Consider the following 60,948-nt stretch of genomic DNA (forward strand, 5'->3'; position numbering starts at 1 on the left):
AGAGCTAGAAATCTGCATAACCGTTTATTATTCTTATCTTTAAGATAGTGGACACTGACGTGGGATAGGAGTATCTCGCTTTGTACATAGATGAATGACTTGATTTATTCATATGCCTTCCAGCAATGACATGAGCATCAGTGTACTGAGTAAACTTAATAACTGCTCTTTGACCATAAGGCCTTGCAGACTGGACAATCATGTCCTCCATGCTCCCAAGCTATTGCACTTATTATAATGTGAATTATACGCTAAGTGTTTCAATAGCCTATTTGCCTCATTAATACTCCCTTACATGTAGCGAGATTGATGTACCGCTATGCATCATTCGTAGTTCCCTCAAGATTATGCCTTTCGAGGCAAGATGGTTTCTCGTCAATACATGAATTGATAGTTTATGTACCCTTGTCTTGCTTAAGACTATGCAGTTAGCGAGTTAAGAATATTGCTTTATAATTGCGCAAGTGTACACAATCACAAACAAGTAATACAATGATAAGTAAATCAAAGTTCGTCTCCACAGGGACTTTTTACTAAATAATGCTAAATCAACTAAGAGCAATTCCAAGAATTTCAAATAAAAATAAAATAAAATCACACATCAATTCACAAGAAAAATTTATAGCCTTGAATCTAAACTTGAGAACTATTTTTTTTAAACTAAATAAACTAAGAATAAGAAACTAAAAGTGATTAAAATGGTGGTAATTTCAGATTAGGAAAATAGACTTGGGTGATTAATTTCCACTTGTATGTCAGCTTGATACAAAGAATGACCCAAAGAATGACTCAGCAATCCTGGCAGAGTTAACAAATTTCAAAAAAACCAGCAAGCTTTTTCCAAAACTTGCAATAAACCATTCATAATCTCACAATGCATTCCTACATCAGTTTAGATCACAAATAGCCCAATAAAGCATCAAATCCTTAGCTATACATGGTAGCAAAATATTCCTATTTCACTACTAATTAATACCTAAAAGAAAAGGTAAAAATCATGCATCAATTAGAGGGGTTCAACTAGGTCTTACTTTTCCAAGTAAGATCTAGCTTGCTAAATGTTAAAAATGGCCAAAAATTAACATTCAATCAACATTTCATCACATCTAATTGAACTAAGACAAGATTACTTCATCATTGCAAAATCAAAACACTAGTCCATACAAGGGTTTATAACCACCCAAATCCCAAAGAGTTTAGTTCATAGCTGAAATTAAAAACAACAAACCAGAAAATAAATTGTTCATGGAGTTAAAGAGCAACTTAGAGAGAAGAAAATGATACAAAATGAAGTGGAGAGCAAGAGAAATGAGTGGTGAGCTCAAATCCTTTCTTTGGAAGTTGCCTTCTTCTCCTTCTTCTCAATCTTCTTCTTCTTCTTCCTTTGTACTCTTTTTCTCTGTACTTAATTTCTTTTTGCTGCTGTAAGTTTCGTACCCCTACCTTTCAAAGTGCAACCACCCTCTCCATTATGACCTCTTTTCCTTTTTGCCCCCCAATTAGGGTACCAAAGTTTACCCTCATTGGAAATCCCAATCATCACCCACTTGTCCTTCATTTTTCCACATGTTTGTTGAGTCAATAGCCAAATTCCGCCACCTCAGCTCGTTTTTCTTTTCATTAAAGCCAGCTGGACTATCTGCCAAAATAAACTTACTGGGCTGACAAATTGCTACGCGATGATTGCTATAGCAATGCCAGTCAGCAATAATCATTTTTCTGCTCCTTTTTCTCCTTGTCCCAAATATTTCCAAATACCTATTTTTGTATTTTTTTTCTGCTTAAAACACATAAAAACAATAACATAAGTCTATTTAACACTTACTAACACACACACTTCCATTTATTACAAAGACACAACAAACTAAACACAATTACACAATATAAACATTAATTGCTCCACAATTCACATTAAATTCAAGCTTAAAGATATGAAAATAACTCTAAATCTTAGAGTTATCAACACCTCAAACTTAGAATCTTGCTCGTCCTCGAGCAATGACAATACAAACTAAACAAAATAAAACACAACAACAAATTTTTACACAAATACTCAACATACAAGACAAATGAGAGATTTCATAGAAATTCAAGTTGGCCTAGCGAACATTGATGCTCTCAGAAAAAATGGAATTAAATGGAATAGGAATTTGCTTGCCGTAACTTTATATGCTGCCCCTTTAAAGTTTTTGTCATTGGATAACATTAATATTTCCCAAAAGTCACCTAATCAACAATTTATACAAGCATATCCCAACTAAACTTTGAACTTCTCTCCAACTACCTTAAACTTTTTTTTTTTTCCATTCATTTCAGCTCCATAAGTTGGATTAGTGCACTCCTCTCTACTAATGTAGTCTAAACTTATCCCCTTGATCAATAGGACTTTATTAGGCTTGTAATGTTAGGCTTGGGTTAGGGTATGGTTAAGGATGTATTTTAGCTAGCTCAACACCTAACTACTTCACTTGTCAAAAACCGAGCCTCTTCCATAATTTTTTTTTTCTTTTGACTCACTTCCCTAATTCATTATACTCACAAGTACTTGATATTAAAATTAACTTCTCTTGCTATGTTTATTCTTTTTTTTTTTTTACTTCAATTGGGTGGAACACCCCAAACTTAGTTGCAAGAATATATATATATATGTACTTATTTTTTTTTTCTTTTCTTTGCTGTTTTTTTTTTTTTTTATAAATGTTAGAAAGGAATTTAGTACTATATTATACTTATATATAGCAAGAGAAAGTTATTAAAAATGCATACTAATATACCTTGTGAGCTAATTCCCCCACCCCAAACTTACAACCCAACATTGTCCCCAATGTGGCTAAAAGGATAATCTTGAATTAGCTCGCCACAAATGACACTCACCGCACTCACCCCAAACTTAATGTAAAACTTGGCTCTTGACAAGTGAGCAATTAAGTGAGGACATATGTGGAATAGCAAATGAAGATTGGCGTTGGATGGATGATCGGGTTGCACAACAAGAATAGGCTAAACGGCTCAAACTTGGGTGACTAGGGAAAAATTCATTTTATAGGGAAGGTTAGAAAGGCTCAAACGTCCAAGGATGGCCTAAATCATTTCTAAGGGACAAGTCTAACTAGGATTTCGCTTCAAGGAGATGCACTAACCAATTCTAGATGCTAAAATTACATGTGAAATAATCGTATGAGAAAGGCAAAGCATGGTGGAATAAATACAAGTATAAACTAGTGAGGATAGACTAAGGGAAACATCCATAATATCCAACAATGCAGCATGATAAGGCAACAAGTAAAATTAGGCAGCAACAATAATGGATTGAGCGGAAAGTATCATCATCGAGCAGAACACTAGGCCACAGAAAAACTCAGAAAAACTCTCAATGCCAAACTAACAACCACATAAACAACATAGAATAAAAGTTCTAAGCACAAAAACAACACACAACTAGCACAATACAATTGAAAAAAAAAAACACAAACAACACAAAACAGAAAAATATATAAAAAAAAAAATAACTTAGGTATGAGAAAAACTCCCTCTACTCGGAGTCCTCGTGGGGCTCCTCTGTGTTCGAAGCTGATGGGCCTCCCCACGGGTCTAGAACTTGCTGAGGGAAGTCCGGGAACTTGGGATCAAAACGGGGCGTAGTCCTCTTGAATGCACGTTCCATGACGGCGTCGCGCTTCTGCTCGTAATCCCACATCGCGTGCAATCGACCACACATTTGTTGTTGCACTTGCTCAAAGCGAGCAAAGCGATCTACAGGAGGCTCCGGGGCTGCGGACGTCGCTGGGGTAGGTGTTGTTTTCGTGGCTCGAGGTGGACCAAAATTTATAGGCCCCCGAGGATTCAGGGCGCCTTCTTCCTTCCATATGGGTACACCTGCCTTGCGGCAAAGAGCAGTGATGGTAGCAGGGAGGAATAACTTCCCCTTCCCCCTGTGTGCACAATCAGCAATCTCTTGGGCAAGGACAGCCCCGACATCAACATCCCAGCCCATTCTAAGGCAATAGAGCATCCAAGCACGGTCTCTGCTGACGGTCGAATCATGTGAAGTGGGGCAGAGGGCAGTTTGCACGAATGTATACCAACATTTCAACTCGTGCTCCAAATCAGTGCGCCGAAATCGAAGATTGCCATAATTATCGAAACTCCATTCAGACCCTGGCTTGGCGAGCACCGGCATCATGTCACCCACAGTCTCGTCGCTCACCTGCCCTTTTTGCGCGGAGTATTGGCACTTGACAGAGTTTAACCCAAACAGGTCGTTGATCGCTGCAGCTGAAAATGAGACTGGGACTTCACGCACCACCACTACAGTGGGCCATTCTTGGGATAGGAAGTTGGCGTAAAATTCCTTGACAACTTCCATGACCGCCTGCTCTCTTTGTTGGACAAAAAGTCCCCAATCTCGCTTATGAATCGTTGCACTGATCCATTCGGGCAACTCATCAATATCCTCAATATCGGCTACTAATCCACGCTCCATATAAAATTCCCGATTGTCCACCTTCTCGTGATACTTTGTCTCAGCTGCCGGGCAATGAAACTTAGGAATTTCATGCAGTGATTTCTTTTTATTCTTGTTGGCGGTCTTCTTAACTTTGGGCATTTTCTTTTTTTTTTCACTTGCACACTACCCCAACACAATGAATTTCTTCTTTGCTGTCTTACTTGCTGCTGCCCCTCAACACAATAACAACTCTTACAATGTACTTCACTGTCCCCAACCCAATCTTGTTCAAAAATTACTACTATTGATCACACCACACTAAGTCAGGTTTTGACACATTACACACATTCCATGTAGTACTTGGCCATGATAACTTCCTCTGTGCAACTCACTCAATGCCCAACTTATCCAACACTAATCTGTTCAACTTGCAATATTCCCAACACTACAACAAATTCCAATTCAACACCATCTCACTAATTATCACCATCATAAAAGCCACGGCAGAGACAATTAGAAATTCAAAGTCACACCGAAAAGTTCCAAATTACAACCCCAATTTCAACTATTAATGTAACCAAATTAACCTCTCGTGCACCAACTAACAATATTCAAGTTTATGGCTCCCACCAATCTGTCCAACACTACAACAAACTCCATAACACCCAAAAGATCACAACAAACAACCTCTGGTTCAAAATCACAACAATTTATACTGTCACTCCAGAAAGATTGCAAACCACACCATCAATTTTGAACTACACCATTTCAAAATATCAACTTTCACATCAAAGCACTACACCACCAATTGAACTACTTCAGCAAAACCAAATGCAATTTTTATCCAAAACAAACATCCACAAATACTCACTCGGCAGCCAGGAATTTGTTCAAATACAAATTAAAAAGTAAAAACAGCAATCTTGACAAAACAGGGAGCTCGTTTGTGTGCAATGTAGTGTTCGGTTGTTGCTGGTGGTGGTGATTCTGATGCGTGTAGGGTACTCGAGTCGTGTGCTTTGAGTGAAGTTCACTGGTGATGGGTCGAATGGAGGTTTGGTTCGCAGTGGCTGATGCGGTTCGAAAAGCTTGGAGCTGGGCGATTTGGTGGTTCGAAGGTTGGGTTCACGGGTTGTGAATGGGATGTTGTTGAGATGAGTGATGTGAGGTATGGGTTGGGTGAACAATGGTGGTTTCTGGTGGGTTGGTGGGTCGTGGCTGGGATTAGGCTCAGTCAAGTGGGCGAAGTGGTGAGCTGATGTTTGAGGTAGTCACGGAGGAGGTTACAGGTTTGGAGGCTGGATTCGTGGTGGAACGGATGGAGGGAACGGCTGGGATTTGGTGGCTACGGTTTCAATGGATGAAATGGAAGCTCGGGTTTAGGTGATATTTTGGGTTCAGTTTCAGGTGAAATGGAGGTTGGGTCGACTTGGATGAAATGGCTGGGAGGGTTGAGATTATGGGAGCTGGTGCGAGTGGTCATGCGGCTGGGTCACGTTGGTGAAGGGAAGAAGATGATGAAATGGTAGGGTTGGGTATTTGGGCTCAGAGAAGTGGGCTCTGATTAGTAGAGGGGCCCAGTTAACCAAAGTCAAAAACATAAAGCCCCACAACATAATACAAGTATACTTTATTTGGCATTTTTAAGTACAAGGGTACATCAATCCAAATGATTGGACTGAGTAAAAAAAATTATGCCCAATGATTGCATCATTAACATAATTTTCACATGTTCATCTTGATCAGACCAAGTACCCTTTTTTTTTTAAAACCCTAATCCTTTGATCAGCCCAAAACAAAACTCCTTATTCTGCCAAACACATTGCTAAGCCCTTGCTATAGCAACTGAACATAAATTTCCACCCCAAACTTAGTGTCTTTGCCCAATTTCAAATTCCTCCACTTCACAGCCTTCTTCACTTGATTCTCTGCACAAAGAAAAGAAAATTTTCAATTTCACCATGACAATTATTTAAACTAATTATAATATATATAGATATAATTTTTTTTTTTTCAAGGGGTGCCTTTCACTGAGAATTTTTTTTCTTTTCATTCTTTTTCAATTTTTTTTTTCTTCAATGCAATTTTTTTTCTCTCTTTTTTTTTAGGCACCCCAAATTACAATGATCAAGCATCTTTCAAAGAAATCGAGGTCTTCTCTCGGTTGACCTCGCCTCTCCAATAGTGTTTCAACCGCTGCCCGTTCACTTTAAATTCCCTCCCGGATTGTTGATCTTTCACTGTAATCGCACCAAAAGGAGTCACTTCTTGCACAGTAAACGGGCCAGACCAACGGGACTTTAATTTTCCAGGAAAGAGTTTGAGCCTTGAATTAAAGAGTAACACTTCTTGTCCTTTTGCAAAAACTCTTTCCTTGATTCTCATCATGCCATCTCTTTGTCTTCTCCTTGTACAATTTAGCATTCTCATATGAAAACAAACGTAATTCATCCAACTCGTTCAGCTGTAACTTTCTTGCTTCTCCACCTGCTGAAATATCCATATTGAGGTTTTTTAGTGCCCAAAACGCCTTGTGTTCTAACTCTACGGGAAGATGGCATGCTTTCCCATAAACTAGGCGATATGGAGACATGCCTAGAGGAGTTTTATATGCTGTCCTGTACGCCCAAAGTGCATCATCGAGGCGTTGGGACCAATCTTTTCTGTTGGGATTTACAACCTTCTCCAATATGCCTTTAATTTCCCGATTAGATATTTCAGCTTGCCCGTTAGTCTGTGGGTGATAGGCAGTAGCAATTTTGTGTTTTACACTATATTTTGCCAAGAGGGCAGCCAACACTTTGTTCACAAAGTGTGTTCCCTCATCACTTATCAAAGCTCTAGGAGTCCCAAACCTTGTAAAGACATGTTTATGAAGGAATTTCATAACCACTCGAGCATCATTCTTGGGACTAGCAATTGCCTCCACCCACTTTGACACATAATCCACCGCCACTAGAATGTAGAGATTCCCAAAGGATTGTGGGAAAGGTCCCATAAAGTCGATACCCCACACGTCAAACAACTCCACCTCCAAGATACAATTAAGAGGCATTTCATTCCTGGCGGAGATATTTCCAACTCGCTGGCAGCGATCACATTGTTGAACAAAAGCATGAGCATCTTTAAAAATAGAAGGCCAATAATACCCCGATTGAAAAACTTTGGCCGCCGTGCGTTGTCCACCAAAATGGCTACCATAAGGAGCTGAATGACAATGCTCCAAGATGCTTCTAACTTCACCCATTGGCACACATCTCCGCATAATACGATCTGGGCACTGCTTGTACAAGTAGGGCTCATCCCAAAAATAAAACTTGCTATCATGAAGGAACTTTTTGAGCTGCTGCTTGGTAAAATCAAGTGGATAGGCACCTCCAACTAAGTAATTGACAATGTCTGCATACCATGGTACCCGTGTTTGCTCTACCACTAGCAGTTGCTCATCTGGGAATGAGTCTTGAATTTGTAATTCTCCCTCTAAGTGGCTGCTGTGATTGTTAGTTTCCAACCTAGAGAGATGATCCGCCACTTTGTTTTTTGTCCCTTTTCTGTCTCGAATTTCCAAGTCAAACTCTTGTAGTAACAAGACCCAACGAATAAGCCTCGGTTTAGAATCTTTCTTGGTTATCAAATACTTGATTGCCGAGTGGTCAGTATACACAACAACCTTGGTTCCCACAAGATACGATCTGAATTTCTCAAAGGCAAAAACCACCGCTAGCAACTCTTTCTCAGTAGTGGTGTAGTTAATTTGGGCATCAACAAGAGTTTTGCTTGCATAATAAATGGAATGAAAGATCTTATTCTTCCGCTGCCCAAGAACAGCCCCAACGGCAAAATCACTTGCATCACACATGAGTTCAAAGGGCAATGACCAATCGGGTGCTACAATCACGGGGGCCGTAACAAGAGCTGTCTTCAACTTCAAAAATGCTTCATTACATTCAGCGGTAAACTCAAATGGTCTATTTTGTTCTAGCAAGTTACACAAGGGTTTGGACACCTTAGAAAAGTCTTTAATGAAGCGCCTATAGAAACCCGCGTGCCCAAGGAAGCTTCTTATGCCTTTCACCGTGGTAGGGGCTGGTAACTTCTCAATCACTTCTAGCTTTGCCTTGTCAACTTCTATCCCCTTGCTAGACACCTTGTGACCCAACACAATACCCTCTTGAACCATGAAGTGGCATTTCTCCCAATTAAGCACCAAGTTGGTTTCTTCACATCTTGCTAACACTCTTTCCAAATTCTCCAAACAAACCCCAAATGAATCCCCGTAGATAGAAAAATCATCCATGAATATCTCCAAAATACTCTCAGCCATATCCGAGAAAATAGCCATCATACACCTTTGGAAAGTCGCGGGAGCATTGCACAATCCAAATGGCATCCTCCTAAAGGCAAAGGTACCATATGGACAAGTGAAGGTGGTTTTCTCTTGATCTTCCGGTGCTATAGAAATCTAATTGTAACCCGAATATCCGTCAAGAAAGCAATAAAACTCTTTTCCCGCCAAACGATCCAACATTTGGTCAATAAATGGCAGCGGGAAATGATCCTTCCGAGTAGCATTGTTTAGCTTCCGGTAGTCCATACACACCCTCCAACCGATCACGGTTCGAGTAGGAATCAACTCATTGTTTGCATTAGCCACCACCGTGACTCCTCCTTTCTTGGGCACACATTGAACAGGATTAACCCATGAGCTATCCGAAATTGGGTACACAATGCCATAATCTAGCCACTTGATCACTTCTTTTCGCACCACTTCTTTCATGACGGGATTCAATCTTCGCTGATGCTCAACAGAATTGCTACAACCAGCTTCTAAAAGTATCTTGTGCGTGCAAATCGTGGGACTAATACCCCTTATGTCCGCCATAGTCCACCCGATTGCTTTCTTATGCTTTTTCAACACCTCTAGCAAAGCACCTTCATCTTCAACTACCAAGTTTGATGCTATAATAACTGGTAGCGTGTCATTCTCCCCCAAATAGGCATACTTCAGATGGCTTGGCAAGGGTTTCAACTCCAACTTCGGTGGTTCTTGGATGGAGGGTTTTGGAGGCTTAAAATTACATTCCTTCAACTCCAAAGATTCAAAGGGCTTCTTGAAGTTAGGAATAGGTTGCAATGGCTCCACCCAAGCAACTTGGTTGTCTTCATCTTCACTCAAGTCTTCAAGCTCATCAAAAGAACTTATAAATTTCTCATCCTTCCAAGCTTCCTTGTGAAATTTTTCAGCCACTATCGAGTCAATTACACTTATGCGGGAGCACTCTTCTATCTCATCCGGAAATCTTATAGCATTGAACACATTAAATGTGACTTTTTGATCATTCACCCTCATTGTGAGCTCCCCATTTTGCACATCAATCAGAGTTCTCCCGGTAGCAAGGAACGGTCGACCCAAGATAATAGGCACATCTCTATCAGCTTCATAGTCTAGGATGATGAAATCAGCTGGAAAAATGAACTTGTCAACCTGTACTAGAACATCTTCTATTTTTCCTTCCGGGTGGGCCATGGACCTGTCAGTAAGTTGCAATGTAACAGTTGTAGGACGTGCTTCACCAATACCCAACTTCTTAAAGATCGACATAGGCATGAGGTTGATGCTTGCACCCAAATCACATAAAGCTCTTCCAACATCACGCCCCCAATAGAACAAGGGATTGTAAAACTACCCGGATCCTTCAACTTCGGTGGAATCTTACTTTTCAACATGGCGCTGCATCCTTCGGTAAGAGCTACAGTTTCAAACTCCCCCAACCTCCTTTTCTTCGTCAAAATGTCTTTTAAGAACTTGACATAGTTCGGCATTTGCTCCAATGCTTCCACCAAGGGAATATTGATATGGAGCTGCTTCAACACATCTAAAAACTTCTTGAATTGCCCATCTTGCTGCTGTTTCCGAAATCTTTGAGGAAATGGAAGGGGTGGTTTAGTACATGCGGTGCGGATTCTTGATCGTCGGATTGCTGACCCGATGCTGTATCAACTGGTCTGGTATCAGCAATTTCCTGGGCAGTTTTTTTAGTCAATTTTTCGTCGTTTTGGATTGAAGTGGGCTCCCCACTACCCTTTATTTCCTCCTCGGAATTTTTCAGATGCTTGCCACTCCTCAAGTGAATGGATTTGCATTGCTCCTTCCCATCCCTCCTTGGATTCTCCGTGTCACTAGGCAAAGAACCTTGCGGCCTAGCTTTTAATTCATTGGCCAAATGTCCAAGTTGCAACTCTAAGTTTCGAAGAGAGGCAGCTTGACTTTGTATCACCGCATCATTTTTGGCCATATAATCCCGCATTAGACTCTCCAAAGAACTTGGTTGGGAATTTTGAGCATGTTTTGGATGTCGCGGTTGTTGTGAAAAACCTGGTGGATATGCTTGTCTTCCTTGGGCTGGTACGGTACTTGAGCTTGCTCCTTGACCCCCCCAAGACAAGTTAGGATGATTCTTCCAAGATTGATTGTAAGAGTTTGAGAATGCCCCATTGTTTCTATTAAAATTCTGATTTCCCATGTAACAAACGGACTCCGGATTAGATGGACACTTCTCAAACACATGCCCTTCTCCACAAAACACACATGAGACATCATCACTTTGAATGGCAGCAGCTGGTTGAATATTTTTAGCGTTCCCAATACTCAAATTCTTCAAAACATTCGTCATGGAAGCCATTTGAGCTGTCAAAGCTGTTATTGCATCTACCTCAAGGACTCCCGCCACTTTTCTACTTGTTGGAGCTCTAGTGTTGGACCATTGGTAGTTGTTACTTGCAATGGTCTCCAAAATCTCAAATGCTTCGTTGTAAGACTTCGACAAAATAGCACCATTGGCTGATGCATCTAACACCATTCGAGAAGCTGCATTCAAACCATTATAAAAAGTCTCCATCTGAATACAATGTGGAATGCCATGATGTGGACACTTTCGCAAAAGCTCCTTAAACCTCTCCCACGCATCACTTGTGGACTCATCTTCAAGTTGCTGAAAAGACATGATCTCACTTCTGAATTTTGCATTTCTAGTAGGAGGAAAGTATTTCCTCAGAAACTTCTCATCAAGGTCATTCCAATTGGTCACAGAATCAGGCGGCAAAGTGTTGAGCCATGATCTAGCTCGGTCCCGTAGTGAGAATGGGAATAGCTTCAACCTTAACACCTCTTCACTCACTCTTTGGATCTTGAAAGAATCGCTCACCTCCAAAAATGAACGGAGATGGAGGTGAGGATCTTCAGTTGGCATCCCACTGAATTGCCCCACGGTTTGGAGCATTTGAAACATCACTGGCTTAAGCTCAAACTGCGGTGCTTGTATTTCAGGCCTCACAATGCCTGGATTGAGCTCATTAAACATGGGGGCTGCATACTCCCTTATAGCCCTTGCTCGATCATCTGCCAATATGATGGGATTAACAATTTGTGGAGCAACCCCATCATCATCAAAATTTTCAGCCATGATGTCTCGGCCCTTAGCCTTTTGAACCCTTCTTCTTCTTCGGAATGTACGTTCAATCTCGGGATCAATAGGGGCAAGTTCAAAGTCCTCTTGTTGGTTCATACACTATAGATACCTGAGATTTCAAAGACAAACCAGCAAGATTAAAAGCACAAAAATTCTTAGAATATCAATTAGTTGATAAAACAAAATTTAGAACTTAAAGTCCCCGGCAACGGCGCCAAAAATTTGTTGTGAAAATTATATTGCTTTATAATTGCGCAAGTGTACACAATCACAAACAAGTAATACAATGATAAGTAAATCAAAGTTCGTCTCCACATGGACTTTTTACTAAATAATGCTAAATCAACTAAGAGCAATTCCAAGAATTTCAAATAAAAATAAAATAAAATCACACATCAATTCACAAGAAAAATTTATAGCCTTGAATCTAAACTTGAGAACTAATTTTTTTAAACTAAATAAACTAAGAATAAGAAACTAAAAGTGATTAAAATGGTGGTAATTTCAGATTAGGAAAATAGACTTGGGTGATTAATTTCCACTTGTATGTCCCAGTTGATACAGCAATGACCCAGCAATGACTCAGCAATCCTGGCAGAGTTAACAAATTTCAAAAAAACCAGCAAGCTTTTTCCAAAACTTGCAATAAACCATTCATAATCTCACAATGCATTCCTACATCAGTTTAGATCACAAATAGCCCAATAAAGCATCAAATCCTTAGTTTTACAAGGTAGCAAAATATTCCTATTTCACTACTAATTATGTAACGCTCTAATGCTAAGGCACGCTACAGTGCTTTTTCAATTATTGTGCAATCTTTGCTAATCAAAGAAATTTCTCGAAAAACGTGTCAAATTAAAACTTTTGCATTAAATACTAAACTTTGTAATTTAATAAAATATTTACAAGTGTCGGGATCCCGTTTTTTTATAAAACTTTATAAAATTTACTTTTCAAGCATACATTCCAAAATATACAGATTTACAGGTCGCACAGCGACTTTCCAAAATACAACTCCCAGATGTCCCGAGACCGAACACTCCAGGTCGCGCTGCTTGACATGTACAATCTCACCCGAGCTCAGGTTCACTCCTGTTCAGCTTTCGCCTTTCCTTTACCTACACATGAAAGTAGAAACTGTGAGTCGACAGACTCAGTAAGAAATGCATATAACATATCACATAAATTCCGACCTGTAAATAGGCGCCCATACACCTATCTACGGGGCTTAACAGATGAGCAAGAACGTTCTAACTGCTTGTGCTACTGATCATGATATCACTCCTACTAACACTATAATCGTGCTGTAGGACCGGCACTATGCTCGTGCCGCTATGATAGCATCAATAACATCCAAAAGTATGATTGGCCATGATATCACTCTTAACCAGTACGATGCCTGTACTGCTGAACCGACACAATGGTTGTGTCGCTATGATAGTACCAAAACATACTTTCCAGGGTGAATAACACTCTTAACCAGTACGATGCCTGTACTGCTGAACCGACACAATGGTTGTGTCGCTATGATATCAGCCAAACACATACAAGGATACACATAGCATGCATATATATATATATCATACACCCAGATATTTATATCACACGTTATATTCAGTTCTTACCTGTTTTCCGAATTCAAACGTGCTGGCTGACCTGAACGGAAATCTCGTGCTAGATGGATGCCCTAATCACATTTTGAAACCGGGTAAGTTACATGATTCAAAACCCTAATCCCGGGAAATCCAAAACCAAAACCCTAGGTTCTGCTATGCTCTTAATGGGTTATTCTAACTCTGGAAATGGGGAAACACCCAACCGAGGCATCGAAATGGCAAAAATTGAGAAAATGAAAGGCTCGGGGAACCCTGCCAAAACCGGCTAGCCGGTTTTTGTGGCACTGCAAACCGGCTAGCCGGTTTGCACCAGGTTTCCCAAAACCTCTCATTTGTTGCTCAATCTTCCACCAATCGCCATGAAACTTTCCAGAGCACCTATACAATATATAAGCAACAAAATCCAGGCAGTATTTCACAGAACAAACCAACAAATCACAACTTGCCATTAAAGCTCAAAGCTTTGAACTCTAAACTTAAAATTGCATAAAACCATCAACACCAATCAAAACCTGCTGCAAGGAGTTAAAATCAACTCAACAAGACCCTAAAATTTGAACCCTAGGCATATGAGAACCTAACAGCTCCTATTACTCCAAAACACCATTTCAACCTAACTTACAAACTTGAAAACTAAGAAGGGTTTCATTAGAACTTACCTTAGATGATTTTCCCCCTTGGATTCCTTGCTGAACTTAGAAAATTGGAAGAGAAGATTGATTCTTGCCCTTACTTTGTTCCAGCCGAAAGAAAGAGAGAGAGAGTTCAAGAAAATGCCTTAATTTCTAATTTCTTCCTTTTTCTTAATTTCCTCAAATGAAAAGAGTTTTTTCCCAATTAACTCTTGCTGAAATAATATTTGGCTAGGTGTCAATCACCTAGGGCAGCCACCTACCCCTCACCAAATAAGAAAAGACTAAAAAGCCCTTAAGGTTAAAACTTGGTTAATTCTAAAGCTAGGGGTAAAATGGTCAATTCCATAACCCCGCTCAATCCCGATAAAATATTTTCTCTAAAATATTTCCCACTATGAAATAAGGTTCTAAACTTACCCATGTGATCAATCTAGCCATCCATCGCATTTTCCGTTGTCGCCGAACAAAATTTACAAAAATATTATATTCCACATATAAACTATATAATACCCCTAGAGTTTAATAAAATCTCCGGAATTGAGAAATTATAACTCTAATATTTATTTCTAAATATTGGGGTCCACAATTAAATAAATTCACAAATAATAATAAAATAATAAAAATTAGTGCTAATTGCCTTTACTAATCCAAATTACCTAAGCGGTCATTACAAATTAATACCTAAAAGAAAAGGTAAAAATCATGCATCAATTAGAGGGGTTCAACTAGGTCTTACTTTTCCAAGTAAGATCTAGCTTGCTAAATGTTAAAAATGGCCAAAAATTAACATTCAATCAACATTTCATCACATCTAATTGAACTAAGACAAGATTACTTCATCATTGCAAAATCAAAACACTAGTCCATACAAGGGTTTATAACCACCCAAATCCCAAAGAGTTTAGTTCATAGCTGAAATTAAAAACAACAAACCAGAAAATAAATTGTTCATGGAGTTAAAGAGCAACTTAGAGAGAAGAAAATGATACAAAATGAAGTGGAGAGCAAGAGAAATGAGTGGTGAGCTCAAATCCTTTCTTTGGAAGTTGCCTTCTTCTCCTTCTTCTCAATCTTCTTCTTCTTCTTCCTTTGTACTCTTTTTCTCTGTACTTAATTTCTTTTTGCTGCTGTAAGTTTCGTACCCCTACCTTTCAAAGTGCAGCCACCCTCTCCATTATGACCTCTTTTCCTTTTTGCCCCCCAATTAGGGTACCAAAGTTTACCCTAATTGGAAATCCCAATCATCACCCACTTGTCCTTCATTTTTCCACATGTTTGTTGAGTCAATAGCCAAATTCCGCCACCTCAGCTCGTTTTTCTTTTCATTAAAGCCAGCTGGACTATCTGCCAAAATAAACTTACTGGGCTGACAAATTGCTACGCGATGATTGCTATAGCAATGCCAGTCAGCAATAATCATTTTTCTGCTCCTTTTTCTCCTTGTCCCAAATATTTCCAAATACCTATTCTTGTATTTTTTTCTGCTTAAAACACATAAAAACAATAACATAAGTCTATTTAACACTTACTAACACACACACTTCCATTTATTACAAAGACACAACAAACTAAATACAATTACACAATATAAACATTAATTGCTCCACAATTCACATTAAATTCAAGCTTAAAGATATGAAAATAACTCTAAATCTTAGAGTTATCAAATATACTCTATTAATTATATATTTAATGAGTTATTCTATTTTGTATTTAATGATATAATCATTATTATATCTGCTGGTTCACATTCTATGAGATGTTGGATTAAAAATCCTTTGTGGGCACATATGTATAATGTATATGCTATTATAAAGTGTGATACAAAATTAAGTGACCAATTATGTTATGGGTATCAAAAGGGTATTAAAGTGTCATGGAATTAATGTGTAGATACCATAAGTTAATTTATAATTTGTTGAGGGGCCAAATTATAAATACCCAAGAGTTATTCTAAGATGACTCTATAAATAGGTAGTGGTCCCCAAGAAACACTAGGGTTCTGTATTCTCTCCTTCCCCATCAGAGAAAATACTTTAGAAAATAGTGTATTCTTGGAAGATCAAAACCTTCTCTGCAATCTCCAACAATGGCTTCAGGTTAGTGCTTCCGCTGATCTTTTATCATCATCTTCTTCTTTAATTTAGCAAAGGCTTTATAGATCTATATGATTTAAAGTTTTCTACATTAAATCACTTTAGGAATATGTTTAGATCTGTGATTTATATATTTCTTAAGTGTTTTATAAACCCTAACATGAGATTGACACATGTCACTCTCTGAAGTACAACCGAATTTCGGGTATAACAACAACAAAACAGAACAATTAAAACAACAGTAGAATAACTAAAAATAACCGTGGAACAACCGTGAAAACTTAATACAATACACAATATAAAACTTACACAATATTTTTTAAAAAAATTCTCCCCCACAGTAAAAAAGTAAAAAAATTAAAAATTTCAGTATGTGGTGTAAAAATCTCATACTAAATATGTACAAATAAACCATTTTTTAAAAGGAAATTCCAAGTAATTTTTCTTGCTGTATTTACAGTGAGAGAAACAATATTGAAAAAGTTCATACATGAGATTGGAGATGCAAATTTAGTGCAAAAAAAAATGGTTATGGAAGAAATGTGATCTTTATCCTTTAATATATTATGGAGAACATAAAATACTAAATTTGCCAAAAAAAAAAAAAACTATTTTTTAAAATACTAAATGTGAAATAAATATATTCCCCATATTCTTTATTAGTAGGAATAATAATTATAAACTTACTAAAATTATATTCCTTAAATAAATCCTCAACTTATAAATACTCTTATTCTTTTTTTTTCCCTGAAATGACTCTTATACTTTACCTAAAAGTTATATATTCTTTCTTAAAATCATATTTCTATTTTTTTTTAAGAAAAAAGTCATAATGAAATATTATAATTTTTTTGCTGAATAATGAAAGATTGTAATTAGTAAATTCATACTTTTTTTGACACATTAAATTCATACTTAAAATGGTGAAACAAAATTTATTTACACCATATTTTAAAAATTTGTTTAGCATCTTTCGGAAAAAAGAAAAACAAAAACCTCCAAATATAACTGAATTAATTGCTTCAAATAATAAATTATTATGTTTTTTCTTATTAATTTAAAATAAAAATAAAACATAGGGTAAATACAAAAAGATCTATTTACTTTGTTAAAGACTCACATTCTCAATTTATTCTAGAAAAAAAAAAGACTGACATTCTCATCCTATAATGTTTGTTTTCTTAATTTTTATGTATATGGTAATTTCATTCCAATGACAAATAGTTTTATTTAGAGTACTCATAATAGTTTGTTTACTTTATTATTTAAAGAATAAATATCATTTTAAACTCTGTATTTTATAAAAATTACTAATTAAACCTTCTATTTTGTTAAATGATAAAATTAATTCTGTATTTTCCAAAATAGTAAATATGAGACTCTCACCCTGAACACAATTTTTAGCAATTTTATAAGGGAAATTTGAATTTCCATACTTAAATTACCTAATAATTTTTCCCCTAAATGCAAAGTTAGTAAAATTGGTGATATATGACAACTTTTCTAAATTTCCTAAACTACCCCTCTCATTTGAAACCCTCTATCTTCCTCTCTCTCAGCCCAATCCCAGCCCCCAGCCGAAACACTAAACTCTCAAAGCAACCAGCAACCGACCGAGGCTCAACCCCGTCCCACCGTGCTCCTTTGACGCTCAACCCCGACCCACCCACGCCGTCGACTCCAACTCCGAACAAGCAGAACCGGCGACGGCTGAGACCGAACCCCACGAAAATGTCCAAGGTATGTTTGGGTTTTTTTTTTTGTTTTTTTTTTTTGTAAGTGTTAAAGATTGTGATTTTGTATGTGAAACTTTGTTGGATTGTAAAAATTTGTTAGATCTATTAGTTAGATTTAAGAAATTTTTTGTGTGGAATGGGGATTGGGGTTCGGGTATGAGGAAGGAGATGGTCCGATGGGGGTTTTGGGTCTGACGGTGAAGTTATTTGGGTCCGATGGTGTGGTCCGATTGTCATCTTAGGGTCCGATTTGTAAGGGTCCGATGGGGGGTGTTGGGGTCCGATGGTCGGACTTTGTTGAGGTCCCATAGTCCCATTAGCAGCCCGATGGTCCGATTGAAACGGGTCTGATTGTGCCATTTTTTGTTGGGTTTGTTTTGGTCCGATGGCTACCAATCGGACCCATACCCATTATGGGTCCGATTGGTAGCCATCGGACCCGTTGTTTTAATTTTTTTTTTTTGGTTTTATTAATTTTATTATTTAGTGATTGTTTTAGGTATTAATTTATTATTATATTATTTAGTGATAGTTTTAGGTATTAATTTATTTTTAATGACTTATTAAGTATTTTTTAATTAATTATTGTTTTATTAAGTAATAATTTTTTATTTATTATTAATTATTAATTATTGCTTTAGTATTAATTTCTAATTATTGTTTTATTAATTATTAGTTATGGTTTTAGTAATTATTAATTATTAATTATTAATTATCGTTTTATTAATTATTAGTTATATTTTTTTATTAATTATTTTTTATTGTTTTAGTATTAATTATTAATTATTGTTTTAATTTTTTTATTAATTATTAATTATTGTTTTATTTTTTTTATTAATAATTATTTTATATTAATTATTAGTTATTGTTTTTTTTATTGTTTTAGTTATAATTACTAATTATTTAACTATTTTTTTTTATTAATAATTGTTTTATATTAATTATTAATAATTGTTTTACTAATAATTATTTTATTAATAATTTTTTTATATTATTTATTAATATTTTTTTTACAAATAATTTTTTTATTATTAATTTTTATTGTTTTATTAATTATTGTTTTTTTATTAATTAGTTATTGTATTATTCTTTATTGTTTTATTAATTATTATTTTTTTTATTAATTATTAGTTATTGTATTATGTTTTATTGTTTTATTAATTATTATTTTTTTATTAATTATTAGTTATTGTATTATGTTTTATTGTTTTATTAATTATTATTTTTTTATTAATTAGTAATTATTGTTTTATTATTAATTATTAATTATTGTATTAATTTTTATTGTTTTATTAATTATTAAGTAATATTTTATTATTAATTAATAATTTATTATTGTTTTATTAATTATTAATTACTGTTTTATTATTGTTTTATTAATTATTGGTTATGGTTTTATTATTAATTATTAATTATTATTTTTTTTTAGGGAACAGCACATCTTATAATTCCAGTGTCGGACTACTACACATGCCGTGTCACATGGCGCGGGGGTAGTTACTACTACCCGAAGATTAAGGCTAAAATTGAAGAATTCAACTTATGGGACAGAGTGAGGGAATCCCCTTTCAAAAAAAATTTCGAGAGAGTGCCCATCCAATTTTCAGGAGCATTTTTTCACCAGTTGATGCTTCACAAAATAAAATCTGACAAGCCGGACGAGGTGCATTTCTATGTGGGAAGGAAGAGATGTAGATTTGGGAGGGTGGAGTTCGGCTAGGGCTACTTCGACACTCGTGAATGCGGACCCACTTAGAGTGGTTGATCGGAAGCTGCTCAAGACTTTTCACAATTGGGTACTCGGCAAAATTGGGAACAATTACCCGAGAGAGTGCTTCACCGGTCGATACCATTCGTCTTGGTTCCTCGAACTGCATACTCCGAAGTTTTGGCTTGGGAACGATGTAAGTTTTTAAGACTTTTTTACTGCTTTTGCTTTTAAAGACTTTATCTAACTCTTTTTTATTTAATCTCTGACATATTTAATTTCATGTTTTAGCATTTGGATGCGGCATTCCATTTGATGAGGAGGCGGCAACACTTTTATCCCGAGTCCTACCCGAACAGATGTGTCATAATACCATGTATTTTCCCAGCAGGAGTTATTGCTCGGTGGGAAGCTGCGGGTGATGAGCAGGCTAACTATCAGTGGGACGAGAGCATATTAGATTTGATTCGAGGGGATGAAAGTCAATTCTTGGCCAGTTGGAAGAACAAGGAGAGAATATATATGGCCCTCCACTTCGATGGAGCAAAGCATTGGGTGGCACTAGAGGTAGATCTGGATCATTGGTTGTTGAACATATTTGACTCCAGCCTCAGATCGATTTCCCCGAACGAATTGAACCGTCACCTGGCAATGTGGGAAAAATTACTACCAAATTTGCTGCTGCAGGCTGGCCTATTCGAGAGTCATGACATGATCCTCGTGCCTCAACTTACTGTTGGGTTTTATGCCCTAAATAAAATTCATTTCATATAATCAGATTTACTTATTAATAAAGATCAGAAATAACATTTTATGTTGCAAGGTTCACATAATTTATTTCATGATTATATGTATATAATGTATGAATTCTTTTTAAGTCCAGAACATATGAGTTGGTTAAAGATTATAGTGTTGTCAGCACAGTGGAATATAATCTTTATTATATGTTCAAAAGTTTATTCCCTGATTTTTCAGAACACATGATTTAGACTGACATGGTATAATCAGCGATAGGTATTCTTACACCTTGGAAAAGTGTTATGTCCTTTCCAGGACATTGGCAAAGTTTACCAGTATCGGATGTATGGAGTATACATCGGAAGGGACCGATATTGAACTTTGATTAGAGATGTTAAAACTTACCGTAATATCTATTCAATTTCAATATCACTTGTTGATCCTAGATCACATGATCGAAATCCTGATATGGTTAGACTCAATTTCAAGAGTGTTACTCGTGTTCTTTGATTTGTTAGTTAAGCCTAGTTTTGTATCAGGGTGATACGTACATTTTGGGAACACGGTAGTGCAATTGAGTGGGAGCGCTAACATAAATATGGAATCTATAGCTTCTATTTGCAAAATAGAAGTAAAGGATGATTTCCTTCGAGCTTAACCAAACGAAGATAAATGGTGGAGATCTCATTTCACTTAGGTGAAATATCATTTATACAGGGTTAAGTGTTTTAAGGATAAAATACATTGTAGGGTGTTACGGTAATTTAATCCCTGTACAGTGTAAATCATATATATAGAGGATCATTGATCACATTAGGGTTATAACAATGGATAACTAATGACGTGTCTATATCGTGGAACATATAGAGCGTTCTATATGACTGAGAGTGCAATTCCAAGTTCTAAGTGTGGATTCAATGAGGAATTAATAAGTTAGGGAATTTACTTGGTAAATTCGGTTCGACTTATTGGAAGCTCGGTTATATAGACCCATGGTCCCCATACTAGTTGAGACCATACTGCTTGTAAGACTCAGTTAATTGATTTTAATTAATCAATTATAATTCTAAAAGTTAGACTATGTCTACTTTATGAATTCTCACAGTTTAAGGATGAAATCGTAAAGAAAAGGGTTTCTAGGTTTAATTATTAATTAAGAGACTTTGTATGTCTAATTAATAATTATTTTAAATGACAATATTATTTAATAATCTATTTTAGTTATTAAATAATTAGTTTTGGCATTTAAATGATTAGAATTGGAAAAATAGCATTTTTGGAGAAATTGAAATAAAATTGAGGAAACTGCAAAATCCAAGTGAGGCCCATATTCCCTCTATGGCCGTGCACTCCCTTTGTGTTTCCCAATTATTATTTTTATTTTTTAATTGTCATGTAATTGCTAATCAAAGCCTAGCTATAATAGGAAAGTGGTGAATCACACTAAATAAGGCAGTTAATCAATTACACAGTAAAAGAGAAAACTGTTTATTTGGAAAGTTGTGCTCTCCCTTCTCCCTATATATAGCAGCCCTTGTTCTCTTCTCTTGTACATGATATGAAGCCATAAGCCACGAAATTCAAGAGAGAAAAAGAGAGAAAATTTCGAAATCCTTGTGAGATGAGTAGTGCCCACAGACATCAAGTGGTATCTCAATCATAGTATGTAAGACTATGGAATTTCTACATCAAAGAAGGAGAAAAGAAGATCCAGGTTCAGATCTTGGTGATGCTCTGCTACAGAAAGGAATCAAGGGCTAGAGATCTGAACGGAAGGAGTCATATTATTCCGCTGCACCCACTGTAAGGTTTTTTTAACTTTATATGTGTTTATTTTCATTGTTTTAGAATTCATATTAGGTTGTTAATCCAACATACTTGTTAGTAAATCTAGATCCTGGTAAAATAATTTCCAACAACTGGTATCAGAGCCATGGTAGTGATTTACTTTCATGTAATATGAATTAAAACGATGATTGCATGTTTCTGTGTTGATTTGGATGGTTTCATGTTGGTTTATGTGTTGTTTGATGAATGTTGATGTTGTACAGTTTCGTTTTCCATGAAAAATATTTTTTCAATTTTGGAAAATATTTTATTTGGATTCCTTGTGAAAAATTAAGCAATTTTGTTTTTTACGGAACTCGATTCTGATAAAAATTGAGAAAGATATGAATTTTTGAAAATCGGGATTCAAGGCTGTCAAGGGTGGTGCTCATGCGCACCAGACCCTCGGATCAGCCTTTCCATCCGCGCGCGTAAGTCTGGGCGTGCACCCTGCAGCTGACCGAGGCTTCTCGGTCGAAGTCCCTGCAAGCGCCGAGTTTTCTCGGCGTCATCCCCTGCTCCGCGCGCGTTTTGGGTGTCATGCAGCCTATTTTGGCTGCAATTGCAGGCTACTGTCAGCAAAAACCCAAAAATTGCGATTCTTGGGATTTTTTCATGGGTTTGTTTCCCAAAATTCATTTTTCCATTTTAAATATTTCTAAATTGAAATGTTTCCAATTTTAAATATTTTCAATTTGGAATTTTTTCCAATTTCAAATATTTCTATTTTGGAATGTTTTCATTTTTAAATATTTCCTATTATGGTCAGATTTAAAAATTTGTTAACTTCTTTAATATTTATTTATTATTTAATTATAAGATTAGATATTTTGATATTTAAGATATTTTAAATTAAAAGATAACTTTGTCTTTTTATTTAAAATATTATATTAAAATTATCTTATATGGCAAATTAAATAATTAATAAATTTGAAATTAACATAGATATTTTTATAGATATACTTACCATAATGTTTTCAAATTCAAAAATTTGTTATTTTGTTAAATATTTAATTATTTATAAATTATAAGTTTAAAAATGATATTTTTTCTATATATATCATTTTTTCCTTATTAGAAATTTTTAGAGATTTGAATATTGCTTAATTTGAGATATTTTGACATATAATTATGGTAATTATTATTTATTTATTATTTTATTCCTAAAATAATAATTATCTAACCAAATCTATTTTAGAATTGGTTTATTTTATTAAATTATAAGATCTGAAAGTGATATTGGAGATTCTTTCCTTTCAAATCATTGATCTTATTAGATATTTAATTTGATTCAAATAAACCTAGATATTTTAAAATTAGTTTCCTTTATTTGGTTAGTTTAAGAATAATAATTTAATTATATTAATATCTTAATTCACATCTGTTACATGGACAATGTTTGTTTATTTATATTGTTTATTCAAAACTTTTTAACAAACCTATTATTTATCTGATCTAAATTGCTATGATTAACTTGTTGACAGATCATGATCCAATGATCTGATTTTAATCATAGTCCAATTGACGATAGATCTTATAAATAATTTGTAACAGGTAAATTTTGTACTTCTTTCATCTGTGTAAACCTAGTAACATGATAGGACCCATCCAAATCATTTGACCTGTGTGAGCCTATATGTTTGCTTTTGGGCTTAGATGCATGTAGGAAGCCCATTTAAGTTTTTACTAAGTAAATGGACTAGGTTGCTAAAATAAATTTTGACATAAAGAAATTTATTTAGGTCCAATTAGATTTGGGCTTATTCAATGAATAACAATTGTTTATTTTAGGGTTAAATTCCTCTCTTTTGGGCCTTGTGTGAGAGTTGGGGGCCATAGAAGTGGGTACGACATACTGAACCCAGCTCCCCCTCACATGAACTACCCCAATTGTGAAGGCCCATTTGCCTTATTTAAATAATTGTGTTAGGTTAATTATATTAGTCTAACCTAATTAAAATTGAATTAGCAACATAATTAACTTTTAAAATATATGAAATTTATTTTTCATGTAATATTTTAAAGTTAATTTTAGAAAAACACTTAGTCAATGATATATTCTAGATAGTTATTTCTAGTACTAGTTATTATTTCTAATATTAAATAGGAAAATATCATAGATTGTGAAATTAATTGTTTCCTAATTAATTTTGGTACAATCTAAGTTTAGTATATTTTCCTGGTATTAAACTAGAATTAATAATTAAGTTTCCTCTTTACTTAATTATTTATTTCTTGAATTTAATACATTTAATTAAATTAAAAATTTCAATATCTAAGTTGATTTTCATCATGATACTTTAATATTGTTATTTTCATGTTATTTAATTAAATTTGAAAATTATTTTAAGTTTGGAATCTTATTTCAGAATAACTTAAGTTTGAATAATTTTCAAAATATATTTTATTTTATTTTATTAATCATTTTCCAAAATTTCGAAATTGCATTTTTTTTTAATGCAAAAATTTTGAATTTTATTTGAAAAATAGATTAAAGTTGAAAATTATTTATTTAATTTTTGACCAACTTAAATCATTGATTTTTTCATTTAATGATTAATTAAAATAAATGAACTAAAATATATTATAATTAGAAATTGGATTAATTAGTCTACGAAAGTCTAGATAGATATTATCTGTTTTGCTTGAAGTATTTTTCTAGTGATATTTAATTAAATAGAAAATTAATATTTAAGTTGATTTTTAATCATGATACTTAAATATTTGAAATTTTTCTTAGATAATTAATTAAATAGGAAAATTATATTTTTTGTTGAAAATTAATTTTTTATTAATTTTGGGCCAACATAAAATTAGAGTAATTTTCCAGGATTTATTTTATTTTGTTTTAAAGCATTTTCGAAAAATGCAATATATATTTATAGAAAATTAAATTTGAGTTGTAAATTAATTTAAATTAATTTTGAAACAACTTAAATTGAATAATTTTCTAAATATTTATGGAAATTATTACTAAGATAGAAATAATTCACGTTATTTATCCATCTAAGTATAATTTATAAATATTAAATTAAAATTTATATTTGGAATTTTTCATTCTAAATTGGAAATTTTAATTAAATAAATATATATTTAAAATAAATATTAGAAGAAAATACAACCCTTCATTAAATAATGAGCTTTATTATTATAAGGATATTCGATCTCCATTGTTGGTTTTACATAGCTATTGTTTTAGTGAGTAATCCTCCCTAATGGAGGAACGTTCATTAGCAAGTTAGCACCGTATAATCTCGAAAGATAAGTAATCTTGTAAGTTTTTTTTATATAGTTTATGATCACCCTAATGGTGACGACTGTATAAGACTTGCAAGAATATGAAACAATGGTAGAAGCTCATAAGATAGAATAGCCTTGACTCTCGCCTAAACGGGACAACGCGGATTCACATCTTGATCGAATAAAAGGTTGCTAGAATGTTGATCATTTTAGATGAGCTGACAACTCTATTCAATGGATGATAGCTTTGACTCTCGCCTAAACGGGACACTGATATCAGTTTGTTGAAAACCTTGGAAATTATTTAGGATTGTATGTTTTAGTATTTTCACTTGTCATTCCTACTTGCTATGTGCTTCATAATTTCTGAATTGTGTATGAATTTGTATTGAACCATGTTATTTTCTGTTATTAAATTGTAGTTTAATTTCGAATCTTCATTGTTGGTCTAACTTGATTTGTTTTTCTAATGAGATAAATCCCTAATGGATTTTCACCATTAGACTAACATAATAGTGTTAGATCTCGAAAGATAAATATTGTATATGCAACATCTAACTGTTCATCAATTGATGACAACTTAGACTAGTGTTTTACAATATGAAACAAGAAGATTGTATAAATAAGATTACTTTGACTCTCGCTAATCGGAGCATCGTTGGATTCTTATTTAAAACGAAATTATCCTAATTCCTCTTAGCTTATTCATTTCGAATTAGCTTAATGACATATCATTGGATGAATGGTCTATAAATCATATAAAGTCATATTTTCTCTTAAGAAATTAGATGACACATATGATTATATTCCCGGAATTCTATCCCTAAATGATATAAATCCTCAATCTTAGATATCTCCTACTTGTATAGGCAAATCATAGAGTTAGATTAGTAGTGGTGGTCCAAGAGAGAATTACTAATTATACAGTTACACTTTCACAAGTGTTTCATGACCATTTTCTTTCAATGGATTTAAACTGTATGAGTTTAGTATTCTGTGACCAGAATCCACTTGAACTATTCTATGAACTCTTTGATGTAACTTAAGTCATCAAAAGATTCAACCACATATTTTATAAATCTATGGCATTTGTATCTTGTTCATAGTGGTTTTGACAAGATCATTCTCTGCAAAGAGTTAATATGCCTATATCCACTGAAAGTAATTTCATCTCATTCGCAAATGGATGTACATTCAGGGGTGGATATGAGTTTTCGTTGTATTCTTAAAACAATTACTCTAGATTTTACCTTATGCAAAAGAAATTTGAAATGTTTGAAAAATTTCATGAATTTCTAGCAATGGTGAAGGAAAGTGGTTAAAGATCTTGCGAACTGATAGGGGTGGAGAAAAAGGTAGTAGATATGCAGTTCAAAGATCATTAATTTGATTTTTAAATTATATCCAAACATACCTCCCCAGAAATTCGAGTTGCATATTGATGATTAGTTACTAGTTGTTGCCTAAATCTTTATATGGTAATAAAATTTCAGAATGATGTAATGGTTGTATACTTAATGTAAATCATTACTAGATTCATGGATGACCTAATCGAAATCTTAAGAAAAGCTAGAACTGCTAACCCTGGTTTGCATGTTTGTTAGCTATTCTAAGTGATTAGGGGTGAAGCATCCCATAGTCATTAGATAAGAAAGTGTTTGTTTAAACAAATACTACTTTTCTAAGAAAATGACTAAGTCTGAAAATAAAGTAGCAAATAAAGGAGATATTTTTTTTTTCTTGATTCCAAAAGTGTTCTATCATCTTATTTTACAAGATGATCCCACTGACTCTGTTGTCTTAACACAACTGAAGAGGTCTATACCATTTAGTTTTCTTTGACATAGTTCACGGTACCTTGTTGTAGTGGGAGAGTTTCTAGGAACTCAACTTCTTATAACTTGGAAGACACTAGTGATTAAAATCCATTGTGAGTTTAAACAAGTAATGGATTGTCAAGATAAGAAACTAAGAAGAAAGCCAATAGAACTATGGTTTGATCCATTCACATGGAGTAACCTAAAGTTTTCTGTTACAAGGACATGAAAGGAAATTTTTGTTCATAAGTCTATTCAATGGACTTAACAAAACTTCCTGTTCCTAGTATTATAGGTTTGAGGTTATATAAACCTATGGCTTGTGGTATACCTGGTAATTACTTACTCTAATGCAAGCAACTTACTTTAGTAAGATGCTGAAGCATTTTCTTTCCAATGGCAATCTATAGAAGCTTCAAAACTTCTAAGCATAGATTATATTTATCTAAGGAAAAGTCTCAACTATTCCAGAGAAGATAAAGCCATGAAAGAATTTCTTAAATCAACAGTGAGAGGTCTCAGATATGCTTTAGTATGTCTTAGACCAGACACCTGCTGTTGAGTGGGAGTAATGAGTAAGTATCAGATTAATCCAGGAGAGGAACATTGGAAGACAATCAAGTAAATCTTAAGATTAAGAAGAGGAACTATATGTTAGTCAATAAGGGTGTTTTTGAAACTCTTAGACTACACCACATCAGATTTTGAGACTTGCCTGTGTGCTAGAAAGTCAGCTGATGAGATGGTGATTACTTTGGGGGTGGAGTAGCGATTTTGGAGAAGTGTAAAAACCTATCTGAAATCTCTTGGTCTACCAGAGAGAGACTGAATGTTAAAAGTTGCAGGAAAGATACTTATTCAGTCTAAGGAAAGTTCTATACATTTGTGGCACTGTTCCAACTTGCCTTAACTACTAGGGTTACTTCCTGAATAACCAAAGAGTAGTTGCCCAAAAGTATAGAATCCAGTATCCCAAAATAGTTGACATATAGAGAGAAATTTCACAATATCAAGGATTTTGTGATTAAGGAAGAGTAATAGTGGAGAAGAGGTTGTGTTTAATTCAACCTGTCAGATCCCATTACGAGGAGTTTACTACTATTACACTTGATTGGTATATCAAGGTGTTAATGATTATTTGAAATGCACTTTTTGTTTTATATTAGTGCAAGTGGGAGTTTGTTGGGTTTTATGCCCTAAATAAAACTCATTTCATATAATCATATTTACTTATTAATAAAGATCAGAAATAACATTTTATGTTGCATGGTTCACATGATTTATTTCATGATTATATGTATATAATGTATGAATTCTTTTTAAGTCCAGAACATATGAGTTGGTTAAAGATTATAGTGTTGTCAGCACAGTGGAATATAATCTTTATTATATGCTCAAAAGTTTATTCTCTGATTTGTCAGAACACTGGATTTAGACTGACATGGTATAATCAGCGATAGGTATTCTTACACCTTGGAAAAGTGTTATGTCCTTTCATGGACATTGGCAAAGTTTACCAGTATCGGATGTATGGAGTATACATCGGAAGGGACCGATATTGAACTTTGATTAGAGATGTTAAAACTTACCGTAATATCTATTCAATTTCAATATCACTTGTTGATCCTAGATCACATGATCGAAATCCTGATATGGTTAGGCTCAATTTCAAGAGTGTTACTCGTGTTCTTTGATTTGTTAGTTAAGCCTAGTTTTGTATCAGGGTGATACGTACATTTTGGGAACACGGTAGTGCAATTGAGTGGGAGCGCTAACATAAATATGGAATCTATAGCTTCTATTTGGCAAATAGAAGTAAAGGATGATTTCCTTCGAGCTTAACCAAGCGAAGATAAATGATGGAGATCTCATTTCACTTAGGTGAAATATCATTTATGCAGGGTTAAGTGTTTTAAGGATAAAATACATTGTAGGGTGTTACGGTAATTTAATCCCTGTACAGTGTAAATCATCTATATAGAGGATCATTGATCACATTAGGGTTATAACAATGGATAACTAATGACGTGTCTATATCGTGGAACATATAGAGCGTTCTATATGACTGAGAGTGCAATTCCAAGTTCTAAGTGTGGATTCAATGAGGAATTAATAAGTTAGGGAATTTACTTGGTAAATTCGGTTCGACTTATTGGAAGCTCGGTTATATAGACCCATGGTCCCCATACTAGTTGAGACCATACTGCTTGTAAGACTCAGTTAATTGATTTTAATTAATCAATTATAATTCTAAAAGTTAGACTATGTCTACTTTATGAATTCTCACAGTTTAAGGATGAAATCGTAAAGAAAAGGGTTTCTAGGTTTAATTATTAATTAAGAGACTTTGTATGTCTAATTAATAATTATTTTAAATGACAATATTATTTAATAATCTATTTTAGTTATTAAATAATTAGTTTTGGCATTTAAATGATTAGAATTGGAAAAATGGCATTTTTGGAGAAATTGAAATAAAATTGAGGAAACTGCAAAATCGAAGTGAGGCCCATATTCCCTCTATGGCCGAGCACTCCCTTTGTGTTTCCCAATTATTATTTTTATTTTTTAATTGTCATGTAATTACTAATCAAAGCGTAGCTATAATAGGAAAGTGGTGAATCACACTAAATAAGGCAGTTAATTAATTACACAGTAAAAGAGGAAACTGTTTATTTGGAAAGTTGTGCTCTCCCTTCTCCCTATATATAGCAGCCCTTGTTCTCTTCTCTTGTACATGATATGAAGCCATAAGCCACGAAATTCAAGAGAGAAAAAGAGAGAAAATTTCAAAATCCTTGTGAGATGAGTAGTGCCCACAGACATCAAGTGGTATCTCAATCATAGTATGTAAGACTATGGAATTTCTACATCAAAGAAGGAGAAAAGAAGATCCAGGTTCAGATCTTGGTGATGCTCTGCTACAGAAAGGAATCAAGGGCTAGAGATCTGAACGGAAGGAGTCATATTATTCCGTTGCACCCACTGTAAGGTTTTCTAACTTTATATGTGTTTATTTTCATTGTTTTAGAATTCATATTAGGTTGTTAATCCAACATACTTGTTAGTAAATCTAGATCCTGGTAAAATAATTTCCAACACTTACCGCCTCAGAGAGCCAGGTCAGAAATTTCACTTCAAAAGTCATGGATCGGGCCGTTGTTCCACAGACAAAGACAAGGTAACTTAATTACAATTGATTTTTTTGTTATTTAACTTGAATTTAATTTGCATATTTTTATTCATTTACTTTTTATTGTCTCATACAGCGGTAACTGCGGGATGTACGTGATAGAGCACATCGAGCATAGTATGCTGGAGACTACGTTTGATAATGTGCACGATGAGAATATGAGGAAATTTAGAGAGCGGTGGTGTGTAGATTTATTTTACCAGAATTTAGCATGAACAAATGTATTTTTTATTTGGTATTTATTAAGATAACAATGTAACTGGTTTTTTTTATTGGTATGTTTATGTTTTTTCAAGAGTTCATACAAATTTTACGCCTTTCTTTCGTGCAACAAATTATAATAATTATGTAAACATAAAATATCACAAATTCTAATGTTTAAAATAGTCCAACATTAATTCAATAACAATACATAATAGTCCAACACATCACGATACAAATAAACTAAAATAACATTTTTAACCTCGGTAGTTGCAAGTGCTTCTGTTGTGCCCCTTGGCACCGCACATGCTATAATTTCGCGATTTGATAATCCTTTCACCGTTACAAGCAGTTCGGTTGTTCTTAATTCTTCCAACCTTTTGCTTCTTGGGTCGCCCTACTGGTTGCTTCTCAACAGGCACTCCAACTGTCATGTTCTTGATGTCATCAGGCAATTCCCAATCATCCTCGTCACCAACTGGCATAATTGTTCCTTCATATGTCCTAAACCCCCGAATAGAAGGACCCAGAGAGAAGAAACAATACTTGAAGCGACCATCTTCTACCACAAAATCCGTGATGGTACCTGGATTCCGCAACTGTAGCATGTGCAAGTAACTAGGTAATTTCGAGTACAAATCTTCAGGTGTACCCCGAGCTAGGTGTAGTGCCTTCTCTCTGCACCTCCATGCCTTTTCGTAACTCATTTGGATCCCGTAATCCTTGTGCATACTTTTTCTTATATCAGAGGGCAATTGATCCGAGCCGTCAGTTGCGAACTTATCCTTAATTAGATGGGCAACTATTACAGGTGATGCTTGACGGTTATCTTTTCCTCGAAGATCAAGGGAACATGTATGTACATTATGAAATGTACTCACCTCAAACATGTTAGAAAGTACGTTCTTCTTCGCTCTTAATCTCCACCCACAATATGTATCCTTACATGTGACGTACCAAATATCAGTACCGAACTTCCTAAGGTAGTAGTCAAACCCTTTCTTCATTGCATACAGGCCAACAACCATCTTTAAATGCTCTTTGTCTCTAAAAAACTTTCCCACATGTAACTCCCCGCCTGGTGTGCCACCCGTTGATATATAATGACTATGATCCTCAATGCCTTCTCTTGTATACATTTTCTCCTTGAATTTATCGTAACTTGTCGAAGAAGAAAATGGATCGCTCCATCCAGTCACATTCGTACCTCGAGCATCAGTAGGACCACTAATATCATTGGTCTCTCTACCATTATTAGGACCTGTACTGTCTGTAGCTCCTCTAGCATGACTGGTTTCGCCTGGACGACTACTACTAGTACCAGGTGTTTGGCAATTTTCTCTACGGGGCATTCTTTTCTGTGTCGGTGGCCTCGGTGGTATTTGGTACGATAGTGGAGTCAAGTTCAAAGGTACAGCAGCAGGGGCCTCTGTACCTTGGTCGTCTCTTACGCCCTCATTGCCCTCAACATAACATTCAGGGTCTGTACCATTAAAAAAACCATCGATGAACGACATTTGTGCTACAATATTAGCACTCAGCATCATATTGTTTAATTCAGGTAGTACATCCGCCACCAACACCTCTGGATTTGTTTCTGGAACAAAACTCCCAACCTCGCTACGATTATCCTTAACAGAACTTGGTGTGGGACTAGGATCGACGCAAACATTCTTCTTTAACAAAGTCACAAACAAAGGAGTAAATTCATCTGGCTTCTTCGCAAGTGTAGATAAAAAGTACCTTGCACGCTTATCATTTCCAATAACTTCAGGGCGATACTCAAAGCCTTTCTTGTACTTGTAATGTACTTCCAATTTCAAGTCATACTCCACTTTGTCGACATCCAATTCTTCGTACAAAACATCAACCAAACCTGAGTAGCTTAGGTTCGGATCAATGTCAAATGTCAAATTGTCGCCCCGTTTATAAACCCAATCTCTACCATCAAACTCCCAAACACCATTATACATAACACACGCATTTACAGTTGAACCTGTCACATACATTTAAAAAAATACAGTTATAATTTACAACAAAAATCTCACCGGAAAAAAATCTTGATTAATAATTAATAATAATATTTCATAATTAATAATAATAATTCATAATTAATAATAATAATTCATAATTAATCATAAAACAATTATTAATAAAAAAATTAATAACACAAAAATTAATAAAACATTTGTTGATAAAACAAATAAAAAAATTAACAATTAATAATCCAATAATTTATTAAATTCATAACTCAATAATAAATAATATAATTCTTAAAACATTAATAAATAATAAATAATAATAATAATAATAATAATAATAAAAAAACAGGTCGGATCCGATTGGTCCGACCATCGGACCGACATGGTGGACCGTCGGACCCACGTTCAAAAGAAAAATTAAAATTAAAATTAGACATAAGGCCCGATGGGGGTCCGACCATCGGACCCACTTGGGGACCATCGGGCCAGGATCAAAAAAATTTTTTTTAAAAAAAAAGAAAAATAGCCACTAGTCCGATGGGGTCCGACCATCGGACCCTCTTGATGGACCATCGGACCCATCGGGCCATTACCCCTGCCAACCAAATTTTTCCACACATCGGGCCCCCATCGGCCCAGCATCGGACCCCATCGGGCCAGACAGCAAAAAATGCAGAAAACCAGTAAAATTCCAGTTTTCACATGCAGCAAACATTTTAACAGAAAAAATACCCAAATAACAGCAACAATAGACAGATCAAGCAACAAAAACAACATTCTTAATTAAATATAACAACAACAAACAATATTTTTTTAAAAAAATTAATTACTTACCCATTAATGGAGCTTGTAGTGTTCTAGGTTCTAACGTGGTGGATTAGTGTGGGAGATCCCTAGTGTGGTGCCTTGTAGTGTGGAAGGTTGTAGGTTTAGTGTATTAATGAGTGAAGAAAAGAAAAAAAAATTTTGGTGGTGGTGAAGGTAGGAGTTCGGGTGGGGAATGCATTGATGAGAAGAGAGGATTGTGGTGGGTACATGTAATTAGGGGTATTATGGGGAAAACAAAAAAAATGTCATATATAACAAAGTATGTTAAGTATAAGTTTAGGGGAAAAATTATAAAGCAATGTAAGCATATTAATTCAAATTTCTCTTTTATAATAGTCATGCTGCAAAAAAAAAAAAAAAGAATATATTTATAATACACACAAATAATAAAATTTTATATATATGATATAATATTTATTTATTAAGTTTTTTAGGCCTTGGCTCCCCAAATGTTTTTATTTTCAATTTTTTAGTTTTAATTTTGTAATTTTTTTTCATTAAAATTTTATTTAATAGCCCTCAAATTATCTTTTTTTATACTTTGGCCCCTTTTAAATTAGTTTTTATACTTTGGCCCCTTATGTATGTAAGTTACTATATAGATTTTTTTTTTTTGAAAAAATAGCTTCAGAGAACACCACCAAAGTGCAAAGATCAACTAAGGGGCAGAGAGCTTTCATTGATAAATGACCTCAGCCAAGATAAGGTTCCGAATACAATTTGGATAATTAGATCACTAAATTGTATTTGCAGTAGCTGTTAAAGTAAATTTAGCAAAAATATCAGCTACTACATTAGTAGTTTTGGAGCAAAAGGTGAACGTAAAGTATACCTCACAACATTAAAATGATTACATATATCTAATATCATCAAAAATTAAACCCAAAAAGATAAATCTAAAACTATATGCATATTAAGTTTATGAATTAATCTTTGGCAATTTAATTCAAAATATGCATTGTGAAACAGTTTGTCTAACGGCGAGGGCCTTTGCCCACTCAAGTTAAGGGAGGGACTCACGTTTCTACACTGCTGACGCAAACACCACTCCTCTTGAATCCCAAATGAACATACCTAGACCACAAGAACCACCGTTAACGAGAGTGACATCGGTATTGGCTTTGAGGATTATAGTTGCTGGGGGAGTCCAACGAGGTGGGGGTTCTTCTAACTAATAATCAAGAGCAGCAGGAAAAAAAGAAAGTAACTTGAGTGTTTTCTTAATGATATTATGGTTCCGTTTGGATAAGGCTCTACCTTTACTTAGAGTTAGAAGTATAAGATAAATATAAGATTTAACTTATTTTTACCGTTTGGATAACTATTAATGATTCTTTTTTTAATAAAAAATAATTTTCAAAATATTTGAATATTATTAAAAAAAAAAAGAGACTATTTTTTATTCAAACACTCCTAAAATGATTTTTTTTAATTATAAAAGCTAAAAAAGAGTTATAAGAGTTAAACCAATCTGAATTAAGATCATCGGTTAAAAAGTGGTGTCTTATACTGTGTTAAACCAATCTAAATTTGACACGTCAATTAATTTTTTATTTATTAAAAAATTAAACCTTTAACTAAGTGAACAAAAGTACTTTGTATATTTAATATAAACTAAATTAATTGAGTTATTAAAATTAAATTAATATTATATGAAACACCATTTTTTAACCCACAATCTTAATTCAACCAACTCGGACCTATATAGAATTATTTCTCACGGAGTTTCTGACCTATGTTCTCACAATTCTCTATTTTCTTTCAAATTTCAATCTCCATTTATTCATTTTTTTTTTCAGAAAAAAAAGAAATAATAATAGGGAAATTTGATTTTCTGTACTTAAAAAACCTAATATTTTATTCTTAAACCAATACATTTCAAACTTAAAAATATATGACAGTTTTATCTAAAACCCAAAAATACCCCTCTCATAACTCAGCCTTATTTTTTCCCAACCCGCATATGCATCGGACTCCCCCATCGGGCCCCATCGGACCCCGCATCGGCCCCGTCGGACCCAACCCCCCTCTCTCTTCCTCTCTCTCAAATCGAAAAAAAAACCAGGGTCCAATGGTCGGTCGGACCCCATGGTCCGACCATCGGACCCTGGTTTTTTTTTCGGTTTGAGAGAGAGGAAGAGAGAGGGTGGTTGAGTCCGAGAGAGGGGGGCTGGGTCATTCGTCAGAGGTGATGGGTGGTCCTCGGTGGTCGTCGGAGGTGGTGGAGGTGAGCCATGGAGGTGGTGGTGCGTTTGGGTGGTCCTCACGGGTTGAGAGAGAGGAAGAGAGAGGGGGGCTGGGTGGTCCTCGGTGGTCGTCGGAGGTCGTGGAGGTCGTCGGAGCCGTGCTCTTTGGTTGAGCCGTGGAGGTTGTGGGATGGTTTGGGTGGGGCGGCGAAGATATGCCGAGATAGAGAGAGAAAGAGAGATGCAGAGAGAGTTTGAGGGAAGGAGAGAGAAAGGGTGAGTTATGAGAGGAGTATTTTTTGGGTTTTGAAAAAAGTGTCATATTTTTTTTAGTTTAAAATGTATTGGTTTAAGAATAAAATATTAAGGTTTTTTAAGTATAGAAAATCAAATTTCCCTAATAATAATAATAATAATAATAATAATAATAATAATAATAATAACGACATTCCTAAATTTAAATAAGGTCATACTCAAGTTTTTCTGTGGGTTCTTGCTCTTGCAGCTGACCTAGCTGGTGCCATGGCTAAAACAAGGTCAAAAATCCATGGAAAACCTAAATCTGTGACTAAGATTTCGAAGAGGAAAGGGGGGAAATCAAAGATGGATGCGATTCCATCAGGTTCGATGGATCAGATTTCAGAAATTGAAGCGTTGGATGTTTCTGATGAGGAAGACATGGCAGACGTTGCTCCGGCTATGAGGGATGTTTTTGCTCCTCTATCACCGAAGTCTTCACTGGAAGAGATACAGAGGTAGGAAGAAGTTCGAAGTGATTTTTCTCACTTTCTCCAGGCGAATAGGCAATGTAACAGTAACATTGCAGCAGGTATACACTCTATCCCTCCTGTTTTGCGATCAAATTCTGTTATGCGTAATCTTGAGAATTCGTTTCTGAATACTGAGAATAAGGAGAGTAAAGTGAAGATTACATTAGATGATATTGAAGATGAGATTTCCTTTTGGAAACCTTCGATTGTTTGCTATGTATTAGGAGTAAATCCTCCTCTGCATATTTTGGATGGCTTTGTTCATAGAATATGGCAGGGTAAAGTGGACAGAGTGAAGGTGTTATCCTATGGTATATTCATCATTCGGTTTCATTCAATTGAGGATAGGGATCAAGTGTTGAATGGGGGTTTCATTTTCTTTAACAGAAGACCAGTAGTTATGAGGCCTTGGGACCCAAATGAATCATTCAAAAAAGATGATATGAAGAGTGTGCCTATATGGATCCAATTAGAAGAACTGGAACTGAAATATTGGGGCCAAAAGTCATTGTTTAAGATAGTTGGTCAGATGGGGAAGCCAATCATGGTAGATAATGTGACTAAAGAAAGGGAGAGATTGAACTTCCCTCGGGTTTTAATAGAAGTGCAGATGGACCAAGATTTGCCAGCTTTCTTGGAGTTTGAAAATGAATTTGGTTCGATCACTTCAGTAGGAATAAAATATGAATGGAAGCCAATTTCTTGCTCACATTGTTCTGGTATAGGTCATGCTGCAACAGATTGTAAAAAGAAAATGGGGGGGCAGCAACAATGGATCATTAAAAAGGACAACAGGAAGATGCCACAGGTTGATGAAGAGGGCTTTACCAAAGTTCATAGCAGGAAAAATACTGCTACCCGTGAGCAGGGAACAACTGGAACAACTGAAACTAATGGGGTGATAATGAAGAACTCATTCCAGGGACTTGAAGAAGATGAAATTATAGAAAATGCAGTGGAGAATATGCCTACTGAGATAGTCAAGACAGGAGAGGGGGGAGCACCCTCTCTGTCTAATGGATAAGTTACTTTGTTGGAACGTTCGAGGGGCCAACAATCAACAAAAACAACAGTTGATAAAGCAATTTATCAATATTCAAAAAGTTGATTTTGTTGGTCTTCTCGAAACAAGAGTTAAGGCTCCAAAACTTGGAACCTTATACTCAAATGTGTTTGCAAATTGGTGTTTCTCTACTAATATAGCTTGGCATGCAGGTGGGAAGATCGTCATAGCTTGGAACCCTTGGAGATTTACAGTTGACATTCTTAAATGCACTAGTCAATTAATGCATTTAAGGATGACAACTGTAGATGGGTTTGATAGTTTTGTTACTGTGGTATATGCTGCTAATGATCGAGCTACAAGGAAACTTTTATGGAAAGATTTGTGTGATGTGAGAACAAGTGGTAATTGGGTGGTAATGGGAGACTTCAATGATATTTTGGCTAAAGAGGAGAGGATTGGTCTTAGGACCAAGGCTTATCCTGACACTGAATTCCTTCAATGTGTTAACCATTGTCAATTGGAAGATGTCAAATCAAGTGGGAATTTCTTCACTTGGACGAATAAGCAGCACGGGGATGACAGAATTTTTTCAAAAATTGATCGGATCATGGCTAATCAAGCATGGATTAACAAATATGAGTTTGCTGAAGCTGTCTTTCTCAATGAAGGTTTATTTGATCATACTCCGGGTATCTTATCAATTTATCCTCATGTGGTGAGCGGAAAGAAACCTTTTAAGTACTTTAGGATGTGGAAATCTCATCCTCAGTATGATACTAGCTTGAAAGAAGTGTGGAAGCAACATGAAAGGGGATCCAAAATGTTCCAAGTAGTGACTAAATTGAAGCAATTTAAAGTGAAACTCAAGGAGATTAATAAAGAGGGTTATTCTGATTTACAAAGTGCTGTCATTCGCATTAAGCAGAACTTAGATCTTCTTCAAAGTCAAATACACAAACAGCCTCTTGACTCTAAACTTCACCTTCAAGAAAGAGAACTTAGAGAAAAGCTCATCAAGGTGCAAGGAGACTACTTGTCATTCTTACAACAGAAAGCTAAAGCAGACTGGATTCAACAAGGGGATTGTAATTCAGGTCTGTTTCATGCTTGCATTAAGCAGAGACTGAGGCACAATCGTATCCTATCTATTGAAAGACAAGATGGAAGCAGAGTACATGATCCGGATCAGATTACAGAGGCTTTCCTTGAATTTTACAAAGGAATATTGGGGTCCAAGTTAGAAAATCGAAGGAAAGTTGAGGCAAGAGTTTTGGCTAGAGCTTGCAATTGTCCTAACTCAGAAGTTCACACATGAAGAAGTGAAGAAAGCTGCTTTTAGTATTCCTGGCTCTAAATCCCCTGGTCCTGATGGTTTCTCAAGTAGTTTTTATCAGGACAATTGGGATATCATAGGAGAAGACATTAGTGGTGCAGTACTGGCTTTTCTGGAAACAGGTAACATCCTCAAAGAGATCAATTCAACAATAATTACTCTAGTCCCAAAATGCAAGTGCCCTAATTCGGTTAAGGATTTTAGGCCAATATCTTGTTGCAATGTGATTTATAAAATTGCAACCAAGATATTGAGCTCTAGAATTAGTCAAATTCTTCCTTCAATAATATCTCAATCACAAGGAGGTTTTATTAAAGGAAGATTCATAGGGCACAACATTATGATATGTCAGGATTTGGTAAGGCATTATCATAGGAAAGCAAACAAACCAAGTTGTATGATCAAACTTGATCTCCAAAAAGCTTATGACACGGTTGAGTGGGACTTTTTGGAGGAAATGCTAACTGGCCTAAATTTCCCTAGAAGCTTCATCCAGCTCATTATGAATTGCATCACTACTCCTAAATTCTCTCTTATGTTCAATGGATCCTTACATGGATTCTTTGAATCTAGAAGAGGACTTAGGCAAGGGGACCCTATGTCTCCTCTTCTATTTGTCTTGGGTATGGAATATCTTTCTAGATTAATGGTGAAGATTGGGGAGAAGGAAGATTTTCACTTCCATGATAGATGTTCGGATCTTAAGTTGAATCACTTGGCTTTTGCTGACGATGTCTTACTTTTCAGCCATGGAGATTTTACAAGCGTCCTATACATGCTACAGGCACTCAAGCTTTTCTCTCTTACCTCGGGACTTCAGGCCAATGCTAGCAAAACGGCTATATATTGTAGTAATATGCAGCAGGGGAGTGTGAACAAGCTTCTACAACTTTCTGGGTTTATGAGACAAGAGCTTCCATTTACATATCTTGGAATCCCAATTTGTGCAAGGAAAATTTCAGGTAAAGAGTGTGAGCTTCTGGTTGAAAGAATGACAGCTAGAATAAGGACGTGGAGTTCAAGGAACTTATCTTTTGCGGGAAGAATCACATTAATTAACTCTGTGCTTATTGCAATACAAGCATATTGGAGTCAGATTGTGATTATGCCAAAAAGAATTTTGAAATCCATTGAAGATGTTTGCAGGGCTTTTTTGTGGAAAGGGCAGGCTGTTTTCCATGGAGCAGGGGCTGTTTCTTGGGACAATATTTGTCAAACTAAAACTTCAGGTGGATTGGGAATCAAAAAACTAGAGCTATGGAACAAGGCTGCAATGTCCAAGTACATTTGGGCTATTGCAAATAACCAAGAAAGCTTATGGCTTAGATGGGTGAATAGTGTATACATAAGAGATCAAGATTGGTGGGGTTACAACGCTTCTATACACTCTAGTTGGTATTGAAAGAAGTTGGTTAACCTCAAGAATTGCCTCAGTACGGTCACTGATGTTGCTGAGTTTCAAAGCTAATATACCATAGCTGCTGGGTATAAAATGTTCAGCAACCCACAACCAAAGAAACCTTGGTGTAATGAGGTATGGGCTCGTCTGAATATTCCAAAACATAGTGTTATTTTCTGGCTTACTATGCTTAACAGATTAAAAACAAGAGATCGACTAGTGAAGATGGGAATTAAGGTTCCCGAGCACTGCTGTCTTTGTGATGAAGATAAGGAGTGTGCACAGCACTTGTTCTTTGAGTGCAAGGTATCTGGTTCTTGGCTTGTTGAAATTAAGAGCTGGCTGGGTTGGAAAGCAAGAACAACAAACGTTCAGCAGCTGGTTAGATGGATTGAGAAGGCAAAGATGTCGAAATTCAAAAAACAAGTTTTTTCTGCAGCAATTGCTGCACTTGTGTACTGCTGCTGGAAAGCCCGAAACAAAATCATATGGCAGCAAGAGCAGGTTACTCAACAGCAGGTGATTTGTGACATTAAGTGGAGTCTAAGGACTCGGATTCATGTTGTTTTGCCAAAGAAAATCTCAAGTGTAGATAGAGAATGGTTCTTGACTTTGTAATTAGAAAAACACAGCAGTATAGTGCAGTTGGTATTGTATAGATTGAGGACCGGCTGGTTGCTCTTAGTGTGTATTCAAATTGGTTTTGAGCAATACAATTCTTTGATTTATCAAAAAAAAAAATAGTAATAATAATAATAATAGAGAAATTTGATTTTCTATACTTAAATATACCTAATATTTTATCCCTAAACTCATACATATCACCATTGAAAATATATGACTACTTTATCTAAAACCCAAAAATACCCCTCATAACTCAACCCTCTCTCTCTCTCTCTCTCTCTCTCTCTCTCTCTCTCTCTCTCTCTCTCTCTCTCTCTCTCTCTCTCTCTCTCTCTCTCTCTCTCTCTCTCTCTCTCTCCTCGTCTACAACCCAAACCCCCCCTCACCACCGTCCACAACGCCGGCCCCTCACCACCGTCCACAACTCCAGCCCCTTCCCAAACCAAAACCGATCTCCTACCGCCGGCCCCCTTTTTTTTGTGTGATATATGTTTTGGAGTATGATAGGTATTGATTTTAGGGTTATAATGTATAATGTATGTGTTTATGTGTGCACCGTGAGTTTTGTTAGATTTAGGTTCGATTTTAGGTTCAGATCTGGGATTTGGGAAAATTGTAGTTTAGGGAAGACAATGGCCCGATGGGGGGTTCGATGCTTGCGAGTTGGGAAAAAAAATCGGGTTGGGCCCGACGGGTCTGATGGGGACCGATGGGGGTCCGATGCTTGCAAGCTGGGGGCTCTGACGGGTCCGATGGGGGGTCCGATGGGGCCCGATGGGGGATCCAATGCATATGCGGGTTGAGTTATGAGAGGGGTATTTTTGGGTTTTAGATGAAAGTGTCATATATTTTTAGTTTGAAATGTATTGGTTTAAGAATAAAATATTAAGATTTTTAAAGTATAGTTTTTTAAATTTCCTAATAATAATAATAATAATAATAATAATAATAATAATAATATTAATAATACAAAGTCTAGCACCAAAATAGTCCAATGGCACTTGACTGCCACGTCAGCTACCACTGCCTGCCAAGTAAGGAAGTTTCTTTCTCTATATTTCATTCTCTTCTCTGTCTGTACGGACTAATAACGCCTCCTCCTTCTTCTTCTTCACCATCTTTCTTCTTTGCATTTTTCTCTCTCTTTCTGAATCCATGGCTGCCATTGTTCCTTCTCACCTCTCACTTCAACAACCCAAAACTTCATTCTCTTTCAAAACCCTTCAAAGCCCTACTCCAGCTTTCCTTCCAACACCCTCCTCTGGTATGTCTTTCAACTTTTATTGTTCTTTAATTGAGTTGGCATTTTGATGCGAAAAGATTTGATTTTTCTGTGCAGAACTTCGTTTTGGGGTGAAATTAGGAAATGGGTTTGCACCGAAAGCTCCAATGGCTGTCGTGGAATCGAACATCAGGTCCACGGTTTCGGACAAGAAAATCAACAGTCCCATAATTGTGATTGACAATTACGACAGCTTCACCTACAACCTCTGCCAGGTAACCTCTTTCTTATGATTCTGTATCTATGAAGTTTGTTTGTGTTTCGTTTTTCTGTCTTGTCAACTTTACAGCTGCTCTGGTGTCATGAATGCTTTTTTGTTTTTTTGTTTTTACTTGCTGTTTGGCTGCTGGGAAAATGTGATAAGAAAATTTGAGATCTGGAAACCATTTTACATGTTGGTTTTGATATTTAGGGACTTTAATTGGTTTAATGTGATAGTTCTTATACTGGGCATTGTTGATTGTGTGTGATTGTGGGGATGATTCTCCTTGTATTGTATAATCATTTATTTCAATCATGTAAACTTTTACAATTATACTCTGTTAGAAGTTCTTGAGAGCTTGGGTGAGTAGGTATTCATGCTGGTTTCACTCATTAAAGGATTGAAAGTAAAATCATTCATAAGTGGAGGAAGAAGATTAAAATAAAATGTGTTTGGGAAATTCCAAATAGTAAGATGATGTCTTGTTTTGCCACAAGAGAATTGTGTTCTGGTATTTTGATTGAAGTTGATCATAGTGGCTTTAGTTTTAACTTTGTTTTACTTCAGATGCATTCTCCTAGCATATTGTATGCACACAATTCAAGTTTAATTTATGCACAAATGTTAAGACAATATCAAAGTTCAACCCTTTGAGTATTATTTAGATGCTTTCAACTTCTCCTTAGCAAAAAATGAGATCGAGATTCGTTAAATGTGATTGATCATAATGAAAATAGTGGAAATGGACTAAGTAGGTGCTACAAAATGAGTTTCTTAGCATCTAGTTTAGTCTTAATATGTAGACATTATTTTCTTCCAAGAATCATATTTATTGTGAATGAAAGCATTAGCTGAGAAGTATCTAGGAAACTTTTGAAGATTCATAAATGGCTACCAGCCAAAGAATGACTAACGACTTTCTGTTAATACAATATTTGAGGGGGATTCACTCTTCATTTATAAAAGATAAGTTGATATGAGAATTTTGGTTTTTTGTACTTGTGTCAAGTTCCACGTGCTCTTTATTACGCTGTTAGAACCCTGTTTTTTTCTTTTTTGTCTTGTTCGTCGCCTGTTCAATTCGCTCCTTTGTCGTTTATGATAATAGTTCGTGCCTCTTGGAAACTTTTTTGTGTAACGGTTCTTTTGTTGGTCCCATGAATCCATTTTTTTATGTGGCATTCCCAATATATTTCGATGTTCAATATCATTGTACCATACATTCTTTAATTGAATGAACTTAATTCTTTCTTGCCTATAGTGGAAGATTGAATGAGTATTGTACACATGAAAGTTTGAAAGGAAAATCAAGAGGAATAATTAACAGCAGCATCAAATTATGTCATTTTCAAACGAATACATATCAAATTCAAGGATGCTTCTTAAAACAATTTTTCCAGTGAAGGTTGAAATTGGATATGGATGAAAAAGTGATCACATTCTTCGGACATTTGCTTATTTGAAATTGTATCAGCATTCATTGGTTAGATTAAAACTTCCATTTGATAAAAGAATAGAAAAGGAGTAGTTAATGCACTTTTATATGTTTACTCTATTTGCAAAGATATTGTTCAAAATTGCATTATTCTTTAAGAGACTTTGATAGTCACTCATTTTGGAGTAGGAAACAAGTTCTCAAAATGTCAGCTATAATGTATTTCATTTAAGCTTATTAAACTTTCTTATATACTAACAATGCTGTTATTCTGATTCTTGTCTGTGATTTGAAGTATATGGGAGAGCTGGGCTGTCATTTTGAAGTTTACCGCAATGATGAACTAACTGTGGAGGAACTGAAAAGGTAAAAGTTTATATTTAAAGAGAACATTATTGATTGCTAATCCTTAATAAAGATGGTTTATATTTTCTGCCATTCTTACAGGAAAAATCCCAGAGGAGTGCTTATCTCTCCCGGGCCAGGTTTGATTTATGGTGTTCGAATTTGATAAGACATGATGAAGAACTTTTATAAGAAATAATATGTTCTTCAAGGATCATTAGACATGTTATTTCATTTTAACAGGCGCACCGAAAGATTCAGGGATATCATTGCAAACTGTTTTGGAGCTCGGACCAATGGTACCGTTGTTTGGTGTATGCATGGGCTTGCAGTGCATTGGGGAAGCTTTTGGAGGTACCTAATTAGATACAATCAATCATATCGATTGTCTCATTCATCTAATTGCTTTTTTTCTTGGGCTTATGATTTTGGTGTTGCAGGTAAGATTGTAAGATCTCCTAATGGTGTCATGCATGGAAAAAGCTCTCTTGTTTACTATGATGAGAAAGGAGAGGAAGGGTTGTTCTCTGGATTATCCAAGTATGGCTTTTTTTCTTTTCAATAATATTTATCACCATTGTTGGTAACACTTCATTGTGGGGTAGAGATTTTCTAGATTGCAGTGTTTTATTCTATTACACATGTTGTCTAAACTTTAAGTACCATTGCGCTTTGAAGCCATGCTGTTAAAAGAGCATAAATGACTATGTTGTAGAATGTTTTTTTTTCTTTTTCGATAATCTGCTTTAGTTTCATAGTAGTTAAATATGTTTATATTCTTTACAGCCCTTTCACTGCTGGTAGATACCACAGCCTTGTGATTGACCCGGACAGTTTTCCCCATGAACAACTTGAGGTTACAGCATGGACAGAGGATGGGCTCGTAATGGCTGCTCGCCACAAAAAATATCGACATTTGCAGGTAAAAAATCTTTCTTTCATTTCTTCACTCAATATAAACCGAGCTATGCAGATGTAACTTGGCGTTCATTGTTGATTTTGAGTCCCGAAAACTAAACTATGTTCTGGTTAAGGTGTAGTGATTAGGAACAGTATAAGTTTTGGTTGGAGGGTTCCCTTTTCGTCATATTGGTTTCTTTGATCACTTAATGAACAAAAAAATGAAATTGAACTTTTTTGCAGGGAGTTCAATTTCACCCTGAGAGTATAATTACTACAGAAGGCAAGGGAATTGTGCAGAATTTTATCAAAATGATTGAGAGAAGAGAGGCAGAAACAGAGAACTAGATCTTTGGTTTACTACATTCAATTCAACACACATAGGCTTTTTTTCCATTCTTTTAGACTTGTGATGAACTATGCTATGTAGTAAACTATAATCAAAGTTGGCAAACTAGTCTGTTCTTCTTGTTTTAATTGCTTCATGATGAGTTTGTATTCTAAAATAAAGGGGTGAAAAAAAAAAAAGAATAAATAGGATTTTAACTATGAAACAGAGTTTTGCTTTATGAAATTTTTATTTTTTGGAAAAAATAAGGTGATGTTTGATAATAATTGTTTAAAAAAAATTTAATCACAAAAATAAAAGTGAAATTTTTGTTTTTGAAAAATAAAAATGTATTTTGAAAATAAAAGTTTGTTTTTTAAATTTTATTTTTATTTTTATTTATTGATTTAATTTAAGTAGAGTTAGGGTCTAAGTCTAAGGTTAGATTTGGGGTTTGGATTGAGGTTAGGGATTGGGGTCGGAGTCTATATTGAGATTCAGGTTCGGGTTCAAAATATTAATAATTTTGATTTTTAATTAAAAATTGAAAAGTAAAAATTTTATAAAATATGTTTTTGAAAAATATTTTTACTTTTTTAAATTAAAAAATATTACATAATGCATCCTAAATTATTATAAATGCCCTCGAAAAAATATGATAGTATTTTTATAAAGTTGTGGCTCTCGTCTTAACCAAATATTCCGGGTGTAATATTTCGATGTATATAGACATAGTACCTTTTTTTTTTTTGAAACATATAGACATAGTACTTAAAAAAGAGAAAAAAATAATAAAGCTTATAGTATCACCCTTAGAAAAGTTGGCAAATTAAAGGGTCATAGTCTCATACTCATAGGCAAGGGAACCACATAAGCCAAAAAAATATATTTCTATATCAAATGTTACCATATTGTTTGTATAATTGTTTCAATTAAACCCAAAATTCCTACCAATTGATGATGAATATGGTAATAACTAAATGGATGAAATTGTGGATAAGATGTCATTGACAGCCACCACAATGTTATCATAGCACTTCAACACACGAATTGCATCCTTATCCCTTGCTGCATAATCTAGCTGCCAATTTCAATCAAATGTTTTCCACTTTTCAGTCTAAATACACAAACAAACTTCAACTTAATAACTTTACTTAAAATGCTAAATCTCACTCGTTTTATAATTAGTTAGCGGTTTCTCATATCATTTATTAAAGTCATAAACACAATGTGCTTATAATTTTTAATATAATAACTCATGTTATCTAGGTATATGTTGTTTGTTGTTGAGAGAATTATAAAAGAGCAGAAACAAATTAAACTTACATTGGAGACATTGTTGGAAAGTTGAAAATAGAGCTTTCTAAGTAGAGACCTTTGAGTTGGAGGGCTAGCTTGAATAATAGTATACAAATCAAGCTTGACATAGGCAGAGGTCTTTCTAAGAGCCTTCTGAGCTTCACTCCATGAGTGTGAATCAATTAAATCTTTGACCTTTAACAGAGCAACAACATGCCCTCTTATTCCTTTCTGGGCTTCCTCAACTGTCTGATCCGGACTCACCATTCCCATCTCCAACCCATTTGCCAATTTCTGACCACAATTGAAACCCAATGACCCAACTATAATAGTAATACCCACCATTACAATTCCCCTTCTGCCTGAGGCCTTGCTCAGATTCACACCCACACTAGTTGCTGGTTTCGAACAACATGATGAGCAGCAGTTGAATAAGGGTAAGGGAAGTGGCAAGGGTTTCACTGCCATTTTCATTTTTCTCTCATCCAAATTCAAACCAATCCTAAAGCTTTATCGCAACAGTTCTTCACTCAATTTAATTATTTTTACATTTTATTTACAAAAATATTGTCTTTTGTTGTTGGTTTTTTGTTTTTTTATATTATTATTTTAAAAATTTTATATAATAGATTAAAAATTTAAAAAAAAATTATAAAAATACGTTAACAAGGAAAAATTTTATTTTGACGTTTTGATTTTTTTTTATTTACAAAAATATATTTTTAGTAAAAATAATAAACTGTTTTTTTTTTTTTTAAGTTTATTTATAGTTTTATTATTGTTGTCGTGCATTTATTTTATAGTTATTTATAATTGAATTATAGTTGCTGTAAAGTTGATTTCTCGATTTTTTTTTACTTTTTGCTAGGTAAAATATATTTTTGTAATTTTAAAATTTTATAAGTGTATTTTTGTAATTAAAAATTTTAGATAGTAAAATTGTAAATAAAACATAAAAGAAGGGCATTTTTGAAATTTTTTTAATTTTTAATTTTATTTTGATGTTATTTGAATATTGTTTTAATTTTGTTATTGTTTTTATAAAATATAGTAAGAATGTAAAAGAAAAATCTTCTAACGTATAAAGTTTTGGGAAATTCTATAATGCATCCCCTTAAAAGGGATACATTGATACATCTCTATCTGTTTTATTATCTGAAATAATTTTTTAGTCAAATTTTTTCTCATGGTCATGTAAATTATACTTATTTAAGATACCCTGCAAAATTTTAAGAAATTCAAAAATGTTTAACATGCTGAAAATTGCGTTCAAGCAGTGTGTTGCACGCGTGACTATTTTATTTTATAAGCGTGTAAAATAGACTGTTTGAACATTATTTTCTTTATTGTAAATTATTCCGAATTTCTTAAAATTTTGTAGGATATCTTAAATAGCTACAACGTACATGAATATGAAAAAAATTAGACTAAAAAAATTTTCTGGATGCCGAAACAAGTAGAGGGTGCATCAGTACATCCTTCTTAAGAGGGTGGATTGTAGAATCACTCTCAATTTTTTTTACAAAAATAGTACTTTAACTAAATTTCCCATGATATTATTTATGTTACAATTTTAAAAATAGCACTTAATTTTGTTCACTAGATTTTTACAAATATTCTCAACCCAAAATTTGGTGGTTAGTTTACACAACAAACTGAAAATAATTAAGATGAGCTCATTAGTATGCTATGATGAAAGTTGGCGAACCAATATGTTCTTGTTGTTTTAAATTAGTTGCTTTATGAGTTTGTATTTTAGAAGAAATAAATAAATAAAAAGGATTTTAACTATGATCATCATAGAGTTTTGCTCTCTCTCTAAAAAAATCTCCTTAAATTATTATAAATTCTCCCTTCACTTGTATATTGTTTATATATTTCAAACATCATCATTACTATTGTTATTATTAATTTGTTACCAATGATACCACTATGAAATTAGTTTTTGTTTTTAATGATACGTTGGCCACCAGTTACAAGTTACAACTATCATTTTTCTTTTCTTCAGTAATTTGGTGGGTAACAAGTTTTTTGATGAGATGGTGGGTAACAAGTTACTCATAACAAAATAATTGTTATTCTTATAATAATCAAATCCGAATAAAGGAAATACAAGTTTATGATCGTGATGGTAACTGGTTGTTTATTAGATTTAGAAAAAAAAAAAAATATTCTTACTGTTATTGTTTAGTTAGATGGATTTTCTTGGTGATATGAGAAGATGGTACTTTTGCTTATGGTTTTTGTGTATATATTAATAGATAATTCATATTTTAACTTTTGGCCAACAACCCATATTTATGGCATTATTTTTTTTTTTTTGGAAATTACATATTTTTTATGGATTTTATTACAATGTAAAATATGTTTTTTAGCGAAAATAAAAATAAAAAAGCTTATCCATATATTTTTATATATATATATATATATTTTGAAGTGTTTTTCATGAAATAACTTTTTTGAGGAAAAAGGTCACATTTTTGCAAACTTTTAAGGGGAATTTTTATTTTTATGGATTTTAATGTAAAAGTTTGTAAAAATATGGATTTTTTTTTTTCAGAAAAGTTATTTTATGGAAAAAAAAAATAGCATAAAATACTTGGTTACCCCCTTATGGTAAATGGTTACACCTCTGGTTACCTTACATGATCTTTCTATATTTTTGAACTTCTTTTATAATTTTCCCATAAAACAATCTTTTTGAAAGAAAAAAAAAAACCATATGTTTATACTAAAAATATGAAAACCCATAAAATTGATAAAAAAAAAAACTTTTAATTTCCCAAAGTTTAAATTTTACATATCCGCATTCCAAATGTCCAAATTTTCTTTTTGGGCCATGAAATATGCAAGTGCATTGGTATATTTTTTCTTCTCTTAAAAATCACTTCTGCTCAACTATTTTTTAAAATGACATATTTTTGGCTCATAAATTTCCGATCATTAATTATAAATATTTATCTATTTATGAGCATAAACTCCAACCATACGTAAAATTGTTACAAAAATAGCAAAAATGATTGGTTGAAAAATAATAGAGAATTATTTCATAAATATACAAAAATAGCAAAATTTTTACATTTGTATGTATCTACTCTATTTTTTTTACATTTTTATGAATTTTATTATATTTTTTTTTACAAAAATACATTGTATTATTTTTTTGTTGTTTTCAAAAATTATTATTTTGACGTTGCTATTATAGAAAAATGATATTTTCCTCAAAAAAAAAAAGTGAAAATCTATAAAAAAGAAAAAAAAAATCTGTAAAAATGTGAATGAAAAAAAAAAAAAAGTCTGCAACAATATAGAAAAAAAATTATTTTTGAAGTGCAATGTAAATTTCCTAAAAATAATATAAAGTGTTACCGGGTCTATTATTTTGATGCATATTTTGTCCAAATACTAAAAAAAAAAAAAAAAAAAAAAAATTAAGCTTATAAATAATAACAGGGAAAAGTTGGCAAAATTAATGGGTAGTTCATAGGCAACCATACAAGACAGAAGAAATTTTATCTATCTATTTATTTATTTATTTGTTTATTTTGCAAGGAAGATATATTTCTTTCTATTTTTGTCTTAACATAATAATATGAAAACGAGAGCATTTCCTTTTCATTATTATTATTAGCTTCCAAATCTTACAATTCAAACTTAGTTGGCAATTCTTGCTTTGCCAGAAAATTGGTTTAAAGATTCTTAAATCCTTTTATTAAATTATTATTATTATTATTATTTGTAGCCATAAAAATAAAAATAAAAATAATAAAAAAAAACCTAAGTTGATGAGATTCTTCGAGAACCAAAAATTTCAACCTTATTATTTTTTTTTAATTATTCTTTATTCAAGATAATTCACGAGATCCATACCCTGATCTATTTAGTAGCTATTTCAAAATTATTTTCTTTATTAAAATTATTTCACGAGATGTTTAGACCAAATTATTTTAATGAAATCATCACACAATTGATGGAAAATAATTGAAACACACTCAAATTAAACATATTTCATATAATGATATATAATTAATCTCAGCCATATTAAAAAATAATATAGTCCCACTTAAAAATGTATTTAACTATATTTATTACATATTATTGTATAATAAATGTGTACAAATACTCTTCAAATTTATTGTTTCTAGCTTCTTCAATAAAATATTTCTAGGCAAAAAAAAAAAAGCACAATTTATTTGCTGTAATTATTCAAATTGGGAAATATTTTTCCATGAAAAAAATTAGTTACAATTCCATTTAATCTCTTTAGAAATATTAAAATTTCCAAATCCAACAATACTATATAGTCATCCCTAATCTTTTTAATATATAAATTTTGTAAGGTATCTCCCAATAATATTAGAAAATTTTCCAATAAAAAAAATGTAACGTAACGTTATTAAGAAGCGATGTTGAACAACTACAATAAAGAAAAAGTCTCATGTAATTTGGCCGAAAGACATATTAAAATATAATTAAATTAAATAAAAATAATTAGAAGATGGAAGTTAGGTCAAGATTCCTGAAAATGAAAATAAAAACGTTATATTTAATTAATATTGCATTCAAACAACCGCAAAAATAAATATATATAAATAAATAAATAAAAATGATAAGAGAGAAAGAGGAGACAAGTTTAGGTGTGTCAGATACATATATACTATTCCTATGTATATTATATATACCAAACGTTAAAACTATATAGATATTATGGGACAACAAGGATCCAATCTTCTAATTTTTCATAATATTTTAACTTATTGGTCGGTTCTTAATAATGGGTTTTTATTGTTTGTTCTTTCTTTTTTTAATTAATAAAAATTTATAATTGTCTTGAACTTTTATATTAATTGTATTTAATTATTTTAATTATCTTCTAGTGGTCAATTGTTTAGTATGAGAATCTTCATGGAGGATCATAAAAAAAAATATATTATATATAAAGGGAACTGCAAAGTTGGTACTGTAAAATTTGCCTGCATGTATAGATAGTTATGAAATGAATAATCTATTGTTAAATAATTATGTTTATTTTAAGATTTTTTCTAATTAAATAATTATAATAATGAAAAACGGTTTGTCTCTTTAAAATTATAGTTTAAATCAATAGGGGTTGTGCAATGCAAGTATATTTCACGTTATAATACGTGCATGTAATATATAAAAATGTGTATATGTATATATATATGTTCAATTATAGATGTAGTGTTTTAAAGAAATTTCCTTAACATATACATTAATATAAGTAAGTAATTTTTATTAATAATAAAGACAATATTTTTTATTCAAATTATTTATTTTTATTTTGGTCTCTGTCATAACAAGTCAAAACCTTTTGAAAACTGAAACAAAAATAATTTATGAATGACTTTGTGTAACTTAAAATAAAAATAAATAATTTAAAATATATCACAAAAACCTCATTTTCAAAACAGACAACATTAATATATATGAGCATGATTGGTCGATAATCTACAAAAATTATTTACCAACCAATTAAATCATAACCACTTCGAAAAGTTTATACCGCACCCGCATCGTGAAACTAAAAATCCGTAAAAACCGCACCACAAAAAATAGTGCAGTGTGGTTTTTGTAGTTTATACGGTTTAGACTATTACTAAATAATTAAGCTATCACAAATACAACAAATTTTGAACAAAACTTGTCAAAATACTATAAAGTTTGAAAATAAATATGAAAAAAAAAAATTAAGTGTCAACAATACAATAATTAATGGACTTTAAGTTTTTTTTTTGAGTGTAGCGTAATGGTATTTTACAATCATATATTAGCTTAATAGCTTAAAGGTCCTGGATTCGAACCCATGACCTCTCCCTTTTTCCCATCCCTCCCTCACCACTAAGCTAGCCTTAGTGGCTTTAATAGACTTTAAGTTAAACATTTACATATTGTACCTAAATAAATATGAAAATTAGTATTTTTATAATGTGCGGGGCGGTGTGGTTTGAACCGCATATTAACAATTTAAAACGCAAACCGCACCGCACTGTGAGATTAAGGAAAAATTCAAACCGCATGCACCGTAAAAAATTTTAAACTGTATTTTTTTGTAATATGATACAGTGCAAGCAATTTGAGCAATTTAAACAGTTGATGAACACCCTAACTCTTTATACTACTCAAATTATCATTATATTATTATTTACAGTAGAAAAGATTTATTATTTAGCTTTTTTATTACGTACTATAATATATATACAATGTGAAAATTTGACCTTTGGAGTGTTATGTATACCTAATTGTCGTTTATGGCTTATGTTTTCAATGATAATAATAATGATTGTTTGAGTTGAGTTTTACAAAGTTTGGATTTTGATGTTTGATGTAAATATTATGTTAAAATACTCTAAAATTTATGCTTCTAAGGAAACCCTTCATCTTCGATCTATTCATTCACTTAACTTTTATTATTTATAATATTATCTTCCATTAATTATCTCTTTTTTTTTTTTTTTGACTTTTTGGATGCAAAGTATTAGGTACTAGTAACCTTTTATACATAGGCGATGTTTAATAATTGGTTAACAATATTTTCTAAAAATTATTCTTTTAAATTATACGAGACATTATATTTAATTACATCAATAACAATATAACATCAATGAAAATACTAAATAAAGCCGATTTTAAATTGAAATGAACCTTAAGAAATAAAAAAGTTTTGGACCCTTATTATAAGAGTAAACGGTATTTTTAAAAATAAGGGAAATTTGAATTTCTATGCTTACATTACCTTAAAATTTTTTTCCTAAACTTATATTTACCAATATTTTTAATATATGACAACTTTATTGTTTTTCCCAAAATACCCTCCCCCAATTACATCAACTTCTCTCTTCCCATCTTTTCCCCTAAACGTAAAATGGACCCATCGGGCCCAAAGAATCGAACCCATCGGGCCCAAGAAATCGGGTCCCATCGGACAGGGCCATCGGACCCTATATCAGGCCATCGGGCCCAAGGAATCGGGCCCCATCGGACCGGGCCATCGGACCCCCTATATCAGGCCATCGGGCCCATCGAGTTGTCATCTTCAACCTCCAGCCATGCCCCCATCGGACCCGACCATCGGACGGGCATCGGGCCCCATCGGACCCAATTAAAAAAATTCCATTTTCGACAAATCTCTTCCTAATCAGGCCATCGGGCCCATCGAGTTGTCATCTTCAACCTCCAGCCATGCCCCCATCGAACCCGACCATCGGACGGGCATCGGGCCCCATCGGACCCAATCAAAAAAATTCCATTTTCGACAAATCTCTTCCTAATCTTGTTAAATCTAACCTAAACTAACAGATTTCACACAAAATTGCAACATATTATTCTATTTCATGAATTTAAGTACAAAAAATTAAAGGAAAAAAATGAAAAAATCACTAAAAAAATTGAGAGGGGCGGTCGGCGTGGGTGATATGGGTTGAGGGGGGCGGTCGGCCGTGGGTCACGTAGTCCGGTCGGCCGTGGGTGGGTGGTCTGCCGTGGGTGGGTGGTTTGCGTGTGTGGGTGCGGCACCGAGCGAGAGAGAAAGAGAGAAAGAGAGGCGAAAGAGAGAGAGAGAGAGAGCATCAGGTTTCAAATGGGGGGTATTGTGGGAATTAAGAAAATGTTATCCCATTTTACCAATATCCCCTATTTTAAGTTTAGGGAAAAAATTATCCCCTAATGCAAGCATAGAAATTCAAATTTCCCAAAAATAATTAGAAAAAATATATATTTTAAAAAATATAATTTTCCTTATTTGGACCCTAAAAATGGATGGGTCCTATAGGTAGCATGTGTCATTCCAAAACCGACCCTTATATAAGCACCAGTAATATTTTTTACCAATTCTCAATTATATGATCAAACAAAAATTAAATATAGGCTAATTAGTAATTTTTCCTTCCGAACTTTGACATGTACCAAATCATGTCCCCTGAACTTTTTTAGCCGTTAAAAATTTCTCCTGAACTATTGAGATTGTTAGATTTACAGAGTTTTGTTTAATTTTAGTAAAAAAATTCTAATATGGATGAAAGTTCAAGGTACATGATTTAGTACATATTAAAGTTTGAGGGGCATGATTTAATAGATATCAAAGTCTGGGGAGCATGGTTTAGTACATACAATCACTGAAACAATAAAATTGAATGAAATTAGACAAAAGTCCTTAAATTTAACAATCTCAATAGTTTAGGGAAATTTTTAACGGCCAAAAAAATTCAGGAAGTACGATTTAATACATATTCAAATTCAGGGGAAAAATTACTAATTAACCTTAAATATATTAAAGATCGACTACATTTTAATTTTATTCTATATATCTTTCAAATAATGAAAGCTAATCGTATATATACTTGAAAATACAATAAAATAATACTACATATCAGATATACTTGAATGCTATAATTAAATATTTACTTTTACTTTTGTTTTAATTACAATTTTACGTAATATTTATGAGTCACATATATAATTCATTATGTCCTTTTCTTTCTTAATTTTATCTCTGTCTATAATACTTCAATTATTATAATTGTACTCAATTATTTTTTAGACTAGTAAAATAAATAAGTAAGAGGAGTTTTTATTAGTACTCTAATATATAAATAAATACACTATTTTTTTTTTCATTTTATATAAAATGTATATTTTAATTTATACTCACTTTTTTATTATCTTTTTCTTAAATTAAAATTGAGATAAAAAAAATGTATATAAAATTTTATTAGAGTAAACAATTAAAATATATATATTTATGAAAGCAAAATAATATATATAATTATTTAAATTAGCACAAAATATTATTATTATTAAAATTTTACATAAAATAATATTTTTAATTATATTAATTTTTTTTTCTGACTCATGTTCTTAAAAAATATTCTAATGAAACAAAAATAAATTATATGTAAATATTATAATAAAAAAATTAAAATAATAAATTATATGAAATTTTATTAGAAAAAAATTGAAAAATATATATAAAAAGAAAATTAAAATAAGTATTTAAATTAACACAAAATATTGTGCGAAAAAAAATTCTTAAAAATATTGAGAGTGATTTTTAAAAATAATTTTCAGCTTATTTTTTTTTAAAAAAAAATATTGAGTGTGTAATTATTTTGTGAGGTACAAATAGAACTCTTATTTTTTCGGGTGTAAATATAATACCCTATGCATGATACATTGTCTTATGCTATGAAAGTTAAAACATCTTTTTATTGAGTAGATTTTATTTTATTTTTTTGTTAATTAAAAAAATAAATAAAAGGTGGAAAAGGAAGAATCCAACTCATTTTTGGGATTGTTTTTATGTTTGAATTACATTAATGAAGATTGTTTTTTATCTCTTTCTTTTATTCTAATTAATTTTTATTTTTAACTAGCAAAAATACCATGAATCAATTTGATAAAGAAGGCTCTTTGGATTTGAGTTGAGAAGAGGACCACAAAGCAATAGCTAAGCCAGGCAATAAAGGCATATCTCAGAAAAAGAATAAAATATTTCTTTTCTTAGAAAAATATTTAAACAAAAAATTTAAATAGAATTTTCAAAATTTTGTATATTCAATAAAGATGATCATTCTTTCTTTCTCCTAATTCTTGTTTCTATAATTTTCTGTACTTCAATTCTCCCCCTTTTTACACAATAATTACACTCAATTATTTATTATCCTAGGGAAGAAAAAAAAAACAGAGAGAAAGACAAGAAGAAAACAACAAAGCAATTTTCCCAACTACTCAAAAATTAAATATAATTAATTATTGTGTCACACATGTGTAGGCTTATAATTTGTATAAATTTCTAATTATATAGGTTTTATGACAAGGTAGATTTTTTTTTTTGATAAATTAAGTTTTTGAGTTTTAGTTTTTTAACAACTTTAAGTTTTCACTCTTAGATAATAGTAGTTTTGTTGACTTTTATTTTATATTTTATCTTCCTTCATTAATTTTTATATTAATTTCAACATTGCTTTATTTTATATATTTCATTTTTTAGTCAAATATTTAAAATATATTTTATATATTTTTTCAAATATGAAAAAACAAAATGATCTTGAGTTAAAAAAAAATCTTAAAATATAATTACTTAGGTAAGTAATATATATACTTAAAAGAAATATTTTGATTATATTTATTTATTTTTAATATTTTTTGTTAAAATATATAATTGGTTATTATTCAATTTTTTTTGTTTGACATATTCTAAAAACATATATATATAAAAAAGAAATTATCTATATATTATTTTTGAACTTTTTTTTAAAAGAAATTTATGATTTGGGTTTCTCTGATAGTTTCTCTAGTGGTTTCTATGTTGGGTGCTATACGGATTTTAATTGCGATTTAAATTGTTCCATTAGTTGCTATATGAATTTCTAAGTAGAATGTCGTAAAAATAACAAAAAAAAAATTGTTTTAAAATATAAAAATAAAAAAGCCCCTAAAAAAATGTTGTAGTGAAAAAATAAATAGAAATTGTACATTTTATTTTCAAAAACATAATTATCTAAAACATATTACATCAACCTAACTATTGATCTAAGTGTTGTAATAAGGTAAAGATGGATATTCAAACAAGAAAAAATGTAAACCCTATATATTCCAAGTATATTTAACTTAATATTCACTCTTTGAAAGCTGTTATTATTTAAAACCAATAATTATGGTTTAGGTTTTTGATAAGATGAAAGGATAGGAAATAGGATAGTGTGAGTCCTTAGAATTTTCTTCTCATCAACCAACACCAAATAAATACCTAACCTTCTTCTTCTTCAACTTCAACTGAAAAGTCCAAAATAATTACTGTCAATTTTCTGAACTCTTCTTCACCACTTGTCACATCCAGCTCACTTTGGATTCCAATTACCCATTTGACAAAATCTTCTTTTGAATATGACAATTCTCTCTCATCTCACCTTCTTAAAAAAATAAAAACACTATAAGGGAATGAAAACTAGAAAGAAAAAAACAACATGAACTTATTATAGTTATGCTAATAATTTCATGGACCACCAACAATATTTTAACATAATAATTTCACTTACTCAAATACACTGAATATAATTTATTGGGAATCCCATATGAGAGTGTGTCAAAATACAGAGATCATCACCAAATTCAATCTGTAAAATGTAAGAAGAAGAAGCCAAATCATATGAAACTATACACATACCCCATTGAAAAAGAAGAAATTAAAACCATATATTATAAAATAATAATACTCTATCATCACCCTCTCAATAAATCTGTGCTCTTTTTTCATTTTATCCCTCTATACACAAAAATTAAAAAAGTAGAACCATGAAATGAATCCATCAAAGAAGACATTTTTTTTATATATATATAGAATGGAGTTGCGTTTATGTGGTCTATTTCTGTGCTTGGCTAGCTTTGTTCCTGTGGTGGCGCTTCCCATGGTGGCGACGGCCATTTCCAAAGGTAACGGGATCAAATTTGCGAAGTCTCTCGGCCTCTTGAGGGTTGATCACGCATTCGGAAGGAGGAGACTTGTACCTAAGTTTGTCATAGCAATATGAGTATGTCATGTGCTTCTTCCTTATGCCCTCCATTTTGATTCGTTTCGATGGTGTGATACCGGTTGGGATGGATTTTGAATTTGGGATGTTGTCACACTTGGAGAATTGCTCCATTGGATCGACCGAGCAACCGTGGAGGACGAGGTCGGAGAATTTGGCTACATAGGGAGAGTATTTGTAGTTTACTCTGTATTTTCCACCATTAGTTGCCCAATCTGAACCATCCCAAATTGTGGCATATAATGACATTGGCTTAGATGGGAAATCACCACCCATTGACTCTGTTCTCTTCACCTCTCTTATTGGAACATTGTCTACATAGAATCTAAATTAAACAAAAGAAAACAAAGTAAGAAACTTGATTGACAAGTATTAACAACTCCATAGAATCTGAATTAACAAAAAGAAAACTTTCCAAATACCAATAACAACACCAAAAAAAAGATAATCTTGATTAGTGTAAGTATTAACAGCTAAGATTGCTTAAAAGGGTTTGGTATTAGTAATGGTAAAGTGGTATTAACAAAAGAAAACAAAGTAAGAAACTTGATTGGTAAATAGTAAAGTGAGAAACTTTCCAAAGAATTATAATAACACAAAACAAAGCATAAACTTGATTAGTACAAGTATTAACAAAAGAAATCAAAGTAAGAAACTTGATTGGGAAGTATTAACAAGAAAGAATCTGAATTCAACAAAAAGAAAACAAAGTCAGAAACTTTCCAAATAATAATAATAATAACACAAAACAAAGAATAAACTTGATTAGTACAAGTGTTAACTAGTAAGCTTAAAAGGGTTGGTTGGTATTAGTAATATGGTAAAGTGGTTTTGTTTTGGAAGAAAGAGGGGATGTAATTTTAGGCAAACAAGAATGAAAAAGGAAGAAACTTTAGTACTGTAATTTACCAAAACAAGAGCTCTGATCTATATACCCTACAACAAAGGGGCACAACTCAACAATTCACATCACTTTCATCATATATATCCAATTGGAGAAAAATAATAATAACAAAGGAGAAAAGCAAAAGTGATATAATTGCAGAGAGAAAATAAATTAAATAAATAAACAATGTTAATATTAATTAAAACATTGGAAAACTAAAATACAAGGCTCACATGATATGAGAATCAGTCCAGAGAATGCTGTACTGATGAAAATCGTCAGAAGGATCAAACCATAGATTATATCTCTCTTCTCTGCCAACATTTGTGCTTCCATTTCCATAAACATTAGTCTGAATCCTCCATTCTTTGCCTCTTATATTACCCAAAAACTCAAAATCAATTTCATCATGGTTCTTCTCAAACATGTCACCATTAGACATCTGAAACAAATCATAAATAGGATTAGAGAACTAATGATATGTTTTTAATCAATGGTAAAGTTTAAAAACTGAAAAGGGGTTTTACTTTTTAGTGAAAAAAGATCAAATTTTGAAGACTGTAATTGGGATTATATGTACTTGAAACTTAAAGGAGAAGAATGAATCATCTGAAAAATGTGTTAATAAGAAAAAAAGTGAAACTTTATTATTAAAATAACAGAAAAGACTATGAGAAAACCCATCTTGAAAGATTAAATCTTGAAACTGATTAAAACTTCAAAATAACATTTTTCATTAACAAAAAAGACTAATCTTTTATTTTGATTAAAACAAAGTAATAATAATAAGAGAGTAAAGATTACTCACATAAAAGGCAACCACAACTCCAGCAGTATAATCAGAAGGTAACTTAATAGAAGCACTAAAATACCCATGAAGATAAAGGTCATGAGAAACAAATCCAGACCCTGAAAAAACACACCCAGTTAAGAAAATCAAATCAGAAACTGAAAAAATTAACATAGAAGAGGCATGCAAATGAAAAGAAGAAAATTACAGACCTGTTCTTTCATTAAGAGAAAGATGAACTGATTTTCCATCCCTATGGATAATCAGATTATCATCCCCAAAAAGTTGGGTGTACCCTTCATCAAAAGCTATGATGGGCAAGTTATTATTACTAGTTGAACCAGAAACATTAACAAGAGTAACTGTAAGCACAAACAAAGACCAACCCCAAATACAAAAACACCCCAAATGAGAGTAAACCATTTTTAATTAATAAAGGTTTTTTCTTTTCTCTTTTGGGTCCTCAAAATCAATGACTGTTTCTTCTTCTTCTTCTTCTTATTCTTGTGTTGGTTAGAGAGAGAGAGTGAAGAAGAAGAGTAGTACAGCTATAGGAGAAAGAGAGCTAAAAAAAGGGGTAATGAGAGGAGAAAGACAAAGGCAATGGGCAGCTCATTTTATTGGTGAGTGGAATGGAAGGTCTTATTGAGCTGTTCTCTTCATACGTAGACAACCTTCCCTTTTCTTTCTTTTTTTCCTTTTTTCTTTTCTTTTTGGGATATTCTTTCTGATTTTTTATTTTTTTTTTTCTCCCCAAATTTGCATCTTTTTCTTTTTCTTAGCTTCATAGTTAATTTTGATTGATGATTGTTGTTGGGCACCAATAGTGTATAATAAGATTAATTAGTAACTCGATATTTAATTAGACTAATAGCAATAACAAAAAAGAAAAATACTAGGCAATTCTCATTTTAATTAGTGGTTTTTGTTCTTTTGTTAAAAAGAAGATTTGTGTATTAATGAGTTTGATTATGCCTTTAATATAATCAGAGAATATCTACTTTTGATTTCAATCACTATAAAATCTATTCAAATCGCTAAAATTAGTGAAAATTTGTAGTTTTTGCCTTTAAGTTTGTAA

General features: G+C 33.1%; 4 protein-coding genes and 1 non-coding gene across 5 annotated transcripts; 3 read left to right on the forward strand and 2 right to left on the reverse strand.

Moving 5' to 3' along the window:
- Positions 1 to 11,362: 11,362 nt before the first annotated feature.
- On the forward strand, positions 11,363 to 11,469 carry LOC115724369 (small nucleolar RNA R71). The gene has a single exon (XR_004013162.2). It is a non-coding gene; the product is annotated as a small nucleolar RNA R71 (small nucleolar RNA).
- A 24,258-nt stretch (positions 11,470 to 35,727) lies between these two features.
- LOC133031525 (uncharacterized) lies at positions 35,728 to 37,516 on the forward strand. Its single transcript, XM_061105046.1, has 3 exons — positions 35,728 to 35,782; positions 36,228 to 36,477; positions 36,526 to 37,516. The coding sequence occupies exons 1-3, from the start codon at positions 35,728 to 35,730 to the stop codon at positions 37,514 to 37,516; spliced, it is 1,296 nt and encodes a 431-aa protein (XP_060961029.1).
- A 4,389-nt stretch (positions 37,517 to 41,905) lies between these two features.
- LOC115724080 (anthranilate synthase beta subunit 2, chloroplastic) lies at positions 41,906 to 45,503 on the forward strand. Its single transcript, XM_030653535.2, has 8 exons — positions 41,906 to 42,118; positions 42,194 to 42,351; positions 44,069 to 44,139; positions 44,221 to 44,258; positions 44,362 to 44,472; positions 44,559 to 44,658; positions 44,905 to 45,040; positions 45,262 to 45,503. Exons 1-8 carry the CDS (start codon positions 42,010 to 42,012, stop codon positions 45,364 to 45,366), a joined length of 828 nt encoding a protein of 275 aa, XP_030509395.2. The 5' UTR covers positions 41,906 to 42,009; the 3' UTR covers positions 45,367 to 45,503.
- A 714-nt stretch (positions 45,504 to 46,217) lies between these two features.
- Positions 46,218 to 47,202, reverse strand: LOC115723009 (psbQ-like protein 3, chloroplastic). Its single transcript, XM_061104286.1, has 2 exons — positions 46,673 to 47,202; positions 46,218 to 46,427 (listed from the first exon to the last, which is right to left on the reverse strand). The coding sequence occupies exons 1-2, from the start codon at positions 47,117 to 47,119 to the stop codon at positions 46,323 to 46,325; spliced, it is 552 nt and encodes a 183-aa protein (XP_060960269.1). The 5' UTR covers positions 47,120 to 47,202; the 3' UTR covers positions 46,218 to 46,322.
- A 10,629-nt stretch (positions 47,203 to 57,831) lies between these two features.
- On the reverse strand, positions 57,832 to 60,648 carry LOC115722305 (probable xyloglucan endotransglucosylase/hydrolase protein 28). Its single transcript, XM_030651484.2, has 4 exons — positions 60,080 to 60,648; positions 59,886 to 59,986; positions 59,311 to 59,519; positions 57,832 to 58,516 (listed from the first exon to the last, which is right to left on the reverse strand). Exons 1-4 carry the CDS (start codon positions 60,288 to 60,290, stop codon positions 58,024 to 58,026), a joined length of 1,014 nt encoding a protein of 337 aa, XP_030507344.2. The 5' UTR covers positions 60,291 to 60,648; the 3' UTR covers positions 57,832 to 58,023.
- Positions 60,649 to 60,948: the final 300 nt, after the last annotated feature.

The sequence above is a fragment of the Cannabis sativa genome, chromosome 9 (genome assembly GCF_029168945.1).
Source record: "Cannabis sativa cultivar Pink pepper isolate KNU-18-1 chromosome 9, ASM2916894v1, whole genome shotgun sequence".
Classification (NCBI taxonomy): domain Eukaryota; kingdom Viridiplantae; phylum Streptophyta; class Magnoliopsida; order Rosales; family Cannabaceae; genus Cannabis; species Cannabis sativa.

What these genes read in the sequence shown, in the direction of transcription:
- LOC133031525 (XM_061105046.1), top strand. Translation starts at nt 35,728, where the DNA reads ATGGGTGGTCCTCGGTGGTCGTCGGAGGTGGTGGAGGTGAGCCATGGA. An exon ending in GGTGAGCCATGGAGGTGGTG is followed by an intron (nt 35,783 to 36,227) that starts GTGCGTTTGGGT and finishes TTGCTCTTGCAG; the next exon opens with CTGACCTAGCTGGTGCCATG. An exon ending in TCACTGGAAGAGATACAGAG is followed by an intron (nt 36,478 to 36,525) that starts GTAGGAAGAAGT and finishes CCAGGCGAATAG; the next exon opens with GCAATGTAACAGTAACATTG.
- LOC115724080 (XM_030653535.2), top strand. Translation starts at nt 42,010, where the DNA reads ATGGCTGCCATTGTTCCTTCTCACCTCTCACTTCAACAACCCAAAACT. An exon ending in CCTTCCAACACCCTCCTCTG is followed by an intron (nt 42,119 to 42,193) that starts GTATGTCTTTCA and finishes TTTTCTGTGCAG; the next exon opens with AACTTCGTTTTGGGGTGAAA. An exon ending in ACTGTGGAGGAACTGAAAAG is followed by an intron (nt 44,140 to 44,220) that starts GTAAAAGTTTAT and finishes CCATTCTTACAG; the next exon opens with GAAAAATCCCAGAGGAGTGC.
- LOC115723009 (XM_061104286.1), bottom strand. Translation starts at nt 47,119, where the DNA reads ATGAAAATGGCAGTGAAACCCTTGCCACTTCCCTTACCCTTATTCAAC. An exon ending in TTTCCAACAATGTCTCCAAT is followed by an intron (nt 46,428 to 46,672) that starts GTAAGTTTAATT and finishes TGAAATTGGCAG; the next exon opens with CTAGATTATGCAGCAAGGGA.
- LOC115722305 (XM_030651484.2), bottom strand. Translation starts at nt 60,290, where the DNA reads ATGGTTTACTCTCATTTGGGGTGTTTTTGTATTTGGGGTTGGTCTTTG. An exon ending in TTCTCTTAATGAAAGAACAG is followed by an intron (nt 59,987 to 60,079) that starts GTCTGTAATTTT and finishes GTGTTTTTTCAG; the next exon opens with GGTCTGGATTTGTTTCTCAT. An exon ending in GAGTTGTGGTTGCCTTTTAT is followed by an intron (nt 59,520 to 59,885) that starts GTGAGTAATCTT and finishes GATTTGTTTCAG; the next exon opens with ATGTCTAATGGTGACATGTT.